Below are 72,089 nucleotides of genomic sequence, written 5' to 3'. Positions count from 1 at the left end.
AGAACTAATATTTCTATGGATCAACAAAAGAATGACAATATAAAACATCTTTCAAGTCCCTTTATAGTCAATGAAGTGTTTTTCATACATTTTTGCAATGTATGAAATGACCCGGCCAATTTACTCACACCAACCTTCCACAAATTGACTTTACCAGATAATCTGCTTAAGTGCTGATTGAATAACCCCTCTGCTTTTCTCCACAGTAATGCCATGGAAACATTTAAGCATATGAAGCCTTAATTTAACCTCATCTAAAAGATGTATAAACCAATATGCATCTAAAATAACTAGGGCTGAGGAAAAGCATAAACAAATTAACTAGGGGAACTCCAGAAAATCTGAGTTTAGGACATACTACTGAACACAAACAATGAATATACATCAAGAGCAGGCAAATCAAGACTAAAAAAGAATCATAAATACATGATTAATACAATGTGAAATGAGTAGGGAAAACGATACGTAATAAGAAAGAACTTACATGTACCACTTCACAAATTCAGAAGATACCAGTGCTTTATTGCCAACTACATATTTTTACAGCATTGTCAGTGTTGCAGTCAGTCATCATAGGGAAACACAACAGCCAATATGCACACAGCAGTCTCAAAAAGCAATGAGATAAATGACAAAGAAAGCTTTTTAGTGAAGTTGGTTCGATGACAAACATTGGCCAAGACACATGCAGGTCCACTACTCTTCTTCAGTTAGTTCCTGGAGAACTTTCTGTTTATCTACATGCAAAGATTTTGATTTCATGCTTCATCCAAAAGACAGCTCTGCCAGCAGGCCACCATTAGCTCAATAATGCACTCAAATGCCAACGTAAGTTATGCACTTGCCTTTGGAACGGCAACTACATTTTCTGACTTAGAGAATAAAATGTCATCACTCTGCTAAAGCTGACACCAGGTGGCAGAAAAAGATAAAGAAAGAGATGATAAAGAACACAGAAAACACCAATGGAAAAATGACAGAAATTAATGCTAAAATGGAACTAACTGTAGAACTTAAGGACAATAGTAATTTCGTGCAGTCACAATAGATAAATGATGAATAGAGATTCAAAATTAGTTAAGGATCCAGCGTAGGACATAAGAAAATGGTTCAAATTAAAATTCCTTCCTGGGTAAAGTAAATGTAGAGAGGGAGGCAAGAGAAACGGAGGAGGGGGAGAGGGACAGAGGGAGAGGGAGAGAGATCTCCTTGATCTTCAAGGGCACTACCACCATCAGCATCCTGGTGGAAATGTCTAGTACTAGAGGGCATGCATTTAAGGCGACGGGTAAGTTCAAAGGAGCTGTGCGGGACAAGTTTTTGTTTACATAGAAAGTGGTGCGTGCCTGGAATGCGCTGCCAGGGGTGGTAGCGGCAGCATACGACATAGGCATTTAAGACGCTTTTAGGTAGGTACATGAATGTTCAGAGAATGGAGAGATATGGAAACTGTGTAGGCAGACTACTTTTAATTTTTCTTCCAAGTCTTAAAAAATCCTGACCCAGAAATACATGGCCCTTCCTTTATTCTCCCTGTGTCAAAATCCTGAAATTTCTAACTTATAGCAGTGTGACAGTACCTTCACTACCAGGACAGCAGAAGTTCAAGAAAATAATTCACTATTCCCATCACCATCTCAAGAACAACTAAGGATTGGTGTTAAATATCACCATAGGCACATTATATGAGTGAATAGAATTAAAATACTTATGCTGATTGGAGAATGTTGGACTAGGAAAATAGTCCAAAAATTAAAGCCTAGTTTATCAAGAGACAAAAGAGGAACACTTCTACAAGAAATGTCATAAATTATCAGAACACTTTTCTATAAATACCAGTATTGTTAATTTAAAATCTGAGATTCATATATTTCTGGAAACCCAAGTGTTAATGGATACAGGACAAACGTGAATGTGTGGAGCCAGGATACTGAGAAGAACTCCGCTGCACTTTAAAATAGTGCTGAGGTCTATCTCTACATCTGAGAAGACAGGGCCTTAACTTATTATCACATGTATAAAACCATTTTTAAAATGTCCCAAACTCTACCTGTATTCAGCCAAGGTTAAGTACTTAGGTCGTAGAATAGAACTTGAAATTGTAGTCTTTTGACAAAGAGGAGTGGAACGCAGTTGAAAATGCCAGAAATTTAGAACTGATGTCCGACACTATTCTTTACAGTAGTTGATGCCTGAATCCATGTCTGACTTCTAGATAGGGTATTGGAAGCAAAATCTCAAGATATTTTGATGGGGAAACATGATTGAAAGGTCCAATCTCATGATCTAAAATTATTTTTGCTAGAAAACAGGATACAATGAAACAAAAATTTCAGGCAAAGTAAGGTAAACGTGGCAAGATTACTTCAAATCCAGCATTAAAGTGGGAATTATTTTCCCCAAACAAATTAGCAAGCTGAAATTCAGACTTGAAATGCTGCAAGACAGGCACCTCTATCTGGTGGACAAGATATAGTAGATCTGGATCCAAATCCCATAACTTTTGATGAAACAACAGCATTTATCTTCAATAATGTTTCTTCTGTACTTTTAGTACTTAAATCTGGATCATTATTAAATGTTGTTCCAACAATCAAGTTTTGTTCCTGATTAGCTCAACGTGGGGATCAGCTGCCTTTTGGCACTCAATTAACAGGTGATCTAGGAAACTTTAATTCACAGCTCACTCCAATTGCATAAGTAATAATTGTTCAATATCACTGTTGCCTTTTCTTGTTTTGATACTTACAGAGTGTTGAAAATGTATGATGACCCTCTGATGAATGGCACATTATCCAACTGATGCCACTTCCCAGCTCCAATACAGGATAAAAGCCAGGACGTACAGGTGCACAGAACTGGGCAGGAGGAATTTTGTGACTCAATGTTCATTGTGTTGTTCTGCATTAAACCAATATAAAAACGTCCAAAAAGCAGCAGTATCACGATGACATGGCCTTCTGCCATATTTTATACCCAAACTGGTGACCCCTACACCTGGGCTACCTGGTGCCCGGTGCCCAGAAGTTTGATGTCCAGAATGAAGATGGAAGATACTTGGAACCTGATCTTAAATAAGGTGCTGGGTCTACCACCTGGTAAGGAAATCCAGAATCTTAAAGGCCAAGTGATGATTCCAGGCAGAGCCACCGGTTGAGACGTTGGACCGAATGAGAATGCAACCCGAGCCACTAAAGGGAGGCCCTGAAGCCGAGGAAATGGGAGGGCCCGAGAGCCCGTGAGCAAAGCCCAGGCCTCCCCGCCCGTGTCTGGGAAGCTCGGCCCCTCCTTGACACCCGTGTTGTTCACTCACGCCGAGGCCTGGCAGCAGGATTTCGACCCGCTAGGCCCCGACGCCGCCGAGACCAGAGATGCCATGTCCCCCCAGAGTCACTCCTCAGGCGCTGCTCCGCTTGATCTCTCGCCGGTCCATGGGTTACCAGATGGCGGTTGCTAAGCAGATCGTTCCTTCCCCCATTGTGACGCTGCCGCCCCGCACATCGCGTCACGCTGCGATCAACGCAAGTGCCCACTCACCGGTGGCCGCATCCCTCGCTGGGGTCGGCGCGGCGGCTGAGGGCAGTGGTGCCAGCCACTGACATTTTATAAGGCGGAGGTTACTCAATCCATCACGACCAGTGGGAGAAGGGGGGTGGGGGGTGGGTGGGGGGTAAGGAATCTCATTCCCCATTCCCAATACTACTCATGGGAGAGGTCTCTGCAAATGCAACGTTGTGCATCCTCACCACCGGCAAGAGATAGTGGACCTACCACTTGGTTTGTAGCATCAGGTATATGGCGATTCATCGCAATCAGCTACTGAGAGGTTGGATATTCAGCCAAATGTAGAAACTACGGGGATATGGAGGAAACATTTTCTTTACAGGCAGGTGTGATAAATGTTAATACAGGCGAGTAGTTTACAATATAGTTGGCAATTTTTTTTAAAGAGTATTTTATAAGGCAATTGCCTTTTTGTGCAAGATCATCCAATACCACAGTTTTATGTCCAAAACTTGCCTAATGTGCTTTTACCTTCTAGCTTCTTCAAAAAAAATAAAATGTTACAAGTACAGTTTCTCTGGCAAAATATTTTCACAACTAATAAGCTGAACAATAACAATGATATCTGAATGCCAGTGCTCCACACCTCCTTCCTCATTACCAATTATAGATCATAAGCTCAACAACAAACATTGTTACTCATGTTCTCATTGACCTAGTCTCTGGAGATCTTTCTTCCATAGCATCCAATCCCACCAAAGCACAGCTCATCTTGTCCTGCTTCCCAAGACCCTCAAGCAGGATTTTGCTGGTGGATCCAATGGTTCAGCCTGTTCATGTTCAATGCAATCACAACATTTTGTTTCACCCTTTCTTCATCTTCTTATATCCTACATCTGTGACTATCAATTGCCAGTGGTCCTTGATTCCACACTTGGTCATCTGCTACCTTGATATCAACAGCAGTCACTCTCACCTTACCTCAAGGAGTAATGAGATCTAGAGCTGAGTGGTGCTGTGAAAACTAAGTGAGCAAGTGCCTCTTGATAGCAATGTAGATTGACAGGGCAGTAAGTAGCCAATATGAATATATCTAGGCAATGCCTACCTGGTCAGGTACATGATATTACTGTAACCATACTGGAGCAGTTTAACTCAAGAAGCAACAAGTCTAGATGTAACCTTTGGTAATAGAATGTTGTTTGACCTTACATCCTTTACTTTATCCAGTACCCTCAGCTGTTTCCTTTTATCAGGTTGAACAAATCAAATTGATTCAAGACTCCTACACTGAGCATCACAGGTGGAAGCCAAAATGGATCATGTACTGCCTGATGATAGTTGTAATATGTCAGCCTCATCTACGGGCCTCAATGCTGGGTCCTGCCATCATTGAAGAGTGGGGATGTTTGTGTTCAGTATGTAGAGGGGACTGTCTGTCTCCCAATATGGGCTCTGCAGTAATCATTCATGAACAATAGCATGATAGATTGATGAGGATGATATCAAGTAGATTTACATCTCATGTTGTTTCACTCACCACCTGCCAAAAAAAAACTGATTGAATGAGATGAGGGGAGTTGTGTGATAAACATAACTGGTGGAACTATCAGCATAAAATTATTGTGCAATATTCTTGCCATGATTGCTGCAGACACATGACACTGCTTGTGATCACAAATTGGCTCTACATTGAGAGTGGATGTTGCCAAGTCTTGATTAAATAAATAACTTATCTGGATCTGCATAATTTTGGTTTATATTACATCCGAATTAAATTCAACAATTTCCTTGACATACCCAAGGTTAAAAAATCCCAGGCTCATCCTTAAAACACTGCTCTACACACTTTCCATTTCAATTATACAAAGATAGGTAGCAGGTCGGAAGAATGAACTCTCTTCCTCAAAGAGCAGTGGTAGCAGCCTTTGAATATTTAAGGCACAAGGTAAATAAATTCTTGAAATGCGATGTGGTGTTGAGGTTTGTCAGATTGTATTGAGTACTGGAGATGGTTTAAGAGCCTTTACTAAAGCAGCATTCTTCCCAAATAGAAATGTCTGCAATTAAAATTCACACTATTACACAAGCATGTTCATACCCTCTTGACATTCTAAATTAGAGGGACCTGGAGTGCAAATGCAGTTTGCTGAAAGCGGCATCGCAGGTAGATAGGGTGGTAAAGAAGGCATTTAGCATGCTGGCCTTCATCAGTCAGGGCACTGAGTATAGGAGTTGGGAAGTTATGATGAAGTTATACAAGATGTTGCTGAGGCTGCTCTTGGAGTATTGTGTACAGTTTTGGTCACCCTGTTATAGGAAAGATGACATTAAACTAGAAAGAGTGCAGATAAGATTTACCAGGATGTTGCCTGGACTAGGGGACCTGAGTCAAGGAGAGGTTGCATAGACTCTGACTTTGTTTGCTGGAATGTAGGAGATTGAGAGCTGACCTGATAGAGGTATACAATATCAAGAGGGGTATAGACAGGGTGAAAGTACATAGTAACCCCCCCCACCCCCCAAAACAAAATCCAATAAACTGTAAATTGCCTTTTTTAGCCAGGATTGCTAAAATTGTAAGCATAGGCAAGATGCTGGAGGAACTCAGTGGGTCAAGCCGCATCTGGGCAGGGAAATAGAGTCAACGTTTTGGGTGGAGATCCTTTATCTGGACTGAAAGATAGAGGGGATATAGCCAATCTAAATATATGAAGGGAAGGGATACGAGCAAGAGCTAGCAAGCAACAGATGGATCCAAGTGAGGAGGGGTGATAGGCAGATGGAGGGTTTCAACCTGAAATGTCGACTGTCCATTTCCCTCCACGGATGCTGCCTGACCCGCTGAGTTCCTCCAGTATCTTGTTTGTTGCTCCAGATTCCAGCATCTGCAGTCTCTTGTGACTCCATTTTACTAGAATTATAATCTAAATACAAGACTGAAAACTTTTCAACGCTAGGTTCAAACTATTAAAGCACTGGCCAATCATTAACAGTTTAAAAAGTCAACAAATGAAGCATTAATGCATAGAGGCACCCAGTATCTCAAGTTTTAATTCTGCTAGGTTTTGGGATGCTCTGTATGAAAAGCAAATTGTTGATTTTAATAAATAAAACATTGACAATGTGACTGGAAATCACACCCACACCTCAAGATGTAGCAAATTCTTTATTTTAAGACTAAATGGCTGACATGTGCAGATAAATTTACAGCAATATGATGTCTCCAGGTCTTAATTCAGTCTGATTTTTTTTTAAATAAATATACACTGGTACCCCACTTAACACAAACCCACAGAGTGCTGTTTTATTATTGTGCTCTGTACCCTGCAGTCCGAACAATCAAGAGTTACACAAACCTGTACCTTTTTAAAAAAAAACATTTGCTCAAGTTGTGCCAGGAACTTGGTGCAAATCCATGCCCTCCCTGCTGCTGGGAAACTGGCATTGCTTGACATTGCTGCATCACAATCCTGGAACAAATCACCTGTGGCCTGGTGTGGAGAGGGTGCTTGAGGCCTAGGGCAAGTAATGTGGCCACTTGGCCCCAAGATGTGGGGCTCAGGACTGCACCCTAACCAGTACAGTGAGTGTGGGCTATTGTTGGCAACTGGCAGCACCTGTTTACTGTACTGACAGGCTGCCAGGATCCTGTATCATCTATTGGATACAGTTGCAGCAACTGTCACCTCTACTTTTTGGCTGCACAGCTCTTCCCAGCCCAGAGATTTCTCCAAGATAACAAGCTTGTGACAAAGGAAGCCATAGGATCTGGATGCTGTCATGGAGCAGCAGCTGCCAACCCCCAACAATGGCCTGTGTTCATAGTAATGACCAGGGTACAGCCCTGAGCCCCACATTGCATCAGTTAGGGCACTGCTCACCCCACCCACCCAAAACCACCCCTCACCAACATCCTCTTCACACTGAGCTCTGGATGATTCTTTGCCATAGAGCTTCAGCAGAGAAGCAGGGGTACGTGCCAGGTTCCGAGCACAGCAGCATTATCAGTAGTGTTTCTCTTTATACATAAAGCTATAATGACCCATTTTAGCTCTCTTGTTCCTGGACTCCTCACAAGCACTAAGCAAGGTACCAGTGTGATGGAAGTAGAAGCTTCTGTGCCTGGTTATAGTAAACCAGCAATTACAGCAAACAAATTAGTTATATTAATTTGTTTTCCCAATGTTGTCAACAAAGTGCCAGGAATTTCACAACCCAACTGGTTACCAGGCAAGTCCAAGGGCCAGCAGCACTAGACTTTGTTTTGGCCCAATATAAAAAGGTTATTTCTAAATGTGCAGAAGCACAACATGTTATCTATACGTAGTTATTGCTTGAGAATACATTGCCATGGTGCAGCACCAGCATTTTCCCTTAAATCAGTTGTCAACCATTTATTGCTGTGTTTTTTTTTTAAAATGAATACACTCAATACCACAGTTCCAAAGAAAAGTTGTCAGATCAAATTGAGTGAATCAATGTTCCTTGTATTTGAAGCAAGTCACTATTTTGGATCACCTTTTTGTTAACTTTACATAAAATAGAAGCAATGTTGGCTCCGTAGTTGCACTAGAATAGATATGTCCAAAGAATTTAGAAGCTCCTCATGCTCCAATTCCTTCTATAGAATCTGTATTAAAACTAAGATCTGAAAGGATTTCTTCCTGACCATCATGTTCAAACTGAGTCCATGAAATGTCATTTACCTGTGAAGAAAAACGCTTTCAATTGTTTTATTCTAAGCTTTCTGCAAAGTATAAAAGCAGTAACCTTTGAGAAATTATGTGCAGAGTTGAACTGTAATTGGTTCTATCCAAGCATCAGTATATTTTCTCAAAAAAGTAACAAAAGCAGGAATAGGCCATTCAGTCCTTCAGGTCTGCTCTGCCATTCAACATGATCTCAATTGAGCAGCTCAAGTACCTGTTTTATCCTCATTTCCTCTTCTATCCTCATATTTCTTCATTCCATGATCTTTTAATAAACAGAAAACTATCAATCTTCATTTTGAATACAGTCTGAGCCTCCATGACCCTTCAGGATAGAGAATACCAAATATTCACTACCCTCTGGGTGAAGAAATTTTTCCTCATTTCAGGCCTAAATGGCCCATCCCTTATTTTGAGACGTGATTCCCTAGTTCTAGACTCCTTATCTGGGGAAGATGTCCTTCGCATTTCCACCCTGTTGAACCATCTAAGACGTATGTTCCAAACTCTAGAGAATAGAGGTCTAGCCTCCTTAGTTTCTCCTCATATGACAGACCAGCCATTCCAGAAAGCAGACTGGCGAATCTTCACTGCATTCCCTCTAAAACAAGGATATCCTTTTTTGGGCAAGGAGAGCAAAACTACACACAAAATTGCAGATGTGGTCTCGTCAAGGGTTTGTATAATAGCAAGATTACGTGAGAGGGTTAACAACCATAAATCTTTTTAAAATAATGATAATTTAATTAAATTATATGCATTTGGAAAAAAAAATCTATTTTATCTGACTGAAGGTGTCACAAATTGATATGCCTAGTGATTGTACCTGCAGTTGTGTTTGAAGCTCCTCCTCTGTGAAGTGGTCCATTCCATCCTGTTCCAAGCTCCACTGCACAGAAACCTTCCCATTTCCTGCAAGGAGAGAATCCAAATGAATGCTCACCACCCGGTTCCTCAGAAATAACAAGCAGATCACATAGGAGGGATTGAACATTTAAATGTCAATGATATTGTTTATTCAGAAGCCCCATTATGAGAAGGACTGCATCACTTTAACATAATTTAGAAACAGGGATTGGACGGAGCTTGAAGGGTGGGTGCAGGAGGAGGAAGTTAACCATCACTTCTGTGGTCTTGCCTGTACCTATGCATGGGACTTGTAAATGATAGACACCACAGGGACTGGAGTGTGGTGGAATTCCAGAATGCCAGTCATTTAGTTTGCTTTCTGTATCACTTGATACAAGTTCTCCAATTAGTTTGTCCCTTTAAAAAAGGCATATTAAATTTACTTTCAATGTAGTTGGTATCTCTATGCTATCTTACTGTTTGACTTATAAAAGGAACAAAAATAAAAGCTGGCTAGCCACAGAAATTAACTAGTGCTTTTATTTTTGGAATGGTCATTGAAGTTATGCTATCCTCACAATTGTCTAGTTTAATTCTTCCAGCCAAGACCTGGGTGAATGGTTTGTTTTCCACCCATATCACTATAGTGTTAAAGTAAATATTGCTTTGGTTGTCAACTCTGGGATAGTGTATGGCTTTACCCAGGACAACAAGGACCACCTTCTGGAATGCATCTGTTAAAGCTTTCTGTTTTGCAGACTTTTGAGTCCTCCCAATTGTTAGTGCATAATTCAGTGGATCTGCAATAAAAAAAGATCTTCATTTACTGTTCAGTGGATCAGAAGTACATATGGTAGCAGTATATTGCTGCAAGCACATCAGAAAGAATGATTACATTTAAACAGCTTCAATAAGCCTCAAAATACATCTATAGCCAATAAATACCTGTTTAAATCTTGCCACATTTAAGATCAACTATCACATAAAAGATCCCATAGACACCAATTTAAAGCAAAACTTTTTTTTAAAATCTGTTTTCATAGTGATGTGGCTGAAGAATATTCATTCAAATTCAACCAGACATTTATTCTTTGAAACCTCACTCATCAGTTTAGGTAGGGAGCCTCTAGTGAGAGTAGCATTCTGAAGGGCTTACAACACAGTACCTCCAGCATGTGGGAGTCAAGGTTACATCACTTGTTACTTACTACAGTTGGGCTTGAACTCATGACAAGTCAGCCACAGTGAACCAAATGACTGTATTAGCCTGGTATTGAACTGTACCCTTGGCAGTTACACCTTAGATTTGGAAGAATCAAAGCAACATATCTGTCTAGTAAATATGGATGTCATGAGTCTGACAGAAGATCTATATTATGATTGATATAGTCCAATCTAACTAACCTACTTGAGAGCTTGGAGAGACAGTCTTTATCCATCTACCCTATCAAAACCTCCCAGCTTCCAATCTCCTCTGAAGACAATAACCTCATTGAACAGATGATAGGCCATTCTAAGTACTCCCCTTTGTTCTGATTTTATTAAAATACAAGTTTCTTTTTATATTGCAAATGAGGACCGATATTTACCATACGTTGCCCATTGTTTGCTTTGTATTAAACAGGGCACACATGGCTTTTATGGTTTGATACTATTCTTTACAGTATGTAAGCAATACAACCATAAATGATAAGCCAGTTGTTAGAAAAACAAACTGTTTGCAATGTAGGTGCTGGATCACCTCAGCCAGTAGTATTCTTGGGCAGGTTTAGACCATGCTTCCAAGGGCAAATTTAAGGCAGATGCTTCTGCAGAGTGTAGATGCATGGCTGTGATGCTGACGTCGTTGTCCTTTCAGGTACATGTTAATGATTCATGGCACAATGAAGAACAAAGTTCTTCAGCTATACTGACCAATATTAGTTCTTTAACCAACGTCATCAGAAGCTAATTTAAACCATTTACTCACATTAAGAGGAACTGATCTGAAATACTGAGATGTTACAGTGAATATTTCCAATTCAAAGCTAGCTGTTTCTTACCCATCACATCTTGGGTTTCAAATTCCGCAGAAACCCCAATCCCTCTGCTACACATATCATAATTTTTGAACTTAACTTCCATAATGCAAAAGTATTTTATGCTCTTCCTCTGTGACTGCACCACTTGTGCATTTTCTTCATATCCATCTGCATCAGAAATCTTCTGGAGCTGTAAATTAAGGGAAGAATTAAGATGGTGACTGAAGGTTATAACAAGGACAGACCCCTCACTATCAAACATGAACCATTATCTGTAAACACTCAAAAAATGCAGCAAATGATTATCATATATTCACGCAGTATCAAACATTGAACCTAGGCATTCCACATTTTAGGATATTGTCAGCAATTTCCTTATCAAGACTATTACTATTTGTGATATCTTTATTGCCAATGGAGAAGCTAGTGCCAAAAGCACTAACTGAGAACACTTTCTTCCATCAACGTTCAAACCTTTGTACTTCATATTAAGCAGATGGTCAGTGAGAAAGAGCTGATGACTGCTCCACGAGAAACAAGAGTCTGAAAATCCCTTTTATAAGAACGTGGCATTCAGACATTTACTTCTGTTACTCATAGCTGCAGCAGAATTAGTTCCTCATTTTATAGTACCAGCTGCTATGATCAGTCACTACCGAACTTAGGGCAAGACTGCCAGAAAAAATTGAATGTGGGTGAAGTGTTTGACGTAGAGAGATGTCCAAGTATGCTAGACCAATGAATAATGATTTACTACTGGGCATCAACCACAAGACTAAAAGGAAAATGAGGGCACAATGAAAGGAAGATCAAATATAAAGGCAAAGGATGAAATAGAAGAGCAAATGTACCACAGGAGGAAGTTCCAGAGGGTAAATCACCATGACCAGTGACTGAAAGATCAGATGTTGATAGAGGATGGAACAGGGAAGTAATCTGATTTCACAGGAGCAGCAGATTCATTATTAAAAAAAAAAGGAAGAGACAAGAGTGGATGAGATATTGATGAAAAAGTAAAAATAACTACAGATGCTGGAAGGCTGAAATAAAAACAGAAAATGCTAGAAACACACTGCAGATTGCAGAGCATTTGTGGAGAAAGAATTTTAATACTTCAGCTCTGGGAAAGAGAGAAATCAAGTTAGTTTGAAGTTGCAGATCATGGGGCAAAGGGGATTTCATAAAAAGAGTGGGGTCAGGATGCCATTGTGATGAGCTGTTGATAAAGCCATTTAGCTGATAGATTAATGAGGGCGATGAGCAAAAAAGGAAAAGAACAGCAAAGAGACATGTAAAAGCTGAAGTGTAAATCTGTAGGGAATATCCAGCAGATCAGACCGTGTCTGTGGAGAGACAAGCTGTCAAAGTGCAGAGAATCTAAGGTGTCATTGATGCAAGTGAGAAGGGGCTGGACCAGGGAGAAATAATGGAGTCAAGGTAGAAAGAAATGTGTTCAGTGGTGCAAGAACACTCTGAAACAGCGGGTCTGCCTAAACAGTCCTGTTTGTAGATCTTGTGCAGGAGGTAGAAGTGAATGTGCTGGGTTAGGAAACTAAGGCTGAAGACTGTGGAGAGAAGAACTCCCTAGGAAGAGGTTTGTGACTGGGAGGTGATAGCCTGTTCAGTGTTAAGGTCATAGTCCAGAGGGAGGTATGAGGAAGTGTCTGAGAACTGACATTTGGCTTATGTGAAAGATCAGTTCACCAAACCAAAACAGCTTCAGTCTTGTTAGCAGGGTGATGCAGTGTTGATGTTGTGGGTTTTAGAAAGTCAATGGGACCAGGCAGGTATAAGATAACAGGCGTAGAACGTAATCTAGGTGAAGACAAGCTACAATATTCTAAAAGGCTTGCAGTTTATAAAGAATGGAGATTAAAAAAAAATAACAGCAAGAGAAATCCAGCCATGAACAAATACCGGCTTTCAGTAGCTGAAGTAGAGACAGGTAATTTAAACAAAGTAAAGCAACTCCAGTAAGCAGTGGGTAAAAGATGGCATAGAAGAGAACTGAAGCTCAAAGCTGAGTAGAATGCAAAACAAAAACTATTTCTGAAGCAGCATGCGGGATAGTTTTGATCTTTTATCACTTTAAATTCAGAAATGAGTTGTCAGTTTGGTCCCACTGTTGACTGAGTAGGGGTTAGGTTTTCAGCATACATTAGGAAGGCAACTAGCCTTCGAATAATATAAAAAAAACAAATTCCACCCTCCATCGTATGTGACAAGATCAATGAGTGTAGGCAACAGTGAAGCAAAGAATAAATGGAGCAATGGGGGGGGGGGGGGGGGGGGGGGGGGTGGTGGCAGGGCCAGGTGCCAATAAGGACAAGTGCTTTGTAAAGAACTACAAATATGTTTTCCACATAACATGAATTGGCCAATTAGTTTCAATACCCTAACTATCGACTTATTAATTATTTAACAGACAGGACTTTCCCATTTGATGGCTGAAGTTAATGGGCAAAGGGAAACCCTCCAGTGGTGCCAGTCATACCTCACACAAGGGAAGACTGTTGGGGTCATTGGAAGACAATTATGCCAAAACCAGAACAGTAGTTCCTCTGGGCAGTGTCGTAGGCCCAACCATCCTCAGTTGCCTTTCACTGTCTCTCATAAGGGCATAAATGGGGCTGTTCTCACAACATTCAATTCTATTCACAACTCCTCAGAAAGTGAAGCGGCCCATGCCTGCATGTGGCAAGACCTAGACAACATTCGGACATGGGCTAGTAAATGGCAAGTAATAGTCACACCATTAAAATGCCAGGCATTGACCATCTCCAATAAGAGTGTAACCACTTGCCTTCTAAATTCAATAGTATTACCATCACCGAGTTCCTCAACGTCAGCTTCCGGGAGTAACCATTGACCAGAAACTAATCTAGATCATCCATGTTAATAAAGCAGCTATGAGAGCAGATCATAGGCATGCATCCTATGGCAAATGACTCACCTCCTGATACCGCAAGGATTTTCCAGCATCTACAGGTCAAGAGTGTGATGGAATACCCTCCACCTATCTGGAGGAGTTCAGTGCAACAACTCAAGCAGACCTCTTGACTATTATCCCACCAATGCCTGATGCAGTGGCTTTCAGTGCGTGTGTGCGCTATTTCCAAAATGCACAGTAGTTACTCGCCAAGGCTTCTCTGACACCAGCTACCAAACTAGTGACCTCTACCACTGAGAATGACAAGGCCAGCAGGCAGGTTCCCTTCCAGGTTGCACACCGTCCCAGCTTGGAAATATATCACTGGTCCATCATCAACAGACTCAAAAACTTGGAACACGCTACCCAACAGCACAGCCAGAATATCTTAATCTGAGAGACTGCAGTGGTTCAAGAAGGTGTTCAACACCACCTTCTGAAAGGCAGTTAGAAATGGAGAATAAATGCTGCCCTTGGCAGTAATGCCCTGATTCTGAAAATGAATATTAAAAAAGATTCCAGAGTGTAATAATCTGGAGTACTTTTATTACCTACATGTTAAGTTGCAAATTGAGTTACAATTTATAATTTGCATTTAAATTATGCTACCTTGTTCAGAATCCCCATTGTGCTTACCCCAATTATGTGACTGGACCATCTGTTGAAACCAAGATAGTAGTTAGCCAATTCCTGGCATTTGAAGCTATTCAGAGATAGTTGGTGCTCTTGAAAGGCTTTCATGGATCGCTGCTTTGTGCACATTCGAACCTGTGCAAAATTAATGCATTACCATTACATTCAGCAGTCTTGGAAGTGAAATTTTATTGTGACGAAATATATTGCATAGTATGTTTGAGACTGTACTCATGACTGAACTGCAATAACTTCTTCCAGGTCAGTACAAGGTAAAAATATACAATGTTAACATCTTTACATTTCCATTATGCACGTTCATAAAGGCAATGTAAAGGACTTTAAAATTAGGATTAGATTACATTACATTCACTGGATCTTTCACTGTCAGAACTACCTTTAAATCTTAACTCTCCATTTTCAAGCAAAGGGTAATTGCATACATGTAATAGAAGATCTCTTCCTGTAATTTAAAATAGCACAATTACCAGAAAAGTTAAACCAGTAACATTATTCAATTAACTATTAAACAGTAGCTATATTCAATTATCTAAAATTTTCCTGGACTACATAGACAAGGAAGGAGCAGTTTGGAATACACATATAAACAGCGATGCAACAAAAATAGATGAGATGGGAAACACGGCTGTGTGGACAGAAGTCTATACAACTGCACAAGAACCAGTTAAAATAATCATGGAGCAAATACTTAAAGAAGTAACTGGATCATGGTGTGAAATATATTCAACATTCATTCTTAAAATCATGTATTCTGTCCTTAGTAATTCTGACAATTGAAGTATAATGACACACCGAAATACCTTTGTAAATTTCCACCCTCAATGCCACTTCTGTGCCAGATGGCACAGTAGCAATTCAGTGGGGAATGTAGGAAAGATGTAATTAAATGTTCATGCAGGAAACAATAATGGAAAAAGATGAACTGGTGCAAAAGGTAGATACAAATGTATTGTAAGTATATACCTACGACAGGTATCAAAAACAAATTTAGTATATTTCATATTCTCACTATATAAAGAAGTGTTTTCTCAAAATTGATGCTATTTTGCTTATTCAAAGCAAACAAAAAAGATGGATTTGCAGAACTATTTCGAAACCACTGAGCAGCCAAAAAGGCCAAGGCACTAAATGACCTACTGCTGTTCCCATTGCTCCATTAACTCAAGCAAGACTAACATAATACAGAAACAAATCAATCATGATACACAAGAAAATTTACAATTTTATTACACACATTATTACTGGACCACTGAATTGTCATTTATGGTGATGACATTGCAGACACAAATCAGTGGAGCACATTTTGATTTAATTCCAGGTGAATTTTTCAGAAATTGAATTGAAAATTCAGTAATGTAGACATGCAACAAAGTTGAGAAGTTCTCTCTGTGATATAATTATTAAAATGATGTACATAAGCTTTATGGAAGCCCGTTGAAACCACACCAAAAAAATCAAAACAATGCCCATTTAGAGAGTGGCATAAGCAGTAAAGTTGTTGAGTCTTGAATCCTTTGGCTCTTAAAGTTCTGCTACAACAAGAGATTTAGATTGGCATTGAACCAGGGTGGGAATGATTATCTGAGTCATGCATATTTCAGTACTGCCCAAAATGTTAAACATAACTGAAATGATGTTGCACTTTTCCCAGATGGAAAATGTACTACTTGTAATTAAGGCCAGATCTAGGCAGGAGAGTGTTGTGAAAGAAGAGGGCCCACAGATGGAGGGAGCAGATTGCAGCCTAGAGTCACATGGCTGAAGGAGACAGGTTTGGGGGGGAGAAGAGGAGAGAGAGAGTAATTATGGATGGGGCAGGGCAGGGCAAAGCAAAGGGAGAAGTGGAAGTCCAGGAGGGTGGTAGCTTCCACAATTAGTGCTGGGTGTCAAGAGCCCGAATGGAGTTTACCTATTGTTACGGACTTGGTGGATGTCCCTTCAAGATAGAGGTGTGTGTGTGTGTGTGTGTGTGTGTGTGTGTGTGTGTGTGTGTGTGTGGCGTGCTTACGTCAACAGAAGATAAAGGACGTAATGATGTTGTTGAAGAAGTCAGTCAAAGAGAGGCAGAAAAGGGAGAGACACGCCAGCCTGCTAGTTTCTCTATCGATGGATGAGAAACAATAACTGTGTCTGTCACTGCAATTCACGTATGGAAATTGGAAGTTATCCGGTGGGGTTCACTTTGTTGCTGATCTGTAGAAGGAAACAGGTATTTGTGTGGACGACCACGATTCGGACGCTTTTCAGGGTGAGGAAGTCACTACCGAGTAAACACTGAGGTGTTGTTTGGGTTCCATCATGGAACATTTGGATTTCGTAATTACTTTCTATGTTCTCTCTACATCTACATTTTATCTTCAGACAACGGTGGTTGTTGAAGAAGCCTTTGCTCATGTTTCACCTTACGGCTTGCTGAACTGAACTTTAGGAACCATTCCTGGACTTGGAGTTTGGGACTTTGCCACACACACACACACACACGAAGAGTTTAGTTTTGGGGTTAATGTTCAAAGTTTAACATTTTTACTTCTAACATACTAACATTTTTACTTTTATTTTTCTTATTATCATAAGTAGTGATTAATAAAATAGTTTTTAACACTGAATCATGACTCAGTGTGTTTCTTTCGTTGCTGATTCGTAACACTATTAAGGATGGGAAAGCGGAAGCAGGAAATGTCCTTACAGATCAGGCTTGGAAAGGGACACTCACCAAGGATCATGGCCAGGGACTGGAAGAGGAATGCTCAAAGAACAGGACTGGAATTGAGTGGGAGAAATCTCCCACATGGGTTTGGGTGCAGCAAATCAAGTAAATGGCCAAAGGTAGTCAAGTGTGGATCTTAGGAGGGGTGGCACTGGGAGTGGCATTGGGGGTGGAGTGGGAGTAGGGATAGAAAAAGTATCAAAGCTAAGTGAGCAACTTACCTTATACGGATCATAATCCAATACAGTAAAACATGGTTCTCCCTGCTGTGGTTGATACAAGTTCAGTCCTGGGACAATGTAGTCCAAGTTCCACAAAAATGTTTCAAATTAAATAGAAATTAAGAGGCAATGCTAAAGGTCAAAAATCAGGCCTACAAATGTTATTCATTTCAGAAAACGTGTCTGAATTTCTGGCATGATGGATAACTACCTGAGATTGGTTGTTGATTTAACCAAAGATGAAAAAGCAACAAGATGCTGGAGGAACTCAGCAGGCCAGGCAGCATCCGTGGAGAAAAGCAGATTGTCAACATTTTGGGTCAAGTCCCTTCTTCAGGACTGAAGAAAGGAAAAGGGGAAGCCCAATATATAGGGGGGAAAAAACAGAGCAGTGAAGGTGGACAAAAGAGGGAGGCGGGGTGGGCACAAGGTGGTGATAGGGAGATGCAGGTAAGAGATAGTGACAGGCAGGTGCGGGGGAGGAGGGGAGAGCAGATTCTGGATGCCAGCATCTGCAGTCCTTTATTTCTCTGTTGATTTAATTATTTGTTTCAATCGCATAACATAGACAAGTACAGGACCATGCCTTTGAATTTACGGGCCCTGCTTTTTTAAAATATTTGTGAGGCTACAATCCGTATAAAATCTCAATTATATCAAAATGACCGCTCACCTTCAAAGGAATCTCTTGAAATAAACACTGCTCGTTTGCGGCTTTCTGTGCTCTACTGGCATCCAGCGCTGAATAATATTTGACAACAGCATAATAACCTGGTTCAGCTACAGCAGCATTCCTGCACACTCGCAGAAAGTAGATGAGTCCGTGTTCAGAGAAAACTTTGAAAATACAGTCCTACCAACAAAGAAAACATCAGCTGTAATAGTCTCCTACAGTTCCCTCCCTCCCCCCCAAACCCTCCTCCTCCCTTCCAACCCCCCCTCCTCCTCCTCCTCCTCCTCCTCCTCTCCCCAACCCCCGTCCTCCCCCCAACCCTCGTCCTTCCTCCCAACCCCTGTCCTTCCTCCCAACCCCTGTCCTTCCCCCCAACCTTTCCCCAAACCCTCGTCCTTCCCCCCCAACCCTCGTCCTTCCCCCCCAACCCTCGTCCTTCCCCCCCAACCTTTCCCCGCAGCCCTCGTCCTTTCCCCCCAACCCCACCTAACTCACATAAATTTCTGCCTCAGACTCTTTGGGGAGAATGTTACAGACAAACAAGGTCTTGTTGTTTCCGGAGGGAACTTTAAAATCCACGACTTCTGCCTGCACCAGATCTACAGCGTTCTCAGCCATTGCCGCCCGTCCCCTCTCGCCGCCAACCCTTCGCTTGAAAGGTGACCGCCAATCACGGCTGCTTCCTGGAGAATATTGACTCCGGATTGGACAGACCGAAGCCCCGCCCCCTGTCCGTTTTCGATTGGCTGAGCAAGAGGAACGGCTACATCGATTGGTTACACAAGAGACCGCAGACGCTGGAATCTGAAGCAAGGATCAGTGGGTCGGGCGACATCGGTAGAGGGGAAGGGAGTGTTTTGGGTCAAGATCCCTCATCAGGACTTTCAGATAAGAGCATGGTTTTTGCAGTAGTCTTCACGAATGGAACTTTGGAATAAATATTTTGTAGTGGGTAAGGTACTATGTCATAACTGAAATCATTTTATTTCAGGTTTCCCGCATCTATTTTACTTTTTGGCGTATATTCTCCCCCATTTTACCTCTTTTGCCAATTGCCTTGAACCTGTGTACTTCTGTTTTCCTACTGCCAATGTAAACATTTTCTGGTCATTTATTACGTCAAAGTATTTCACTATTTTGAACACAATTAAATTATCTCCCTGTAATCGAAATATAAAATGTAAATGCTGTGAGTTTTGGAAATAGAGTTTTGTTCAATTAACCTTCCCTGTTCTGGTCTTTGATATAACTGTAGCCTGTAGTGTCAGATACCATTCAAGAAAAATATCCTCTGCATAGTTTCTAAAGCTTTGACAATTCATCTGAAGTGTGGTGCTCAAACTTTTCCACAATACTCCATTGACTGCAGATATTGATGTGTAATTTAAAGAGAAAGGTCCTAGATTAAAGAGCAGGATTTAAGGCTGTAATCCCTGGATTACTTCCAGTCATAGAGTTATACAGCATAGAAACAGGCCTTTGGTTCAACTCGTCCATGTTGACTAAGATGTCTATTCAAGCTGGTCCCATTTGTTTGCATTTGGCCCATATCCCTTTTAACCTTTTCAGTCAATATACCTGCCTAAGTGTCTTTTAAACATTGTAATTTTGGCCACCTCTGACAGCTCGTTCCATATACCCACCACGCTCTGTGAAAAAGTTTCCCTTCAGGTCCCCTTTAAATCTTTCCCCCTCACCTTAAACCTATGCCCTCTAGTTTTAGACTCCCTTACTCTGGGGAAAAAGACTGTTACCATTGACCTTTTCTATTCTGCTCATGATTTTAAAAACCTCTATAAAGTCACCCTCAGCCTCCTACGCTGCAGGGAAAAAAGCCCCAGCCTATCCAGCCTCTCCTTGTAACTCAAGCCCTCCAGTCCTGGTAACATCCTCGTGAATCTTTGCTGTACCCTTTCCAGCTTAATGACATCCTTTCTATTGCTGGGCAACCAGAACTGAGCACAATACTCCAAGTGTGGTCTCATCAATGACTTGTACAGTTGCAACATGACACCCCAACTCTTGTACTTGGTGCCTTGACCGATGAAGGCAAGTGTGCCGAATGCTTTCTTCAGCACCCTTTCTACTTCTGTCACCCCTTTCAGGGAACTATGTACACTTACCCCTAGATCCCTCTGTTCTACAATGCTCTCCAGTGCTCTACCATTTACTGGCAAATCCTGCCCTGGTTTAACTTACGAAAATGCAACACCTTGCACTTGTCCGAGTTAAATTCCATCTGCCATTCCTTAGCCCACTTGCCCAGTTCATCTATAATCTTAAATTGTAATCTTATATAACCTTCTTCACTGTCCATTACACCTACAATTCTGGTGTCATCCACAAGCTTACTAATCATGTTAATGACACTGTTATCCAAATCATTAATATAGATGACAAATAACAGTGGACCCAGCACCGATCCCTGTGGCACACCACTGGTCACGGGCCTCTAATCTAAATAACAACCCTTCACTACCACCCTCTGTCTCCTTCCACTAAGCCAGTTTTGTATCCAGTTGGCTAGCTCACCCTGGATCCCATGTGATCTCACATTCCAGACCAGCCTGCCATGCAGTGACATATACTAACTAGTACAGGAGGATAGGTCAGAAGAATGTGTGGGGAAAGGGATGATGTAGGAGGGAGGGCTTTAGAGTTTTTGATCATTGGGACCATTTCTGGAGAAAGTTGGACTTGTACAAATAGGACTTGTTGCACTTGAACCGAAATGGGACCAACATTCTTGTGGAGAGGTTAGCTTGTGCTGTTTTGGAGGGAATGGGGCACAGAGTAGATGTACTGCTGGAGGATTGGAGGGGGGTGCAGGGTTACAGTTTAATGTAGAAGAAAAATTAAATCATTCCAATAGGCAGAGCAGGCATGGTCATGTAAAGGCGTATGGGAGGATTCAAAGGCCAAATTGCATGTACTTTAGTACAAAGAATCTTACTGGGAAGACAGCTGAACTTAGAGCATTGATTAGCAAATAGGAGCATGATATTGTTGCAATCACAGAGATATGGTTGAAGGAGGGGCAGGATTGGCAACTCAATGTTCAAGATATAGAAGCTTCAAGCATGGTAGGGAGGAAGTAAAAGAGGAATTTGTAGATGGTGCTGAAAACAAAATTAGATGCATTTGCATAATGTGGAGGTCTTTATGTTAATATGGATATTAAATGAACAAATTTAAGCTAACAATGAGATAAACACTTCCAAGTGCTCCAGAATTGCCCTACACATGAGTAAATATAGTTTACAATCTGTCAAGTAACAATTACATTTAGTTCATGGGAATTAATTCAAGTATTGTGATTGAAGTTTGCAGATAGTGCCACACGCAAAGTTAGATTCCTTTGCATAACATAAAGTACTTTAGATGAATGTGATTATTGGCTTAACAGAGTTAAGTCCGACATTGAGGTAAATATTTCCAAGTACTCCAACATTGCTCTTCACATGAAGAGAAGTAATTTATATTCTGTTATTATAGGGGATGTCTGCCATATTTATCTGGTCTAGCCTATTTGAAACACTTAACTGCCTTATAAAATAGCCTAAACAAGCCACTTAATTGTACCAGAACAGGTATGTTAAAATGGAACAGATCACCTGACATTGTCCTAGGCAAACAATATTGACATGGAAATTCATTTTTACAAATGCCTGGGGTCTGGCATTTAATTTGGACAGCTAGTCAACATACTAGGCAAGCAACAAACTCACGTGTACACCCAGAATCATATGTTACAGGCAAGGTATCATCAGTTGCATCACTGTCCTTTGCCTATGTCCTATCCCCAGCAGCAGGACAGACCCACCAGAAATTTTCAGGCACAAGAGAGTAGATTCATGGCATCAGGTCAAACATGGGGCATGGGTCGATTTCTACCTATTGACCTCCCTCAGTTTTTGAATCGTCCACGTTGAATAACACTGGGCTGAAAGTAATGTGAACATAGAATGGATTCTGAGTAGGGGACTCAAATGTCTAGCAGGAGGAGTCACTTGGTAACACCTCCACTGAAGGAAATATTCAAGTATGAAAGTACTCCTGCCAGACAGGAGCTTTAGAGTGAAGCAACAGAAAGGATAATTCGATTTGACCTCATCCTCAATCCATCTGCTGCATGTATTTCTAATCCTGATGGCATAAGTAGGAGTGACCACCATACAGGCCTTTGGAAGATAAATTCTTATCTTCACACCAAGGGCACACTCCATCATATTGTTTGGCACTATTATCATTGCTAATTCTGGTGGTTCAGAGGCACTGTGGACAACTTGCAACAGCAGAACCGCTTATGATCACAGTCTATAATCTTATGACCTGGTATCAATTCTGGTTCATGGAAGAACACAGGACCTGCTGTGAGCAGCAGCAAGCTTAGCTAAAAATGAGGTTCTAATCTGGTAAAGCTGCAACATAAGACTACATGCTTGCTATACGATATAAAATAGACAGTTTATCAATCCCACAACCAATTGATCAAATCAAAACTCTGCAGTCCTCCCATATCTAGTCCTGAATGGGCACAGCCAGATAAATAGCTAACAGACGGAGGAGGCTCCAAGAACATTTTAATGATGGCAGGGTACAGAATACGATTGCTGAAGACAAGGCTGAAGCATTTACAATTATATTCAGCCAGAAGTAGACAGAGCTTCCCCCGACATACCTGTTATTACAGAACCCTTCTTCAGCCAATTCCGTTCATTCCACATGATATCAAGTAATGGCTGAGAATACTAGATGCAGCAAAGGTTACAGGACCAGACAGCATTCTGACTATGGCACTGAAGACTTGCAGTCCAGAACTAGCCAAGCTGTTCTGGCATAGTCCAGTACTGATATCTACCTGACAATGTGGAAAATTGCCCAAGTATGTCCAGTCCATAAAAAGCAGGAAAAAAAATCTAATGAGCATCCAATCAACCTATTCCCAATCATCAACAAGTGACAGCAAGTGTCATTCTAATAAATACAATCTGCCTAGATCACATATTTTCGATATTTACAGATCATAAATTTTTTAGAAGTTACTTTACCGTCTCTTCCGGCACCATATAGAATTGAAATTATGGAAAAAATTTTAGGTCTTAATCCTTATCAGAAGGGCCTGATAGCAATAATTTATGATCGCATTATGAAAATACATTCAGAGGAACTTGATAAAATTAAGAATGAATGGGAAAGAGAAGTCTAGATACTTTTACCTACAGAGACATGGAAGAAAATTCTTCAATTAGTTAATACATCTTCAGTGTGTGCCAGACACTCTTTGATACAGTTTAAGGTGGTTCACAGGACCCATATGTCCAAGGACAAGTTAGCCTGTTTTTATCATCATATAAATCCTACATGTGACAGATGTAATTCGAAGGTGGCTTCCCTGACACACATGTTTTGGTCCTGTCCCCTTTTGGAAAAATATTGGAAAGACATTTTCAACATTATTTCATCTGTATTGAGCATTGATTTACAACCTCATCCTATTACTGCAATTTTTGGGTTACCAGTAATGGAATCTCGCCATTTATCTGCTTCTGCTCGTCCTATGATCGCCTTTGTCAGATTAATGGCCAAGCGATCCATTTTGTTCAAATGGAAGGATCCAATACCTCCCACCACTTTTCAGTGGTTTTCTCAAACTATAGCATGTTTAAACTTAGAAAAAATTAGGAGTGGTACTGTCAATCCTTTGCTTAAATTTGAGGAAGTTTGGAGTCCATTTATTCAATACTTCCATATGATATAAGCTGACCTTTTTCATATCCCTTTCAATAACCCTTGAATACAGAGGAGTGGAGTTGACGACATAATTTTTTTTTCTTTTTAATTGAAGAAATATCAGTCCAGTTTTTCTTTGAAGTTTCTGGGTTTTTTTGGTTTATTATCAATATTGTTTTTTGATTTGGGGGTTCTTTTATATAATTAAATTTTATTTCTTTTAAATCTTTCCTTTTATATCTCTTCACTTAATAAGAGAACAGGAGGTCTAGATTACTTTTTTTTACTCTTTGTGATTATATATATTAACTGTTATGATTGTGATCCTGATCCCTTTGCACCACATGTATAATTACTAATGTTATATATATTATTTTGTACTAATTTGAAAATTAATAAAAAGATTGAAAAAGTGTCATTGACTGATTGACTGTGCAGTCAAGCAGCTCTTGCTCACCACTAACCTACTACTACTACTACTATTACTACTACTATTACTACTACTACTACTAATATACTCACTAATAACCTACTAACTGACACCCAGTTTGGGTTTCATCACTCAGCTCAGCTCCATACCTCATCATAGCCTTAAACATAGGGATCAAATAGCCATATTCCAGGTGTGAAGAGGAGTACTGCCTATGACACCATGCATAAACAAGGGACCCTGGTAAAATTTGCATCAATGGACATTAAGAGAAAAAAACACTTCAATCGCTGGAATCATGTCTTGCACTAAAGAAGCTGGATCTGATTCTTGGAGATCAATCATCCCAATACCAGAGAATCACTTCAGGAGCTTCTCAGGGCAGTTCTCTTGACCCAACCTGCATCAATGATCTATCATAAGGTCAGAAGTTGGGAAGTTCTATTCAGTAACAATTCCTCTGAAAATTAAGTATCTCACACCTACATACAACAAGACCTAGACAAAATTAAGACATGGGCAGATAAGTATTAACAGTTGCACTGCAAGAGTGCCAGGCAAAAATCATCTCCAAGAAGAAAGATTCTGAACACTTATCCCTGAAGGTCAATGGCTTTTCCATCATTTTCCTACATCATTAACATACTGACGATCACTACATACCAGAAATTCAACTGGACCAGCTTCGTGAGTACTGTGGCTTTAAGAGCAGGTTAGAGGTTAGGTATCCTGTTTTTGAGTGACCACCTGCTGATCTCCAAATCTTTTCATTTATTTGCAAGGCAAAAGTACATTCCCCTTGCCTAAATGAGTGCAGCTTCAACAACACAAGCTAACACTATCCAGGCAAGCTGCATCCGCCACCCTAAGCATTCATTCCCTCCACCACCAGCAGATCATGGCTGCAATTTGAGCCATCCACTAAATGCACTGTAATTACTCGGTTATTTAAACAGCACCTCCCAAAACCATGACCTCCACCACTAAGAAGGATAAGAGCTTCAGGCACAGGGGAACACCACCACCTGCAGATTCCCCTCCAAATTCAACACCACGCTGATTTGGAAATGTGCTTCATTGGAAGAGTGTGAGAGGACAAAGACAGAAGTCAGAATGGGAGTGGGATGGAGAATTAAAGTGACAGGAAACTGGAAGCTCAAGGTCATCTTTCTGGACTGGATGGAGGTGTTCTGCAAAATAATCACTCAATCTGTATTTGGCTACTTTAATGTAGAGGAGACAACATTGTGAGTACTTCTAAATTCAGAGAAGTTCCGTGAATTGCTGTTTCACCTGGAATTGGTGTTTGGATATCTAGATAGTGAATATATTAAAATAAAACAAGTAAAATTAAAGCCAACATATCAATGCACTGAGACCCATTAATTTGAAATTGAAGATTATGGATAATTCGAGCTCCTATTGCACCTGCCAGATTTACAACGGAGGTTTGATAAGCTCCCAAGGTTCTTAGAATGTCAGTCTAAAATTTCAGAGCTTGTCTATTTGGTTAGCAAATTGTTAAATTTAACTTTTGTTAAAAGGAATAACTTCAAAAGAAGCAATAATATGAGGACGTAGTATGCAATGGTTTTGAATTTTGTCTCTACAAAAACAGTACAATTTAGAGGCGATGATCTTAACTCTTTTAATAGTCATCTGAAATATATGCTGTTAGGAATAAGTATTTTTAAGACCTCTAATACTCTTCTTTGATTAGGAGCTGGAGAAAATTGTTTGGGTAATGCAAGAATCCATTTCACATATAGCCATGCTGCAATTTATCTGTAACTTGATAATAATTGCCCAAAATGGAAAGATATCCATTCTTCAGTGTGATCATATTCATGACAGGTTTATTTTTGAAAATAAAATAATCAGATACTTGTTAGCAATTCAACTAGTTTATTGAAATCGCAAGATAATAAATATTTGCTATGACTTAGTGATTTTTGGATATAAATCATAATTGCAGAAAAATATACAGATGCAGAAAATATATTGTATTTCTACAGTTATACAGTTAAGGTTCAGAGGGATGCTACATAACAGAGATATAGAATTTTTTAAATAATCATTTTTAAGACAAAGTCTGTGTAACATTTTGAGTGTCTTTATTTGAGTTTTCCTCACTGATTTTGTTTATAACCTTACACTACACAGTACAGTTACTCTCTGCAAAGCGTTTGCAATTCATAACTTTCAGGTAGGTTTCAACTTTGTGCATATCCTTCTTAAAACAAGCCAGGAGGCCATAGTTTTTCATCAAAGCTTCCTCACTTAGGTCTCCATTGAACCTGTCATAGGAAAATTTCAGCCAGGCAAAACCTTGTGAAGAACCTCCATCTTCTAGAGCCTGGGAAGTTATAGAATGATTACAGATTACCAGTAATTCCACATAGAGAACACTTTTCAGAGAAATTGAATGCTTAGTACATAATAGATTCTGAATAGCTCTGTTTTGGCTGTGTTCTTGTGACATGTGGTACAACATTACATTAATTCATATTGTGCATTAAAATTCACGTAAAATTATATGATTCATTCATGGAAAATGATATGCTTTTTACTGTGCAATGCATGTCAGCCAAATAATCATTAAAAAAAAACAAAACCACCACGTGAAATCATCTTGTACATAGTGAATATATAGAGTGTTGGTCAAGAATATTATGAAACCTGAGGGGTTAGATGAATGGTTGTTTTGAAATCATGACCTTCATTGCCTAAACATTTTGAAAATAATATCATCCAATCTGCTTGATAAAAGATCTAATGTATTAATGAATAATAAAAAGGCTCCATGCTGTGGATAAATTCACTTCTTTGTATTGGAGGTTGAGTATCCCTGGAAACTAATCCTATGGCTGAGCCCAGTTTGTATGTAGGTATACTGAAACAACATAAAAAAGGGAAAAAAATCTATCCAAATCTATTGATTCATTCTTTGCACTGCTTTAATTGTAACTTCCTTCTATCCATTTAACCTTTTAAAGAAGCGTTCATTGTTTTCTCATCTTCTGTTTTTACTTATCTATTTTAACATCTGAATTATTCATTGGTTAACCAAAGTTTTTTTTTACCCTTAATGTTTATGTTTGAGAGCTCTGCTTACCTTTTCTCCATAAATTAGTGACCTTTATTGTTAAAACTTCTGCAAACTGAACATAATAGCTGGGATGCTCGCCTTTGAGATCAGGGGTATTACTGTTGAACATAATATGTTCTACTGATTGCTTTAATTAGGAAACTGAATTATCTCAACGCCATACTGACTCTTTGCTGATATTGATCTCTTGTATATCATTTTTATTGAAGAAAATAAACAATTCTATATATACAATTCCTCATTTCAATTTTAAGAAAGTTCCCTCACAGTCATGAGTAGATTGGAGTCGCAAGCAATGGTAATGTCTGTAAGAGGAACCTCAGGATTCCACTAACGACTACTCAAGTTGAACTATCTACCAGTTTATTATTGCATTTTACTTTCTATTGCTGGATAAAACTTTACTCTAATGAGCTATTTCTGGGGGGGGGGGGGGTGGAACTGGAGTTTTAAATTTTTTGCAAGCTTCATATTGGTCCTGCATTAATAGTCTCTTAAAATCCACCTAGAATGTAGAGATTTGATTACCTGCTCACTGATGCATTTACAAGATGCAAGCACCTAACTGAATATGAATTCAGAAATAATGGGTAACCCCACAGTAATCTGTGGGAATGGGTTTGGTGATGAAGGACATCAGTACAAACACATTACTGAAGTGTAACACATTGTTTCTGAATTCATATGGATTTAGGTGCTTGCATCCTGTAAATTGTCCTGAAGCATTTTTCCCACTATTGATATATGCTCTCTCTCTCACCTAAGAAACTGTAAGTTACAAATCTTGCCCTTTGGAAGTTATAGAGCCGCTGTAAAAATTTTGGTCGAATAAGCAAAAGATAAATAAATGAGATCTGTAACAGCATTCGTTAATGGCCCGGATTTTGCAATCAGCGGTGAATCAGAAGAGAAGCTTCCCCCAACATCTAACGATGTTTACCATGGAACCTTCCTCTTTTCCTGATGTCTGCTGCTGTTGGCTACAATCAAAGGGATCCTGCATCCAACACCCATGATACCATCAAAGCCTTCGTACAGTAAATCTTATAAAAGAATTTTCAACGACGAAATCAATGGCAATTTGCAATCAACTAATTTAATTTATACAGGGCGCTAAAATATACATATGTGATTAAAGTAGAAAGTAAAATATAAGTAGATTTATTTTAAAGATTAATTCTTCTATCATCAGGTCCTTTATATTTTGAAATATTTATGAAAGCAAATTACACACCAATACCCAGTTTTAGTATCTTGTTAACAATAATTATGGCTTAGTAAACAATTACAAACACGCACAGCTCGGGGAACTAAGGATACAGTTTCCATGGGATTTCACAATGGACTAGCAGGCAGAACGGATACATTTACCTCTGCTGGTATGATTTCATCTTAATTGTGGAGGGGAAGGCGGTAAAAGTCAACCGCGAAATTACCTACCGCTACAACGGGATTTTCGCGTTGAATTTTATGCGTGATTAAAATCTCGACTCTCGGCTACACAGAGTAATGTTGACAACGGGATAACGACACCATGATTACCAACGCAAAACTTGGGCCATGAATAATGTTTCGTGATTACAGTAGTGCCCGATGCGTAACTTTAGCACACGAATTATTATGGGAGTAGTGGTAATATTGCGCGCGCTTACTTTCATCAGAGCATAGATGCCTTCTTCCAGGTCCCTTAATTTGTCATAGACTCTGTCCGAGGTCCTGAAAGCCCTACCGTTCTGAATTGGATTGAGCCAGGACTGAATGAGAAGCAGCGAGTACAGCAGCAGCTCCTTGTCCTACCAAAGGGAGAACAGCACGTAAATATTCATTTTAGTAACAAGGCAGGCGCTGTTCTCTCCTTTTTAAATACTATAACATCCCCATACAAGAAACCATCAAACAAGCTAAATATTCATCCCTGAATGCTCAATTACCACCGTCACCTTTGTGCGATTAAATCTGAGCGGCTACACTAACTTGTTGAGTTCGACATGTTCCCCAGTCAGAAACATAGCTGATGGAGTTGCTTTAATGAAAAAAAAACGAACAAAAAGATTGCAGATGTTGAAAAGCTGAAATAGAAACAAGAGTTCAGCTGGTCAGACAGCAACTTTGGAAAGAGTTCCTCAGGCAGATTCTTTGTTGCTCCACGTTCCAGCATCTGCAGCCTCTTTTGTCTCTAAGAGAAATCTGTATTTCGATTTATGCAGACCAGCCAAGTATCCCCAACTTTCTGATTTCAGAATTATTTTTCAACCAGCAATGGTCTTGGAAAGTTGCGAGAGAAAGTTAGACACACAAATTGAGACAATCTGAGCAGAAGAAACAGAGATTTAATTGGGGATAATTATTCAGGTGACATATTTTGCATTGGGAACGTGTACTGTATACCTTTGTGTTGGCCACAGGGGCCATTAGCTAAGGTTGGAACGAGTTACGTGAAATATAAAGCTGAAGGTAAGTTCTCATTGATTTTTATTTAATTACCGATCTTTGTTGGGCATCTTCCTTGCCAGTAGGTGCTGGGATAGTCTCAGACTGACAGAAAACAGAAGGCGAACTCTTGTGGGAATGGCGCTGCTCTTCTGGGATATATTTTCGTTCCTGTTGGAATTTAAATGCACAAATGAGATGCATGTTTCTACAACAAGCCTATCGATCAAGCTTATTTCATTTCCTAGTAAGTTGTGCGTAGGATTCGCTACGTACGAAATCTTTGCAGGTCTCTGCAGCAACGAGATGCAGATGCTGTGCCCTGTGCACAGCCTTGGCGAACAGATCAGACAGAGGCAGCAATGGGTACGCTTCCAGATCCCTGGGGCATTGCATGGAAACCAACATCAGGGCCAAAACAATGGAACACAGTGACAAACCTAGCGAGGGAGGAGAAACAGTTATAAGTACACTAGTAATGATACCACAACACTGAGGAACCAATTATAAAGTTAGTAAAACCAAAGGGTAAGAAGCAAGGCACATAATGCTTTATATTATAAACGTTATCCAACAGCTTCAGGTCTTCAAAGATATAAAAAGGAAGCATTGACTCTTGAAAATTGACTCTCAAAAGAAAGAGATACTGATCTCATTTCATCATGAACTTCAAAGGCCCCTGGGGTTGTCCAACTGTTGTACTTTAACACAGAGGATGTTACCATAGATAACAATGTTGTAAATCAGAAATATTGAACAGTTTGGGAATAATGTCGAGAAGTATTCTAGACAAAAAAAATGCCAACGCATTTATTGCCAAATGTCGCAAGGGATGCTACATACAATGAAGATGGTAAAAATTACATAAATCGACAGAATCATTTGAAAGTTAAACGGATAATGTGGAATGGTTGAAAAGAGAAAACTCTTCAAAAGTACAAAAATGAGTTTGGTAAGTTAATGGAAAATAAGTTAACGAAGTTCAGCAACAACTTTCACATTCAGTTGGTTAACCATGCCGACGAAACACAAATCAGGACTTGTTACCTGAAGCCATCCCGTTAATGTCACTGTAGATAAAACACAACATGCACCAAAATACAGCAAAACTAAGCAGTTCACAGGCTTCTAACTTTGCCTACAACTCAAACGATTGCACATATATAGTCAGAAATCCATGCATATATTTAATACTTCTTGTTGACGGTGTGATATTAATGACATTTAAAAGGGGTAAAAAAACAAAGTGTTCTGAACTTAATGCACAAGGTGTTTTTATTATTATGGAAAAAGGGATTATTCATTTCCCAAACGTGTTCCTGGAAGCTCGACCCCCAAATTGTTTATATATTCCAGTGAGTGTTCTCTCCCACCCTCTAAATGACACAGGCTTTAGGTTTAGTAACGTGAACCGATGTCAGAAAAACAACAAGAAGTAAAATGTTTTTATTAAGTGTTTCATTGCACGACCAGTGTTTCAACTATGCTTTACTTTGACCTGGGGGAAAAAAAAAACAAGCACATTGATAGGTAAATGTCAGCAGTATATATTTCACAGGATTAGGAATGAATAACTAATAGAAGCGTCTCCATGAGCTGAGCAGTGTTTGTGTTTATTATACTTTCAATAATGCGTTGTCACTTTGACATTAAACAGTAACCTCCCTCCCCACTTTTCTCATAGTCAGAAGCCGGTGTACCAGATATGTCCTTTTTGCCTGAACGCACGCGTTTAGTGGAATTTTGGACAAAAGCAAGGCTCTGCCACAGCTAATTGATGAATTAGACTCTGTTGAAAATCTATTAATGTGTTTTTCTTTATGAGTGTATTTAGACAGGATCCTGAAAAATAAAGTGAATTTCTGGGCCAACATTACTCTTTGCAATTTATTTCGATCCAGGCATCTAGAGTTATTTTTTGACTTTTTTATATAAACCAAATTCTGCACTAAAATGGGAAAAAAGAAGAATGTAGTAAAGAACATCAGCGTTGGTCAGACACCACCAAACTTGACTTCCACTTGAATTCCATTGTCATGATCCCCAACGCCAGTCAGGAATACAGGTTTTAAAGTTTAAAAATCATGATGTGTTTTGAAAAAAGGAGTCTGACACATGTACAACAAACAGCGGTTCTACTTATAGAACTGGCCACATTCACCTATAAAGAGAGAAGATAATTTTCCATTCGGGGTAAAATTTAAATTCTACGTTAAGACCCAAGCCATATTTCAAACAACGTTTGTTTTCAAATATGATTAACCTGTTAGGCACTTCCAAAGATTATTTTATCATTTTAAAATTGTACATTTTAATTATTATACACTTCTGTTTCACTTTTATCAGCTTCACACAATACTAAATTGAATAAATGTGAGTGATGATGTAATGTTGTTATTAAGTGTTGTAAATAATGTAAGTAATGTAAATAGTTGGTGAAGTTGACCAAAAGTTCATGAAACTTATAATTCAGCAACAGAATGATTGTTTCATTCAGCCACAGGAGCTTGTGGAATGATTGTTAGACTTGAGATCAAGGGCAATAGACACAGGATTAATAATATCACTTTACTGCTTTATTTTCTAAATTGATCATGTTTAATTTCCACATAACGCAATTAATGTTAACTCACAAAACCATACATCTGCAAAAGTTAGCCTGTTGTATAAAATAAACCGAGGCAGATATTAAAACAAATGAAATGAATACCCTTTGTGGACAGCAGGAAGTTCTCTCCAGTGTTTTAAAATTAGTTGCATACAATGGTTGAGTTGGGAAGAGTACTAAAAAATGCATATTTACTGCCAAAATTGTTCTTAAATTGAGTATGTAAATCCTGAGATCACGTTGGAATCAAACTTTACTCTCTCTGTCCACACCAGACTCAAGAAGTTAACTCTTCCCAATCTGATTTTCTTTTTAATCAGAAACATCAACTTTCCACAGATCTCTTTCCACAGATGCTGCCTGACCTGCAGAGTATTTCCAGCATTTTCTGTTTTGATTGCATTTTGAAGGTGTCCTTTTTCTGTTACCAGGCTTCCTCTCCCATATCCAGCTAAATTTTTAAAACTTCACGTGAAGTACTTTAAATATTCAGGAAAGTATATCTTTTTAAAAAAATGTTCACGTGGTTAAGGATGTGGGCATTGGTGTCGCCAGCATTTATTACTGGTTCCAGATTGCCCTGGAGAAAATAGCTTACAATATATATGTCAATTAAGGCACAAAACCCCTTGGAAAGAGTGGCCCAGTTTTGGCTAAGAAGAGAAGTTAAAGGTCAAAGGATAAGGCTTACAAGGTTGCTAAAAATTGCAATTCAAGACTGGGAAAATCTCAGAATTCAACTTAAGAAGACCAATGCATTAATAAGGAAAGAGAAGGTAAAATAGGAAACTAATCTAGTGTGAAACATAAAATTAGACTGGATAGCTTCTTTAGAAATGTAAAAACAGAGACAAAAGATTTACTGATTGCAACAGGAGAAGTTATATTGGGAACTTCAGAGAAATAAAGCAAATATTTTGTGTTTGTCTTCAAAGAAAAAATAAGCTCATGGGAAGAGGACAACTACAGAAAGCATTGTCATTGTCGTTCTCCAAAACTTCATGGATTCTAGATTGCTTCCCATAGATACCAAGGCAGCAAATACAAACCTACTATTTAAGAAACAAGGAAGACAAAAACTGGTGAACGACACACCACTTAGACCAATATCAGTGGCAGGAAAATGCTCGAATTTATTATTGAGGAAGAGGTAACAGATCACTTAGAAAATAATAGGATTGAACAGAGTCATTGTGGATCAATGAAAGGGAAATCGTGTGTGACAAACCTGTTAGAGTTTTTGAGGCTAGCAGAATAGAGTAAGGAGAATCAGTGAACTTGATATATGTGGACGTTAAGAATACATTCCTGAAGTTGCATCACAAGAGGTTACAACCAAAGTTATCTGGGTGATAGTTACTGGAGACACAAGAGACTGCCGATGCTGGAAACTGGAGCAAAAAAAATTGAGCTGCTGGAGGAACTCAGTGGGTCAGGCAGCATCTGTGCAGGGAAATAGACAGTCAATGTTTTAGGTCAAGAAAATAAATTTCCCTCCGTCCCTTTCTCTCTCCTAATCTACCCAGATCTTCTTACACACACCCCCTTTCCATATCCCCTCCCCAAGCCCCCATCACCCAGTTTCTTTCTCCTGCCCCACCTACTCCATTTCCCCATCGCCCACTCACTCTTTCCACAGGGTCCCCTCACTCCACTTTCCCATCTGCCCACCCTGCTCTCTTATTTGGTTCCATGCTCCACCTTTCTTTCCTATCAGATTCCATCATCTGCAGCCCTTTGTTGCATCCACCTCTGTTGCTGTGTCCACCCTTCCCTCCCCCACCTGACTCTATCTGCCAATCAATCCCTCCTCATCTGGATCCACCTATCACCTGCCAGCTCTTGCCCCACCCCTCCCCCTCACCTCTTTATACTGGCTATCTCCTTTTTACTCTTTCAGTCCTGATACAGGGTCTTGACCCAAAATGTTTACTATCCATTTGCCTCCACAGATGCTGCCACAGCTACTGAGTTCCTCCAGCAGTTTGTATTTTGCTATCAGTGTTAAATCACTGAGTGCTTTCAAAACAGAAATTGAGGTATTTTTTTATATTGTGAATCAAAGGATGTGGGGTTAGTGCAGGAATGTGGTGCTGAGGTAAAAGATCAGCTATGATATCATTGAATGGTGAAGCAGGCAGCAGAATCTGATTGGCCTATACCTCTGCCTGTTTCTTATCTCCTTGTGTTAGTACGGCGATGAACCACTCTTGATATCAAAATAGCACACAATCACTTCCTAAATGTATTTTTCGTGATGTGAACTCTGCTGGTGAGGATGACACTTATCGTCCAGCCCTAATTCCCCTTGAGAAGTTGATGGGGAACCACCTTCTTGAAGTGGTGTAGTCTTTCTATGTGGCACACTGCTGTTGGAGAGGTAGGTCTAGGAATTACACCCAGATACTTTGATGGGAAAACAATGTATTTCCAAGTCAGTATGGAGTGTGAGTGCTGCTGGGATAGAAATCAACAGGTTCTGGTGTAAATATGTGCCTGCACACTTTGTTCTTCTCGTAGGTGATTGGAGGAATGAAGGATGACCCAACGGATGGAGCCAGGTGCTGGCCATTTTACTATTTCACTTTGGAAGAAGTTTTCCTCCTGTCTTTGGGAGTTCTGTGAGACCCTCTTTCACAGCTCCCCCTCTGTGGTTTCTACTGCTGTCCTGCGTTTTGATTCCCCCACCTGGCTCTTTCTGTACATAATCCTTCACCTTTCCTCAGTTCACCGATCACCTACTGGCCCCTGGCTCACCCCTGCCCCTCTCCTCTTTATACCAGCTACCTCTCCTCTCCAGACTCAGTCCTGATGCAGGGTTTCGACCTGAAACATTAACAATTCCTTTTCCCCCACAGATGCTGCTCGACCCACGTAATTCCTCAGGCAGTTTGTTTTTTGCTCCAGATTTCAGCATCTGCAGCCTCTTGTGTCTCCATGATAGCACAGGTGATAACACCTTCCATTACTTTGCTGATAATTGAGAGTATACTGACTGGGTGTTAGTTTGTTGGATTGCATTTGTTCTGCAGTTTACAGCAAGGATTATGATTAATTTTTAAGTGTACAATTGTATGTGAGAGAGGGGACTTGTCTGTTTAAAGTTGTCACATATTTTTTATCATTTGTTGCTATTATGCTGGTATAAATATCTATTTATCCCCTGTACCTGCAATTAAAAACAGATGTTGCTGCTTAGTAAAAGAAAAACAACTTTTTAATGATATACAGTGAACAAATATGAATAAAATGATTGTTATTATCACATTATTAATAAGGTAATATGTGTGAGATTGGCATCAGTCATTTCCTATAACAATGCTTCTGAATAGATGTAGTTAGTAGCTTAAATGTCAAAAATTAAAGTGACCTTTAAATTCTGCGAACAGTGAGTAATATTTGTTCAATTAATTCATTAGTGTGGGAGAATGATGGGTGTTTATGAGGGTTGAACAAGTGATTAGTAGCAAAAAAATCAAAAAGAGTGTAAGAAAAAAAATGAAGATATGAAAATATATGAAGACATGAGAGATTTAAATATGAAAGGGTGATAAAAAAGGATATAGCAAAGAATTGATTAACTCCAGGAAGGAAAGACGAAAAGGGTGAAAGAAGAAATAACCCTCTGATTATATGATAACATCCCACATCCTCTAAACATCCCAATCACTTCAAATCCAGTGAATTATATTCTCCTGATTTTGCTGTTAAATATTTGTATACATCAAGGTGCCATTAAAGATAAGGTAGCCAAACATCAAAACAAGAAATGTGCTTCGAAAAAGAGAAGACAAGATTAATAAAGATTAAAGTGAAACATACGGAGAAGTAAAGAAGAAGAGGAAAACGAAGGTAAAATAGTGAAATGGTAAGAGAAGGACATGTATGGCCTGACACTAGAGATGCTTTTTTTAATATTTCATGGAATAGAATTGTAGAATTGTTACCATACAAAAGGAGTCTGAAACCAGCTCTGTCTCCAGTGCAATCCCATCTCTCCCACTCTTGCCTTCTACCATAACCCTACAAATCATTTCCTTCCAGAAAATCCTGGTTATCTCTGATTGAACTATCCGAGCAGGCAGTGAATTCCATATTTAACCATATATTTTTTGTCCCATCACACCACCCCAATCCTGGGGCTTTCACTCATCAATCTGAATCTGCCCCTTTGCTCTTAAATCATATACTAATGTGAACACCTTCTTGTTATTTATCCTAACTAAAGCTGTCATGATCTTGTTACTTTTACCAAATCTCCTCTGGTTATTGCAGGTAGAACAAGCCTGGCTTCTGCCTTATAACTTCTGCCTTTTTAACCTTATAACTGGATACATTCTAGCATGCTCTTTAGGACCTTAGCATCCTTCTTCCCAAAGTAAGGTGACGAGAGTTAGGCACAATACTCCATCTTCATAAAGATTACCTTTGTAATTAATCGTGAAGGGTCCAAACAGTGGTGAAGAGTATCAGGAAGCTTGAAAGGATTAAAGAAGTGAAACAAGTAAATCAATTGTAACTAGCACCAAGCTGGGCAAAATAAAACTAGCTCAGGGTACTTGCAATACACAAAAAGTGCTGGAGGAACTCAGCAGGTCAGGCAGGTACTTGCCACCCATTTCCTGCCTTCTACATGCTTTTCATTGCTTTATTTGCTGCTTTTGCCTGCTTAATTTTTGATAATGCAGGAAAAGGCAAGGGAATTGGTTTAATTGAATAGAAGGTTCAATGAGCCAGGGCAGGTATGACAGATGCCATATCAGAGCAGCACTGGATTTAGTGCTGCTGCTTCCCAGCTCCAGGGACCCACTTTCAATCCTAATCCTCAGGTACTGACTTTGTGGGGTTTGCACATCTTCCCTGTGACCATTTAGGTTTACACCCAATGTTTTTCCTCCTACCTCCTGTTAAGTTCATTGCCTGCTCTAAATTACCCTTTAGGCAGTAAGTAGGAAAAGAGTCAAAAAGAAGAGTTAGTGGGTATGTGACAGAGAATAGGTTGGAAGGAAGTAAGAAACAGGGGAAAGGATTGATGGGATTGCTCTACTGGGAACTGGCATGAGTTGAACAGCCTCCTTCTGTTTCATAGTGAGTATGATTCTATGACTTGCTTTTGTCTTAGTCTGGACTGACCCTTGACTGCAACTTGCCCAGCTGCCCTTTGCAGCAGACCCAAACTTTCCATACAGTCATGACTACAACCTAGGACATGAACATAGGACAAGTAGGTACTTAATCAGCAGATTAAGTCAATACTCCAGATTTAACACTGGAGCATTGCCTGCTCTACCTAACTTAGCATTCATGTCAGTGATGCCAAACGTGGTTTTGTAGAAGTCTGTGAATTATCAAAGGAAATATAAGCTCATTGATTATACAAAACTCAAATAAAATGCTTTAGAGTTGGAGAAGAGAGCATAGTAGTCAGACCCCAAAGATTAACAAAGAGTTTAAAATATATTTTTCTGATTAAGTAACTTTTAAATTTTTTCTCAAGCTATACAACCACATGTTCAGTTCAAAGGTATGATTGTAACCATGTTCTAAATTCACACTATAAAATATGGCTTGTCTCACAGGACTCTAGAGCATGTGGATCAGAATTTAATATGTAGTCCTGGTAGGTTTTAATCACTGTGCCTAGTTTGAATCCTATTGACCATCTGCTCATCCAGATCTGACAAAATAACATCTGTCTAGGTGTGGAGGGGATGGGGGATGGGTTGCTAGATGGAATGAAGATTGACTGATCCAGAAGTCACCCTCTGGGATAGGAATAAGGCTGGGTTGGAGTGAGTTCTGGGGTGATGGGAAGCATGGAGTGTCATGGGGAAGCTAAAATGGGGAAGCTGCTTCTTTGGGACACATTGATGAAAGTATATTTACTTAAATTAGCAGGCATCTCATTTGTTGGGGCAGATACACAGAGCAGCAAAAGATTGGTTTTACCATGTACTTCATGGGACTATGATGAAGTTAAACTTGCAGACCATGTAAAATGAAGAGTTCCATTTTATCCACTCTCCAACTCTTCTCCAGCTGGAAATTCTCTGTTTACTGATATTTCACTGGAATCTCTCTCTTTCCACTAAATGAAGTTGTTACTCCTTCAATTTTGACTATGGCGTGTCTGATTTATATTTCCCATGCAACACCTGCACCATTCATTACTCAGCAGTTAATCTGTTCCCAAACCTTTGCTGACTTTATCCTGGATTCGCTGACTGATAGGGTGGCTTGATCAATTTTCTAATGGCTTCTCTATTTCTGGCTGAGCCTCTATTCAGCATGAACCCATGGGTAGTGAATTACCTCTCAGATGAAGCTTTATAGAATTTCTAGCAAAAAAAGCAAACCATTCAACCTAACTAGTCGAGACCTGTATCAATGCTCCTCACGAGTCCCCATCTTTTTGCCCCTAACAGCATATCCCCAAGAACCTCTTTAGCTTTCCATGAAAAGAACCTATGCTATTCACCTAGCAACTTCACAGAGCCCAAGCTTCTTATTCTACTTGCTGTCTTGATGAAGCCTTATGGTATAAATCACCTAACGTTATTGTCTTAGCATGATTGCAGAGAGCTGGCATTTGTATTCAGTAGTTCCACTGGTATTTCATCAACTGAAGTGAAATAACACTGAAGTATTTCAATCTATTTAAGATCCACATGTGGTGACATTCTGTGTAAATTTGTGGTTGATTTGGTTGAAAGAGCAGAGCCGATTTTAACTTCAAGCAAAGCCTGACTAAGTTGCAGGTGGAGTTAGCTGGCTGCTGTGAGCCTTGGACACATTCACGTGTTGATGAGCTGCAAGGACTTGGCTGCACCTTGGCATGGTGGAAAGGAGAACTTGACGACATGCTGATATATCACAAGATATGTAAACAATGGGGGTGGGGTGAGTATGTTAGGAGGAGAGGCAGCAGTTCATTTCTTCATTGTGGCTCCTGGAGGATAAGTCCAGTTCCTTCTGGCCCATCCATTAAAGATATGGGCAATTCCTGGGCTGGTTCCTATTGAATGGGTTGCTTATCACTTGCTGCAGGTGGATAGTGTGTTTCCTAAGCAGTTCTATCTCTAAATTGCAATGGGCTTCTTAGTCTGCCATAGGAACTGGATTTTCCATCAGGAGCAGCCTCCTGCTTACAACAATTGAAAATTGTGCTATTCATCACAAGGCCTCAGCCAAGACAGTGTGAACAAGGATTTAGCAATGGCATCTCCTTTTGGTCAAATACTCATCCATTTTGCACACTCATTTCTTCAACCTTGCAAAATGCACCAATTGAGTACTTCTTGACGAGAGATTTGGCACAATTCACTAAGATTTATTTCCTGATCTGATCCTATTTACTCATTTCCATCAAGAAAAATTTTCTTTTTCAATATCTTTAGGCAGGTTCATGTTTTATATGTTTTTTGTTGAACAAATACTTTTAACTTCGTTCATTTGTAAAGTTAATTCATTATACCATGGGGTTCTTTGGAAATTCCCACACCATATATTAATTACATTTCCCAAACTATGCTCTGCATGCCCTGTATCTAGTATTGCCTCTTTACTTATTGGGCTAAAATCATGTGGATGCGCAGGAGATTCTGTGGTGAAGCAGCTTCATTTTTATTCCTATTTCCTGAGCTATGCTTGTTGATGTTGTACAGAGACAAAATCAGAACACAAAGTTTTCCATATATTACTTGGTTCATTCCACATCTATGAATATTACAACCAACAGGGCCATAAATTTTCCCTTCTGAGAATGAGAGGTAGTGAAATTGCACTACATGCAAAAATTATTGATTACATTCAAGACTCACTGCGACTTATTATTGACACATGCCTTAGGAATATAAGGTTGTTACCATTAGCATGAGTGATGTATACTTTTGTAAGTCAATTATAGCTAGAATATCGTTGTTCATTTTTGTTATACTATGTGTTTTTTTAATTGGTTACATTCTTTAGTTAGTTACAAACTGGATTCTCTTGAGTGTTGAAATTAGTTAGCAAGTAATTTTGAAAATTACTCTTTCACATTTCTTCAGCAAATCCTACCTACCTTGTTTTATCTCATCTTCTTATGACACTGAAAGAGACCATTTGACCTATTTGGTCCATGCTGGCCCTCAAAGGAGCAATCCCATTATTCCCTTTTCCTCTCTCCATTGTTCCCTGCACTCCTGCAACTTATTCACTCTCATGCATGCCCATCAACCCTTGCGTTTGATTTTTAGTCTGAGTTTACAATGGCATTATGTGTAAGGAAATGGACAGATGGTCTGTGCATATTTGGGTGAATATGTATAACTACAGCTGTGAGAACAGAATAAACGTAACTTTATCTACTTGATGAGTGTATTCAGGACATTGATCAATAAAATTTTGGCATTTAGGGGAATGGGGGTTTGGATGAGAATGTGGAATTGTGGTCAGCAACTTGTTGAATGGCACATCAGGCTAGACTGACTACGTGGCCTTTCCCTGGTACCATTTCTTATGGTCTCATGTTTCTAATTGTAACTGTAACACAGCAGAGAATATATATGTGTGTGTGTGTATATATATCAAAAAATTCAAACAATAATTATACAGATCCAGAAACAGGATATTTGAGCTGGGATATACGACATAAAATGGAAGATAGAACATACGAAAATCTGATGGAATATTTGAATTTTGCTCATTTTGTCTAATCCACGAGGCATTCCCTACATTCCCTACTTTTCCCTATATCCTTTCTACCCAGGGCTTCTATAAGGGTATTGAGCTAAGTTATAAGACTATTAAACGGTCCCCTAGTACAATAAGATGGACTCTTGATGTCACAATCTACTTCATTATGGCCTTGAACCTTATTGTCTGCCTGCACTGCACCTTCTCTATAACTGTAACACTTGATTCTGCGTTGTTATTGTTTTCCCTTGTACTACCTCAATGCAGTGTTGTAATGAAATGATCTATATGAATAGCATGCAAAACAAGTTTGGTACATGTGACAATAATAAACAAATTCCAATTCCAATTCTACAAACTGAATAATCAAAGGAAAAAAAAGTGGTTTTATTTAGTAGAATACTCAAGAGATCTCATATGCTACACACTTATATTGAAAGTGCAATGCGAGATAAATGATATTTTGTAACAAAATAGAATAAGACCACATTGAAACTGGCCCTTCTCTAAAAGACTATTTTTATTTTGGAAAGGCCTTTATCCTTTTCTGTCTCAAAAAAGTCTCAAATATTGATATGTAACACATCATAGGAGTAATTGATATCGTACCACCATGATAGACTATACATTTCTTTATTGATATTTATTGTTTATTTAGTGCCAAACTGAACTCAAAAAAAAGCCCCACGACTATGTTCATTACGATTCTAACCATTGCATACAACTTTGTGAAAAAATATTTCAAACATAACAAAATATACAAATAGCACAAACAAAATTCAAATAGCAGCAAACAATTGTGTAAGCTGGATGGAAGAAACTATAATGGTAAATTATTGGTTTGCATAAAATTTGATATTATTCCTTGATATTAAAAAAACATAAAATATTGTAAAACACAGATTAGCCTTGTTGATATGAGAACTACCTGATATAAAGGGCTTCATCAGATGGTCCCGAATTATTTCCTATACAAGGCAATAGAGATCAAACCTAGTTAATACAATTAAATTCCTTAACTATTAGCAATAAATTTTCGCTTACAGTGTTGTAATGTCAAACAAGTATATTTCAAGCATATTCCCTTCCAGAACATGTTAGGACTACTGTGTATTGTGCTAAAGGACTAAGTGGAGAAGATAGCGTGTGGCTAAACCAGCTGGTAAATTGCACTAAAAATGTTGCAGTCAGTTCTAACCTGTGGTGATGTCCTGCAAAGAAGATATACCTTGGACATAGATTGCATCTTTCATTTCTTTAGGATCATTCCAACACAGTCATTGTTAGATCATTGCAACTCTCGAGAATACTGTACCAAACAGCAGAAATAGAAGAAAGAATTACAAGCAACAAAGAATACTTCAGGAAAGCACAACAGAGAAGCACTTCTGAGAAGTTTCTCAGTCAAAAGCAGGGTGGAATGGAATGTACATGTTTAGGATATTGTAGGAGCGTTAACACAGATTTGTAGAGATAGTTTTTTATCAGGGGAACTGTTTGCCAGAAAAGACAATAGTTGAAAATTTAACTCTATTGTTCTCTCCACAGATTCTCCCTGACTTGCCGAATAACTCTAGTATTTTATTGCTTTTTTCTCCAGATTTAAGTACATTCATCATTTTATTTGTGAAGTATATGCATTGTAAGATATGATGCAATATTTTAAAAATGTACTTGCAAAAAGGGAACTTGAAACTTTATCTGGGTCTTTAGACAGGTCAGTAATTTCTCCAGCAATACCTTTAATCCAATACAAATGATCAGACTTAGATATCCAAAGATCTTTTTTCTGTATGTAAAAAATATGGAAAACAATGGTTTTATAATAACTTAAATCTCAAAACACAGGAACAAGGGTAGCTTTGCTATCTGATCTGTGACAACACTATATATCTGCTTTTTCCCCTACGTCTGAATAACTTTGGCTGCCAAAAACTATCAATTTAAAATTAACAATTGCTATTTGCAAAAAGTTCCAAATTTCTACTACCCTCAGTGTCTAGAAGTGTTTCCCAATTTCACTCATGGCAGTTCGTTCCCTAACATTTGAACTTGGTCCAAGACCCCCAGTGGGGATTGTTTCCCTCTATCTATCCTTTCAGTTCCTATTAATATCTAGAAAATTTGAGTGAAGATCACACTTCAACTTCTTAAAATTCAGGAAACTCCAGCCCTAATATGTTCTGCTTGAAATTTAACACTCAAGTCCATATATCATTTGGGTAAACCTTTCTTGCATTCTATCCAAAGTCAATATATCCTTCCAAAGTTGTGCTGCCCAGAAATGTTGACAGTACTCCAAATCTCTGCCCAGAGCTTTGCATTAGTGCACCCTAATTTTCTCCCCCTATTTAGTCCAGCATCTGGCTAACATTCCATTACCCGAGATACATTGGACTTCCACTGCCTCTATCTTTTCTAAGGTGTTCACTTCTATCCTTTTTAGGACTAACGTTGATGACTTCACATTTATCTACATTGAAATTCATTGGCAACTATTTTGTCAATTTGCTCAATTTATAAATATCTTTCCTGATTACAGGTCCTCCCCAACTTACAAATGCCCGATGTATGTACAGCCCATGCATACAAGTGAGCATTTGGGAGAATAGCATTATGGATTTGCCAGATGCTGCCATGTGGGAACTTGATTTGTGGCCATGTTTCCAACTTGTGAACTGTTTGGGTTACGAAACCTGCCGTAACCTGAGGAGGACCTGTATGCTGTTTGCAGATCTCCCTGTCATTGATAAATATGGATATATGGCCTTCTGTTTAAAGAAGAGAGCCATCAATAAAAATGGTGAATAAATGTGATCCCAATAGAAACTTGCAAAATCTCACTCTTCACGTCTTACTAATTTGAGCGTCCTGATAATTATCCCTATTTGCTAATTCCTACTACTCAGACAATTTGCAAGCCAGAACATTAGATTCGGCTTAAATTTGTTACCTTTTTATTGGTTAAATTAACATAATTTTACAGTAATTTATCATTTTATGGCAGCTAATTTGTGAGATTGTGGTGGTGAAATTGTGGAACTCCTTGCCACGCACAGCAGTGGAGGCCAGATCAGTGGGGGTGTTCAAGGAGGAGATAGACAGATATCTAAATAGTCAGGGTATCAAGGGATATGGGGATAAGGCTGGAAAATGGGATTAGAATAGTTTTTTTTTCCCACCCCATTTCTTTTTCCCTTTTCCTTGGAGCAGACTTGATGGGCCGAATGGCCTGCTTCTGCTCCCTTGTCTTGTGATCTTGTGAGATTGTTGTGTGCACTGTAGCCTGTTCACTAACGAGGTCCATCTGTCTGCTAAATCTATCTCAAACAAAAAGAGAAAATGCTGGAAGAACTCAGCCAGTCAAGGACCATCTGTGGAAAGAGAAATGAGTTAATGTTAAGTGGTTTCTCTTTCCTTAGATGCTGCTTGAATGGCTGAGATTTTCAAGCATTTTCTGTTTCAGATTCCAGCATCTGCAATTTTATTCCTTTTCCATTACTGCTAAATATATCTGTTATTTTTACCAAACAAGTAACCCCACTGGTTATTTTAGAAATTTAATTCCTGTTTTAATGATGTGCTTCTAAGATTTTCTATATCATGGAAATAAGAAGCATTGCATTTGTGAACCAGATGGTTTTATTTTAATGACAAATTCATTGGTTTGAGAGACCTGATTGAACACTTACATTATCAGAATACAGATTCATCTGCCTCATTATTTGGCCTTCTACCCATGAAACGGAGACTCTTCAAGAATCAATTCGATTCAGATTTTTATGCAAACTAGAATTATGACAAAACCACCACAAAAAAACCTGTCTTGGAAGTCAATTAAAATGTGCATCATAATGGTAGGGCAATAATATTGTTCACAGGATTAAGATAGAAAATCTGTCAAAAAGTGAAGAAGACTTGGGCAATTTAGGATTAAAATCAGGTGCCATGCAATTAGCTGCAGTTGCAGATCTTTTCCTGATGTTCTTTTGTAAGGTGTAGGGTGCATGAGTATACGATTGTTTTATTCATGCACAGGATATGGATGTCACTGGCAGTGCCAGCATTTATTGTCCATTTCTAGTTGCCCCTAACTGGAGGTAGCAGTTAAAAGCCAAACACATTGATGGCTCCCGCATTGGTGGCTCTGGCAGACATGGTGAGGAGGATGGGAGATTTCCTTCCTTGAAGATCTTCAGTGAACAAAATTTTTTAATGACAGTCTTGCAGTTTCATGGTTACTGGTACTGCCTTTTCACATTTTAGATTTATTTAATGACTTAACTTGAAATTCTCCCACTGTTGTGGTGGGATTTGAACTCAGGTCCCTGGATCAATGGTCCAGAGCTCTAGCTGGTGGTTCAGTGACTTAATTCCTACACTACAAACCTTCAATAACCAAGAGAAAGCTACAATATTTGAAGCAGGATGGCATACTTTCAGAAACTGCAGAGCATGTGAAAAATAAGAGTGAACATAGTTTTAGTAATTTGATTGTTTCAGTACTATTCGTGCCCTTCAACTCTTCCTCTAGTACACTGATGACTGTTTTGGTGCTACATCCTGCATTATACAGAATTTGGAAATTTCATTGCCTTTACTGCCAATTTCCACCCTGATCTCACTTTCTATCGTCCATATCAGCTTCTTCCCTTCTTATCCCATCTTAAGGGATAAGTTAGTAACCAATATCCATTATATGCAGCAACAATCTGCTGGAGGAACTCAAGGGGTTGAACAGCACCTGTGAGGGGAAAGGAATTGTCGATGTTTTGGATTGAAACGCTGCATCAGGACCATATCCATCATATGTCCACCAATTCCCAAAGCTATCTTGACTATATCTCCTCCCACCATGCTTCCTGTAAGGATTTTATTCCATTCTTCCAGATTCTCCATCTCCATCATACCTAGTCTGATGATAAGGCTTCCCAAATCAATGCTTAAAAGATGTCTTCCTTTTCTCTTAACCATGACTTCCTCTCTACCGTAGTTAACAGTGCTTTCAAGTGCCAGCAACCTGCTCTCACCCACTCTCCTGCCATCAAAAGCTAACAGTTTGCCATGTCCTCATCTTCCAGCCTCCACATTCAACAGAACATCCTCTAAAATTTCCACCACCTTCAATGAGATTCCACCAGGAAACAGATTTTCTCCTCCTCTCCCCTTCCAGCAGTCTGAAGGGACCATTCCTTCCACAACTCCCTGGTCTATTCATCCACTTACACCAAACAATCCCCTTCTCACATTTTGATCTCTTGCAATCACGCGGCTGGACCACCTGTCCTTTTATCTCTTTCCTTTCCACCATCCATGAACCCAAGCATTCCTTCCAAGTGAAGCATTCAGCGTTCACAGTTTGGTGTCTTCTACATTTCAGACATCAAAAAGAGGTTAGGTGACCACTTTGCAAAACACTTCAGTTCAGCCTGCAAAGATGACTCTGATCTTGCTGTTGCCTGTCACTTTAATTCTCCCTCCCACTCCCACTCCCGCTCTAAACTTTCTGTGTTCTGCATTGTACATTGCTCCAATGATGCTCAATATAAGCTCAAGGAACACCACCTCCTCTTTCACCTGGGTACAATGTCGCCCTCGGTATAGACTTTAACAGTTTCAGTTACTAAACTTTTTTCCCTCCCTCCACAGGTGTGACTGTAGCTCTCTGTTTCAATTTGTTTCTTGTGTTTCTTCTATGTCTAACTACTGGTTTTTGAAGTAATAGTTACTTTGTTAATTTTGGTCTGCACCCTTTCACAGACATTCCCTTTGCTCTGTCCACCCCCCCACCCCCCCGTAACTTATAACATATGTTTACAGTTCTGATGAAGGATCCTTGACCTGGTGCTCAGTTCTGTTTCCCTCACCAGAGAAGCTGCCCGACCTGAAGAGTGATTCCAGCATATTCTGTTTTGACTCGGGATTTCATGCACTGTTGTATTTTATAAGCAGCATATTACTCCTGACACTGATTTAGAAGTCTTGGTTATAAAATACCATTCTCCACTATTAAATTTAATTATATATGCAGATGAGTGTGGAATGAGGATAGATTTTAATGATCTGCAACCTTTTGGTTTTAAGAAGTTATGCCTCCAATATTCCATGTTCTAATTAATTATCTCTGATGGATTTTGCTAATATCATTATATGTTTTAAAATCTGTTAATTGGATAATTTTCCTGTCAGTTCCCACCTCTGTGTTTGATGGTGTGATGCTGGACTGTTCTGAAGTGTTGTGGTGGTAATTTTAACTTTAGCCAAACAAAATTAAAGCTCCAACTGCACATGTTGGGTATTGTATACCAGTCAGCTGGCATGTATTGTGAGTTACGAATGGACATAACTGTCTTTCTACAGAATACATAATTCTAAACGTTGTTAAAGGATTTATACTATTCATTGTTAGATAATTGCTTTTGTTTTCGTTCAACTAACCATGATGTTTTTCATTGTTTTTGAAGCTAATTAAAAGAAAGTATTTGCTGAAAAAAAATATTAGATTTTGTTTTACGTCTCCTGGGAGGCAGAATTCCTAGATGGAGATTGTGCAAGTCTGTGCCATTGACAGATTGGTCATATGGTCTTTCCTTGACCAGCTCTTGTTTGTTCTAATTTGATTACTGGTTGCTAATTGACATCTCATGATAATGAATATGAATGAACATTTTTGCTGAACTTGATTAGTCATGTTTATTATGTGCAGTACAGAGACATAGATTATTCTTATTGACATAGCTAACTCTAAACCAGAACATACTAATTTCTCTCAAATTAGTAAAGAGATTGTTTGATACAAAACATTGAATCTTACAAAGTTCCATGTACAGTTCATTTTGTCATGTATCTACTGAAAAGAATGAAAGATGTCAACATTGATAAATTAAATATTTTTTCATTTTATCATCAAATGTTAGCATGAGCTGTTGATGTGCTCTCTACTCTGCCTTATCAGTGTGTCTGAACTTTATTTTGGATAAGTATCCAAAGTGGCAACATGTATTTCAACTTTCTGCGTGGCTTAATAAATCCGTGTTGACTGATGAATAGTTCTGGGCAACATCCCAAGAAGAAATGCATTGAGACCTTTCTCATCTTATTTTCAAAATAAGCTCTACCATCAGCAGAAATCTAGACTTTAATCCCACCATTCTAGAATGAATTTGATCTCAGCTGCAAAGGTTCTGTTATCCAATCCTGCTAACATATGTGTGTTGATATTTAAACAGAGGATGGCAACAGAAGTTGTGAATCTGCTTTCTGGTGAAATTTCTGCTTAAACAGCATTAAGTAGAAAAAGAATGCCCATCAGTTATTCATTGAGCAAATAAGACGCTCAGAAATGTTCCTCCCAGATATTACAAATGGATAAATTGAAAGGCCACTTCCTATTAGAGACTGCTTTCATTCTCAGCTAAACTCAAATTCCTAGTAAGAATAAGATTTTACTTGAAAGAAATATTCCAGATTCTAATAAACTTCTACTTACTATGTACACCAAAAATTCAATTTGCCTCTTTTCATTTTTACACAAAGGTACATCATGGCCTGAAGAAATTCAAATGTTTTCCACTTACTGGGAGTAGCCATTGAAGCTTTTGCTACCAGTTCATGATGAAACAGTGCCTCCTACTGGCTGAAATTACAAGGCAATCAATGAAGGAAGGCACATTTTTGCACTATATTCTCTTTCACCAGTTTACAGGATAGCCATTAACACAGAGAAAATCTCTCTGTTTCTCTTTTGTTGTTTGTGAAGATTGTTTCTATGAAATCTCCAAATTAACAAGTCTTGCATTGGCACTTATTTTGCCTTTGTACATATTGGCCAGCAGTAACAAGCAGTGTGACGTCATCATGTGGTGATAAAAGTCCACCAATTACCTCATAGGAAGTGAAAAGGTATTTACTTCAGTTTGCTTTATTGGTGGGTGAAATTAAAAAGATAAACTTGGACTTGGAAATCATTGTATGTCTTAAAATGAAGCGGTTAATCTTTCCTGTTGTGGAACTCTTTTTCTTCAAATGTAGAACAGGCAAAGTATGAACAGCATCACTGAAAAAAGAAACTACAGAGGAATTTACCAAATGGATTCATTTGACTTGTCTGAGGAAGAAGGGTCGAAACACCAAAGGACAATCATTAAAAGTGAGGAATTTAAGAATAAAAAGTGAAGTAAGGTTCAATCTTTTTGCACATCCAAGGCTAATAGAATTATGCAGTGTCAGGAAAGATCATTTGGAAGCACCGCAAAATATTTAAGGCAACAATTATATATTCTTTTGGACTTTTAAGAGTTGGCAAAACAAAAGGTGGAAAGGCACATTGATATCTGAAAAAGGGACAAAAATATGCATACAAGTTTTACTTTGGTGATCTGGTCTATGATGTTGATCATAGATCTGACGATCTATTCTAAGCATTTTTGTGGGCCTGTATGATTTGTGCATGTTCAGGCAAAATGAAGCAGTAATTCAGAAAACAATTGTTAATTCCTGATGTGATGGTAGAGCTGTAGTTTCTCTAAAAAAATCAAAAGCAACTAAATGATCAAGAATCAAGGATATCAAGATCTATCAAACTCTATAAATTTATAATCTTCCTAGGAAGTCTACAGCAGATGACGAAAAAACAGCATTTACTGCAAGTTTAAACAAATACATTTGCAAGTGAATACATTATCCTTAATAACAGCATACACTCCTTCAGCTATTTACACAATACATACAAGGTGGAAGATTCCTTTTGAAATAACTTGAAGTAAATCCCCATATATTAAAATATGTAAGTATGGTGTCACCTTTGGTTAAATCATTTGAGTTAGTTAGTAAAAACTGATACCTGTCTACCATGGCACCAGTTGAGGTGAAATCAATAGAAAGCTCAACAAATTAACAGAGAAGCAATATATCCATGCAGTTCACCTGGATTCACTTTAAAGAATTCATATAAACTGCAGTTTGTTTTGAGTGTGGTTTATGAATGTCATGTCATTCCTGGGGTTGAGCTGACATTGCCAAACCACTCAAATGTCACCTACAGTTAATGCTATCACCTTGGCCATTTAAAGCAATCTTCAGCTCATGTGCACTTTTGTCCACAGTATGTTAGGACAAAGAAATTAATTTTCCCCTATTCAGATCCCTGAAGTAAGATGATTATCATACCTTATTAGTAACCACCTCATCAACTTTTTGCTCATCAATTCAACTTAATATAATGGAGCATTTTGTATTTAGCAACACAGCAAAAAGTATTCCTGTGCTAGTTTTTTCACTTGTGGAGCATCCTTCATTCTTTATGCATGAAGTACAAACATGATCAGCTTATTTATATCTACTTTTTGTGACTATTATCCAAACACAACATGGATTTAGTTTACATCTCTGTTTCACAAAATACGTCAATTCTTATAATCCTTCATTAAATTGTGCAGATTAAATTTTGATAAATTGGCAATTAGCACCTTCAGAATGTTATATCTAATCTAACAGCTATTTTACTTGTGCAGTCAATTCCTTCTTACGTGAGACCACCCATTGTCGAAGAATGAAATCAAGCAAAACCTGTGCAAGCTTCATGAAACAAAGGACAGGCAGGAGATGATCTACAGATCCTTTCCCCATGTTGGGGCTGGCATTCCAATTTGCGATTATGTTGTGCATTTACATCCTAACTCAGGATCAACCGGGAACCACATTCACTTCTGCAGACCATCGCTTAACCACATTCTGCATGCTGCTGTTCTTTCTTGAGTCAATAATATCATTTTCAACATGTCATTATTTCTATTATAATATTGTTCAGGTGAACACTGTTGTGGATTCATGATGTGATTGTGGAATTTACTCGTTAGGCTGCTCAGCAGCAGACCATTTATCTTCAGATGGTCTCATGTTGCCAATGTCCTCATACATGGCTGTTTGCATAACTTCCAAACCCTACATTTGAAACAAAACACAATTTAAAAAAAATCATACTTTTGATAAAACTCCAAACATGCAACTTATTCATGCAATTTAAATTGATCCAGTAACATGCTTCATACATTAGTATCAATTTCATTCCAATCTAAGTTCACACCGACAAAATCAAGATACTTCTACTGATTACTAAGAATTGCAATTATTTTAAACAAATGTCAACAGTCTCAATCCCATGTCCAATAGACGCCAGTGTATAATTAAACTCTAAATACTTTCAAGAGAAGAAAACTGTTCCACCAAATGCTTCAGTAATTTAAATCATTCAGGAATCTTTTCCAGTTCCCTACATCGAAGAAATCATATGAATGTGTTTAATCCTGTAAATTTTTTTAAAAAACAGTTTTGGATAGTCAGGATCAACTGTTGACTATCTTTCCTCTGTTGTGAGAAATTAAAGCTCTTGTACTAAATTGGCCCCTATACTATTTATGTGCTGATGTTAACCTTTCAAAAAATAGCAGAAAGAAATTCGATGCAAACACATTCAACACAACTGAGAACTGTGCCAAATGTATTTTGTACCCTAATGTCACATGCTGAGACAACCAGGCTTGACAGTGTTTTAACCACTATTTTTGATACTGAATCCCAGTTGGATGTTCTTTCTTAGGAGAGCAGCTCACAAAGAGCTGTACTTTAGACATTGTCAGCTACCAGCTACTGACTTTTTAATTGACAGGAACTCAGTACTAAAGGCTTACCAGTTCCTGGTCAGAGCCTTCTGTGTGTGCTATTCTCCACTGAGAAAACAGCTCTTATATTTGCAAAACCTATGGCTCTGCCAATGCTCTTTATTCTCTTTTGTGATGTAATTCGCAATTACACATAATTTACAATTATGACATAACATCTACTTGATTGAGAAATCCTGAAACAGTCAATGTGTTGGAAACTCAGGTGCATTACAAATTATAATAAGATATTTACTGATATCTGTGCTGTCTTGGAAGGACAAAAATATCAATTATAACAACATATTTACTGAAGTTCATTCTGTTTTATAAGGACATAAATATTATACTTGTGTAATATATAATCGATTATTCTACTGGTATAATAAAATTAAATGTAATGAAACCTATCTGTTTAAAGTTGAATTTATCTACAGTGCGTAAAGTGTGAGGTTAATTAAATGTTAATTATTGTTTTACAGTTCTGTTGAATGCCAGTAGTTCAAACAGCATCAGCTTTTTCATCTGGATTGGTGGCTGGTTTTCAAGTTCAAAAGAAACCATGAAATGGCTGGAGTTTTATCTCCCCTTTAGAAACTATTTTACACACTCTTTGTTTATCCGTAAATGCCTTCCAATCATGCTTAATTATCATACTGCTTCAGTCAAGTGAATTGAAGATATTTCCATCAGTGTTGTTAGGTGGGGAGTTCCAGATATTGACCTACTGATGTTGAGAAAACAATGGTAGATTTCCAAATCAGTATGCAGTACGACTTGGAGGGGAACGTGCAAGCAGTGGTGTTACCATCTGCCACCTGCCCTTAACCTTCTAGCTGTTCGAAATTATAAGTTTGGAAGGGCTATTGAAGAGTCCTTAGCAACTGCTGAATTGCACTTTGCAGATGGTACACAGAATAGCCATAGTGTCCTTGTGGCAGAGGGAGCAAACGTTCAGAAAAATGGATGGGGCTCCTGACACATGGACTGCTTTGCCTTGGATGATATCACATTTCTGGAATTTTGTTACACTCCAGACTTGTGCCTCATAGCTGAAGTAAATGTGACAGATGTTCTAGCAAAAGAGCTGCTTGTAGTAGTTATGTGAAGGTCCAGCCGATTTTCTGGTCAGTAATGATCTCAGAGCTGTGATAGTGGGGTCTTGGTCAATCATAATATTGTTGAAAGTCAAGGGTGGGGAGGCACTGCTTAAACTGACTTTTATTGGAAATAGTCTTTGCCTGGCACTTGCGTTATGTGAAAATTACTCGACACCTTTTGGCCTAAACTTATACGTTGCCCAAGCACTTGTTGTCCCTGTGCCCATCTACACCAATCCATTTTACCAGCATTTACTCCATAGTCTTCTGTGGCTTCACAATTCAAATGCTTATCTAGATACTTCTTAACTAGGGTTACAGTCCCCGTCTCCAGCACCACTCAGGCAGTGTGTTCCAGGATCCAACTATCCTCTGGCTGCCAGTCTACAATTTCTACGGGATGATCTGGCGAAAGTTGTCTCCAGAGGACCCATGCTTAGTACAACTGTCACAAATATTTATGATGCTTCAAATGGTACACTTAACATTCACATCGAGAGAATATACATTTTTAAGAGATAAAATATCCTCTTTGCTTCATACCTCATACATGTGGTAAGTCTCGGCTTCATCATTTTTCTTTTTCCTTTGATTGTTCTGCAAAGAATAAAAATGATTTTCATAACTTATTTATCATTTGATGACTTGTCACGTCAGACCTTTAAATAAAGCACCATGGGTTGAACTTAAGCAGCAAATAAATGCTTTCTGCATTGGGTGTATGGAGCTGTGACAATCATTGGGCTGTATCTTGCTGTGGAATGCTGGCGATTCTGTATAAATGCCTGCGAGTTTGGAATTTTGCCACAAATGCATCTGAATGCAGAAGCCCCAAACCTGCTGTCAAGTTCCAGTTGGCAAATTTGCTGCTGAACTCTTCTAGGAGCAGGGCAGCACAATAGGTACAGCTGCTTTCTCACAGCTCCAGCAACCTGAGCTTGATCCTAGCCCCAGGTGCTGTTTCTCCCTATGACATTTTGCATGCTCTGGTTTGCTCCCACATTGGATAGACATACTAATTAGTTGGTTAATTGGTTAGTGTGCTACCTATGTTGCAGGTGGGTGGTAACAGAGTCAGAGGGCAGCTGATGGGCAGGTGAGAGGGAATTGGGGAATGGGATTGATGGGGTGCTCTGACAGCTGGCATAGACTCAGTGGCCTAAATGGCCTCATTCTATGTCACAAGGAAATATGAAAAACAATTATAGAAGACTCCAGTGATCGGGATATGAAACTGATAAGATTCCCCAACACTTATGTTGGACTTGGCACGTGATCTGTAAACCCATTTACTTCAAAGGAGATTTCCTGTGTAAAAGGAAAGATGAGGAGTTACCTTATTTTAATTTTGCCTGTAATCCTTTTAATATTTGCTTAAACTTTTTATGTTTTTGACTACTTTATTTCTATATTTTATAACTTTTAATAATTTTTAATACATTTTGTCTTATTTATTTCCAATAGTTTTTGAATGCTTTCAGTTGTCAGGGACATTCAGGAGAAGTGAAGAAGATCCTCAGCTGTTGATGGTGGCATAACTTTGTCACATGTCAAAGTCTTTTCCTGCAATTCTGTGGTGAGGGCTTGTTCTTCCTCCCACTTGACTTGGATACATTGCTCAGGGCGCTCCCAATGTACAGGGCTTCACTAATCAAGATCAGAATGCTTTGGTCAGCAAGTTTGTCCTTGTGGATCTGAGCCAACTGAATATAGAACACTGGATGTGAGTGGCAAATGGGCCCCACTCAGCAAAATTATGGGCCACTACTTACAAATATTTTGTTTTCAACTTTAGGTGAAATCTCATCTCCAAATAAATCTCTTCCCAGAAAGATAAGCTGTTGAGGTTGGCGATCGATTAGAAATTAGAAAGCATCGGAGAGATGTATTTTTATTGGGGAATAGTATTAATAGTAATGGAATTAAGGTGGACAGATGAAGCCAAGATGCAGACCACAGCCAGAATCTAATGAAATGATAGATTAGGTCTGAGGGGTGGACTGTCTTAATTATACTCCTAAGTTTTTCTATCAAAATATTTCATAACTCATGTTCCATTCCATGTTCTGCCCAGGCAGTGTCCAATGATGAGCTAGTGTGGGCAAAAACCTACCTCAATGAACCAAGCAGTGCACAGAATTGGAAGGAGAAATGTTAAGTAGCTGGAAAACTGAATTGTTGTCTACTTACTTTGCCAAAAAACAGCATTCCTGGCAGAGTGAGACAAAGGACCAACAATATTCCCTGGATTAAAATCAACATGTCTTTCATTGTGTCCGCAGATTTCAGCCTTTTCACATCAGTGGATTCTAAGGGAAAAATCAAAAAACACTTTACAACAGGACAATATTGCAATCTAAGTAGAACATTGAGTTAGGGTCACTGACTACTTTCATCACAGACTTCCATCTCCAGCTGCATTGTTCACCTATACCTCCATGATACATTAGTCAGTAATGGTGGCTACAAAACATATCATGTCCGTGTATTCTAGAAATTGCTTAATCCATCGTATAATTTTACCAGATTATACGTGCAACAGATTTACATTGTATTGTGGGGTATCGTGTCCCCACTGGTTCTTGTGAATGTGACAAGAGAAGGAACCATACAGATTTCTCCTGGATTATTTACCAAAATGTTCAAGTGACTAATCTTCAATACTAGGGCAATCCAGGCAGGTTGCAACTTTTGTAGGGACCGCATCTTACTCATGCATGTTCACATTCAAGCTCTACTGACATCTAGAACACAACAAGGTAAAGGGTACTATATATATATCAAAGGGCATGGGAAATATCTATCAGAATTTGTTCAGGTCAAATTTATGAGATTTTTCTCAATTTTCTGCTGTAACCACAGCCAGTGAACTGTGCATAATGTGATAATCCCATTTTCTTGTTGTTTTGCTGAATTTGTGGCAGGAAATCAAGAGGGTTCTAGTGAAAATTGGATTCCACTTATACATCGAGGAACCAAGTTGGGTACCAAGGCTTGTGTGTGATAGAAAGGCCTCGTATGTTTATACTTTGCCAACTCTTGCCATTGGAAAGCTTGTAATGTGGGGGCAATGATAAAGGAGAGAAGACACAGGGAGAGAGCAGTTCATCAATGAAGGAGGGGTTAAGGGAAAAAATTGAAGGTGTTTGATTGGAGGTAGTAGGTGGTTAATTGGTGTGGTTTGGTTTTAGTGGTGATGCAGGGGAGAGAGAATTGGTGGAGTTACTGATAAGTCTAAGAGAGAGAGAGGGAGACTCAGGATATGTTACTCAAGGAATCAGTTGCAGAGATGGTTTGAACAGAGAAGAGAATATTGGGGATTGATACGTGTATCAGACAAAGTAAGGAAAAGATCACGTGTGGATTTGTTGGAGGATCAGGAGAGGTCATGTGTTGAGGAAAGAATTAGAAAGGCAAGGTAACATTAGCAGCAAGACATAGTGGTGCTAATTGATCACTGACAAGAAAGACTTAAAAGAACCAACTGGGAGAAGATGGATATTTCTAATTCTCTTGTCTGCCAAATAAGGAAGAGTCCCCATTCAATAATGCCAAAGCAGGCCTCGAACTACCTGTTACGGTCTATTTCAATATGCAAGACCCATGCAGTTTGTGAGCCTTGCATCCACAGAATAGTTTTCCTCAAGTATGAATGTCAGAATGAGCATTGCATGTTGATTTGTCATTGTGTTTTTGCAGTGGCCTCCATACATATATATTTCAAAAACAGAGGGGACCTAGAGTGAAATTTCAAAGTGCGCCAGTTTAAACTGTGAGTGAGTGGGCAAGAACGTATGTGAAAAAATGTGAATTCATCCACTTGGGTACACAAAATAGAAAAGCAGAGTATTTTGTAAATAGTGAGAGATTGAGTGGTGTTGATGTTCAAAGGGACCAAGACATTGAAAGCCAATGTGCAGGTCCAACAAGCCATGAGGAAAAAGCAAATGATATATTAGCCTCTATTATAGTAGGTTTGGAGTACATGAATAAGGAAATCTTACTGCGACTGTGTAGAGCCTTGTTGAGAATGTGCCTAGACTGCAATTTTGGTCTCCAGACCTAGGAAGACTGGTTCCAGTTATGGCAAGTTTGCTGAATGAGAAGACTAGGTCTGTATTCTCTGGAGTTTAGAAGAATGGGAAGAGATTTCATTGCAATTCATAAAATTCTTGACAGGCTGGATTCTCCTTGCTGATAAGTCTGGAACAAAGGAGGGCCGTTTAGGACTGATTTGAGGAGAAATTTCTTCACATAGAGGGTGGTAAATCTATGGAATTTTGGAGGATTGGGTAGGCTCCCACCTGAGTTCATTCAAAATAGAGATGGATAAGTTTCTGGATATTAAGAGAATCAAAGGATATGGCGAATAGTGAAGGAAAATGATGCTGAGGTAGAAGATCATCCATGATCTTGCTAAACAGTAGAGCAGGCTCTGATTCCTGTGTCCTGACCTTGGTACGTCCCATTTGTCCATTACCCATGATCACATAACTTCATTGGCTTTTAGTCCAGCAAGGTCTTGACACTTTCACCTTTACCTTCAGGTCACTCCATGGCCTGAAATGTCCCTATCTCTGTTCCCTCTCCTGGTACTGCAGCTCTCTGAGATTTCTGCACTCATCCGATTCCAGTGTTGTACATGGCCAATTTCAATCACTCCACAATTGGTGGCCATGCTCTTGACTGTCATTCAATTCAATTCAATATTTGAGATTGGCTTTGCATCCATCTACCTCCCCCCACCACTATCGTTGCAAGATCCTTCCACAATTGGCAAACTGTGGCATCATGCCTATAGCAGAAATGCCACATTCAAATCTCATCCTAACTGCTTCTGCCCTCCTGAAATAGACCTTGGGCTTGGCTGCCCTGACAATGTCATGCCCAATTTGAAAATGGTCCCCAAACCTTCCTACAGTGCTTAGATTTGATAGAGCAAAAATATTAAATCAGAACTTCAACATCAAACAAATGAAACATATAAACATTAGCATTGTAACAGCTTAGATTTGGTAAAGAGTTCAATGTTAAATCAGTTGATTTCAATCATATTATTAAACATTGAAAGATTAAGGTGTCAGTGTAAGCTTCAAATGCATGGCTTCTATGTGAATCAGCTGCCCACACAGAAGCTACTTGATCTTAAAGGTAGAGGAAATGAACATTAAGCAGTGTTTTTCACAGTGGCAGCTGAAGAGCTGAGCATCAACCCTCAAGTCTTCACTTTTTTTCTGGTTCAGACAAAAGGTTATCCACCTGTAAAGCTAACTTTGATTCTCTCTCTGTCTGACCTGCTGTTTCCTATATTGTTTGTTTACATTTATAGATTGCCGATTTTTTGCTTTCAGGGGCAGAAGTCTAACCTATCTATTAACAATTTCCTTCTCAGTGGAGTTGGAATATAAACAATAGAGCATGTTCTGACTGCATTGCTTTGACAGAAGGTTGGTGTTGTAATAGTGGCCTAGATTTTGTTTCAAATATAGATTCAGTTACCTCATGGGTCAAACTACAGCAAAACTCCAATAATCCTTCATCTGACTATTTAGACATCCTAATGTTTTGGCATCTGGCTAACCAGGTGATTTTTCCGATGCTCCCTTTAAACACACCAGGACCCATTTCCCATGCTCCTTTTGAACTCATGAGTTCCCTGTTTCCCACTGTCCCTTTTCACCGGGCCCTATTCCCACTCTCCTTTTAAATTCACCAGGTCTCCATTTCCTGTGCTCCCTTTAAACTCACCTCCCTTCAAGTTCAATGGGGCCCGGTTTGCACACTCCCTGTAAACACACAAGGGTCTCATTCCCCACATTCCCCTTAAACTCACTGAAGCCCTGTTTCTCATGCTCCCTTTAAACTCACTGGACCCCAGTTCCCACATTCCCTTTAAATTCACTGGGGTTCCATTTCCTATGCTTTCTTTAAACTCACAGGGCCCCATTTTCTGTGCTCCCTTTAAATTTACTGTGGTCCTCTTTCCCATTTTCTCTTTCCACTAACTGGGGCCCCATTTCCTGCACTCCCTTTGAATTGATAGAGGCCCCATTTCTCACAGATGCTGCCTGACCCATTGAGTTCCTTCAGCGTTTTGTGTGTTGCTCCAGATTCCAGTGTAGTGATTCATCGCACTGGCATCGAACCGGCTCCCGACATCGTGACGTCGTCGTAGGCCCCGATCCAAGATGGTGCGGGGCCCTCCTTCTTCCCCAGCGTTGGGCTGGGAAAGCCCGCAAGCGGGAAGGTCAGGTGACCCGCGCGTGACGTCAGCGCGGGAACTGTAGTGCAGGAAGTTTCAGTTATTAAAGACGTACCGCGCCCCGGGTCTGCATTCCACCTCTGATTTTGAAACCAGCGACTCTGTGTCTTTATTTCGTGGTGTGTAGCTAGCTGCTACACCAGCATCTGCAGTCTCTTGTGTCCTTATTTCTCATGCTCCCTTTAAACTCACTGCAGCTCCATTTCTCACACTCCTTTTAAATTTACAAGCCTCACTGGATAATGTATTGTATTAACAACTAATACAAAAGAATTAAAAATGTGTTGGGGCATCAAGGGTAATAAAATCCAAGGGTTCAGAAAATCCGCCCTTTGAACACCATCAAGGACCCATTGTACTGGATTATTGGAATTTAAAACTCCATTAATCTGGCACACTTGAGACCTTAGTAGTACTGGACTGGCAGATTTTCTGGACTTTACTCCCATTGATACCCCAACATATCTTTATTTTGCTTTTTTTTCAATAAGAAGAACACAGGCCCCCTTGTGTTTACAAGGAGAATTGGAATAGGGACCCGGTGAGTTTAAAGGAGTTCAGGAAGGCGGACTAGGTTAGATTAATTAACGAGCATAGGAAACTGAACCAAGTAAGGCAGATACTGAACCATCAGGATTTCTGACCAATTGGATAGTGGTTGCTTCAATGGCCTGCCCTGCTAATTTGTGTCTTAACCCTGTTAAAGTTGGTGGAACAGTCCAGTTGGACTTCTCTTTATCCCAAATTGCACATTTATTAATGTTATTTCAAATTTGCATTTTGATCTTTATTTGTGGCCCTTGCATTTTATTTGGCTACCTGCATTGCTCTTCCTCTGTAGCTGTAACACTATATTCTGCATTCTGTTTTTTTTTTTGCCTTTTTGCATTACCTCAATGTACTTATATATGGAATGATCTGTCTGGATGGCACTCAAATAAAAGCTTTTCACTGTATCTTGTTGCATGTGACAATTATAAACCAATTACTAATTACCATTTGAACAGCACCACAGTGAATGCCTTGTCTGAATTGTTTTATTTTACCCTACCCTAACCACATAGTGTTTCTGATGACATAACTTACACTTGTTTTTCCTTCAGCATTGGAAGCCTCACTGCCTTGACCATCCCACCAGGTTGAGTGATCAGTAACAGCCAGCATCACCCTGCTGGCATCTTAACAGCTCACTGATGATCAGGTACGTTTAAGAAGAGTTCAAAGGATTTAAATAAGTTAGTTTCTTAACAAAATGATTAATACAACTACTTAAAACACATTAAGTGTCAACTTAAAACCTTACACCAGTTCTCATTCAGGGGTCACCGTTAGAAATGATGAGCAGCTTCAAGTTCCTGGGCTTCAACATCTCAGAGGATCTATCCTGGGCTCAACACATCGATGCAATCACAAAGAAGGCACGCCAGTGGCTCTACTTCAGTAGGAGTTTGAGGAGATTTGGTATGTCACCAAAGACTCTTTCAAATTTCTATAGATGTACGGTGGAGAGCATTCTGACTGGTTGCATCACAGCCTGGTATGCAGTTTCCAATGCACAGGATTGCAAGAGGCTGCAGAGGGTTATAGAATCAGCCAGCTCCACCTCAGCCAGTACAACCCTCCCCACCATCAAGGACATCTTCAAGAGGCAGTGCCTCACGAAGGCAGTGTCAATCATTAAGGACCCTCACCATCCAGGACATGCCCTCTTCTCGTTACTACCGTCAGGGAGGAGGTACAGAAGCCTGAAAACCCACACTCAACGATTCAGGAACAGCTTCTTCCCCTCCACCATCAGATTTCTGAATGATCCATGAAAACTACCTCATTATTTTTTTTTGCACTATTTATTTTTGTAATTTATTGATTTTTATGTCTTGCACTGTACTGCTGCAGCAAAACAATGAGTTTCACATCATATGTCTGGTGGTAATAGATCTGATTCTGATTCTGATATGGTTAAGTTAAAATAAGGAAAACAAAACACAAACTGCTTGCTAGCATTTGGCTTTCTGTTAGGATTGATAGCTCCAGTCATATAAGGCAGAGGAGCAGGACTGAGAGATGAGCTGGCCCAATAACAAAATGTCACTACCAGTTCTCTATGGAGCATCCAGCAAAAAATAACAAAGTTTTGGGCTATTATCTACACTGAGAAACAGGTCACTCAGGAAGTTTGCTGAGAAAATCTGTTCCCTGTTAAAAGAAATTTAATTCTGAGAAGCTTTTATTGATGAAAGTCAAGTGTCTTGGACCTGAAATGTTCATTTCCCTTTCCGCAGACACTGCCTGACCTGCTGAGTGCTTCTGGCATTTTCTGTTTATATTTCAGCTTTCATTGATTAAGTTACTTGTCATTAGTTGTCAAAGAAAAAAATTCATACAGTTTATCGACGTGTATTTTGACATTTTAACAAAAAATATCCCCATAGTTTATTGTCTTACTTACTCATTTGCACATTCACTTCTGCCCCACACTGAAGTTTCTCAACGTTTTCCTTCTGGAGACCACAGTAGTAAATTCCTGAATGCAATTTATTTGCATTGGAAATTCTAAGCCAGGCTTCGCGGTTCCTAGTGATTGCACTTTTCAATTCAGTGGGAGGTTGTCCATGTTTATACCACTTGATGTTTCTATTATTGTCCGCAGGCAAGTTTTCAATGAAACAGTGCAGGGTGACATTGTTTCCTTTCGTAACAGCTCGATAAGGCGCAGAGTAGCTAACCTTCAACTCATTACATAGCACACCTGTAAGTAAAACAGACAATATACATGTATTCCTTTCCTGCCTTGATTTTAAGTAGAAGGACAATTGCAATGACATCACCAGAGTTTAACATTTGCTAAGCTTGTTGTTGACTGATTGTTGCCCAGATCATTAAGTCTGGAAGTTAGGTTGCATTGGAGTATTTCAGCACTGCAGAATGGAAAATATGTTTTGGATGGTGCAGCAACTATTCCCAGGTAATTTCATTTGACTTTGGAAATTTAACCTGGCACTCAGCCATAGAGAGATACATCACGGAAACAGGCCCTTCGACCTGCCAAGTCCGTGCTGACCATCAGGCATCCAGTTACACTAGTCCGACATTAATTTCATTCTCCCTAAGGTCTATCAACCCATCCACCTCCCTCCAAAATACTGTCACTCACCTACCTGCTAGGAACAACTTGCAATGACAAATTAACCTATCAATCCGCATGTATTTGAGATGTGGGAGGAAAACAGAGCTCCCAGAGGAAATCCACACAGTCACAGGGAGAACATGCAAACTCCACACAGACAGTAGCTAGGGTCAGGATTGAACCCGGGTCTCTGGCACTGTGAGGCAGCAGCTCTATTAGCAGCACCACTGTGCCACCCTAATTCTTTCTGGTTATACTTGTGTTTGGTGCAGCTTCAGCCTCAGGCTGGCATGAGGTGATGTTGTTTCCTTTTGATGTCTGAACAATTAGTCTTCATTACTCTAGGACTGGCCACTGTTGGTTGCTTCCACAGCAGACCATTACACAAGGATATCACTATGGTAAATCCTATTTGAAACTTATTTCCTTTGGTTCTGCTATCCCAAAAACAATACCAACCCCTCTCTAATTGAGAATTCCATCTCATCTCTGACCCACTGGCTGACTCAGTTTCCACTACTCCAGCACTCTGATCCCCAAATGCCCCCTAGACGTGGGTCCTCAAATTTGTGATCCCTAAGACGTTGTCCCAAGGCCAGAGATTCTCTCTAGGCTATAATCCTATTCATCGACTCTATCCACAGACTCCCATTCCCAAGCTTCTGATTGCTGACTGACTCCCTGTGCCCAGACCCAGATTTGGTCTTGGAGGGCACTGGTTCCTTTGCAAGACACCTGTGTAGTAGACCCAGGGTGCCATTGACAATTATGGTGGTGAAGCATGACCAAAATGGTCATTGGCATGCCAAACAACAGCCACAGCTTCTAGGTCTTTTGTGTTCCTAGGTGACTGGTCATGGGAAGATCACAATAATTCATAACATGTTCATCACCGTATATTTTCCAACCAGATCAATATATTTGGATCATTGCTGATTTTTCTCCTTTCCAATACATGACGTTGTAGTGGGTCATAGCAGTCAAATTACTGAGTTTCTTTTAATTGACTAACTAATCTCAGTCCAGGAGTCAAACTGAGCACCTTCTGATTCATATGACTCGATGCTGTACTCAGTGATATCTGTTTAATTCAACGCACCCTGACTTCCAGTGGAGTTTTTTAAGCACTCCTATTTTAAATCAATGTTAGCAATTTAAATTAGAACCATTGAAAGCTAGCTCTAGTCCATTATACAATGAGCAGAGAATATTGAAAGAAGTGTGAAAACCAGCTGCATAAATAACAGATGAATTAGCGTAAGTTTTAATGGAACATTCAAAGCCAAGTTAAAGGTTCATAGTCAAAACTTAGCAAACTTTAACCTTACAGGATTGTTGTCTTCTACATAATCAGGATTAGAAACTGAAAAGCAGAATATTATAGATTGTAGAATTCTGAATGAAAAACTGAAAATGCTGGAAACACTAAACAGGTTAGAAACATCTGTGGAGAGAGAATCAGAGTTAGGTTTCAGGTCGATGAAATTTTGTCAGCACTAGGAAAGGTTAGAAAACAAGCATTTTTTTTATGTTGCAGAGAATGGGGATGGATGGAGAGAACAGGGGGAATGTCTGTGATAGTGTGGAAACCGAGAGACCTCAATGACACAAATGATATTAACATTGTCTGGGAGAGAATGGTGAATGCTTGTTAAACCCAGATGCTCTGTTAGGAGAAGGTGTAATACAAGGAGATTAATAAAGACAGAGAGGAGAGAAAACTATAAGATAAACAGAAAGCAGTTGCTGAAAATCTGAAATAAAAAAGAATGTTGGAAACTCCTAGCTGATCAGGTGGCATCTGTGGAGAGAGAAAAATGGAATTAACATTACAGATTGGTGGCCTTTCACCAGAACTGGCCAGTTCTCACACAGACTGGAAAGGCTTGTTATCTGAAGGCATTGAATTCAATGTTGAGTTCTGAGGCCTGTAATGTGCCTAGTCAGAAGATAAAATACTGTTCCTTGAGATTATATTGGGCTTAGCAGAAAGAGAGTGAGTGGCTAAAGACAGAGAGGTAACAGTGTGAGTGGGGCGGAGAACTAAAATGACAGTGAACAGAAAGCTTAGGGTCACCCTTGCAGATTGAATGGAGGTGTCCTGCAAAGCAGTCAACCAATCTGCCTTTGCTTTCTTCAGTAAAAAGGAGACATAATGAGCACTGAATGCAATACACTAAACTGGAAGAAGTGCAACTGACTCATCGTTTCACCTGGAAGGAACGTTTGAGTCCCTGGATGATGGAAAGCAAAAAGATAAAAAGACAAGTGTTGCATCTTCTGTGGTTGCACGGGAAGGTGCCATGAGAAGGGAAAGTGATTGTTGGTGGAGACTGGAGACCGAACAAGGGAGATGCAAAGGAAATAGTTGGTTTGTAATGCTGGGAATGGGAGTGTAAAGGAAGATGTGACTGGTAATGGTATGGTTTTAGGGATTGGTAAAAATTCTGGAAAATGATGTGGTGAATATGGAGGCATAGAGAAAGGAGAACTGTATTCTTGCTCTCAAGAATATGGTTCCCCTTTGTCTATGACTCCACAGGGGAGGGGGAGCGGGTAAGAGCAGACATGTGGGAAATGGAAGAGATGCATTTGGAAGCCCTGTTTTCTATGGTGGTGGGGAAGAAGGCATGGTTAAAGAAAAAGAAGGCAGTAGTGTGGGAAATGTCATTATTAGAATGGAAATAATGGACCAGAGGACATGGGAGAATGGAACAGAATGCTTACAAGAAACAAGGTGGGAGGAGATATGGTTAAAATAGTTGGGGGAGTTATGTGAACTTAGAATGGATATTGGTCACTAACTTACCCCTGAGATGGAGGTGGAGAAATCAAGAAATGGAAGAAACTTGTAGCAATTGGTGATGAAATTTTCAAATTCTGTAAAAGAGCTCAAAGCAGCACCAATATAGTCATCAATGTATTGGGAAAAAGGGTGAGAGAGTGGAGTTTGAAAAAAAATTACAATTTGCCATGACCCTCAAAGAGATCATCATAGTTTGCATCCATGTGAGGTTCCTGTAACTAAACCTTTGCTTTAGAGAAAGCGGATGGATTTAATGGAGAAGTTGTTAAATGTAAAAACATTTAGCCAGGTGAAGGACGACGGTGGTGGACGGGAACTCTCTTATTCTCCATCCCATCACAGACATTATGCTTATTTTCACCCCTCTCCCTTCGCAAAAAAAAAACACAATTCTGACTTTTCCTGGTTCTGATGACAAATTTTTGACCTGAAGCATTAACTCGGTTTCTCTCTCCATAGATGCTGTCTGACCTGCTTGGTATTTACAGCATTTTGTGTCTTTAGGAAATTCTTCGGTGGCCTTAAAAGGCTGTAAGGTGTTGTGAGGCTGCTATTACAAAATGCAGCAACACTTGAGGCCTGTTGCATGTTTTCCTTTATCCATTGTGGAGGATTGGGAAGAAAGTACAGTGTTGGGGGTCCTAGTTTGGTCCTGGGGGTGCCAAGAAATGCAATGCAGGCTGAGCAATGTTTCCAAGATGATTACAACCTAATGCATCCCATCCAGTTTTATCCAATTGTTCCACATACCTTTGAGGAACAAGTGGAGAAGACGAAGGCTTGGTTGAGTTAGTATCAAATGAGGACCCTGGCAAATGGGTGCTTAATGGGAATCTATGCATCTAGCAATGTTGTGTTGAATGCATGATTGTGTTTAGCATTTGCTTTATCAACCGCATGGCCATGCTGGGCTGTAGTTCTTAACTAAGAGTGTATCTGTCAACTTGGAGAGTGATGATTGTTGTAGGTGGCTGTGAATTTTCCTCTCTGATAGAGTGATGGACAATGTGATACAATTAAGCTAAATGTGAGCACATTAAGGTATCAATGGTCAGCAGAGATCTCCTTCAATTACTGCCAAAGTCTAATCACAGGTGAGACAGTATTTGTTGCCTCCATCCAGGCTGTTATTCAAAGGGATGGGGAATCAGGGAGAGTTTCATTATTGTTTGCACTGGTACTAAAAGCTGCACCTTCAGAGTAGTATAATAAATACTAGAATATGTAGATAAGATACGATATCTTTATTAGTCACATGTACATCGAATCACACAGTGATTTACATCTTTTATGTAGAATGTTCTGGGGGCGGCCTGCAAGTGTCACCACGCTTCCAGCGCCAACATAGCATGCCCACAACTTCCTCACCCGTACGTCTTTGGAACGTGGAAAGAAACCGGAGCACCCGGAAGAAACCCACACAGACACAGGGAGAATGTACAAATTCCTTACAGACAGCAACAGAAATTGAACCCGGGTCGCCGGTGCTGTAATAGCGTTACGCTAACCGCTACACTACCGTGCATATCTGTACATTTCTCGTCATGTTGGTTATGGGTCAAAGAATGGAAATTGCAACTGATCAGAAGTGTGGAGAGCAGGACACAAAGTCAGTGGCTGAGAAAAGAATTTGTCAGAGAGCTGGATGCTTGGTGACCAAGGAGTCAAAGGCAATGGACAGGCTACAGGTGAGGGTACATTGTAGGAAACTGCTGTTTTGAAGCTAAGTTATGTCTATTTTTTGTTCCTTATTTAAGCACCTGTAGATAGGAAACTCACGCACAATATAAAACAGAGAAATTTTTTAACCCGGTTTTCAGATTGATTTTTCTGACAATTGGACAGATGAAGGATTACTTTCTAATGTGGTCTGGCAACACACCTTGATTCCAACTCTGAATGAAGTATGCCACCACACTGGCAACCCCTTTTAGCTCATTCTGATCTGCAGTGAATTTTATTCATTTGAAATTTGATGCCAGCTTGCTGAGCATCTTTTTGGCGTGGATCCATGCCCCCTGGGAAATGACTGGTTTGGCACAGCTCACTTCAGGTTGGCCTTGAAACCACAGACTTTTGTCCCTTGGGCAGAAGAAACAATGAAGCTAGGTCCCAACGGCAGAAAAAAATTGCACATATTAAAGACAGGAACTCTTTAAAACTGGTGCTGCACAGAGATATCTGCTGCTTCTTCCTGTCCAAATGGACAGGAATCACTGTTTACTGAGCTGTGCTAAAATTGAAGCTCCATCTTGTATCTAATCTGACATGTTTCACAAAGCTGCAAAGAAATATTTATCATTTACATCAGTATGAACTTTGCAAATCAGTATGTGCTTCTTTATCTACCACTGAAGTATCATCCTGCTTGCTATAATTGTAACGTGTTTGTGTTGAAGTGTTTTTCTTAACATTGATAGACAAATATGCTGAACCTGATGAACATTTACAGGAAGAAAATTAAGCAGTGTCAAAAATCTTTGAAAAGCAAAACAAAGTTGCAGATCTATCACCATTATTGGAATTTTAGTCAGAGTCCTGCACTTAAATGTATGTATTTAATGACATTTCAATACTTGAGAGATTTAGTGAGAAAGGAACAAATAGGAGTAGGTTATTTTGCCCAGTTTCATTCAACAGATTAGTGCTTTCCTACCTTTTTCCAAGGATGATGCCAATTAAACACTGGAAATATTTTGCATCTCCAAATAATGAAGTCAGCATGACTTAAGTTTGTGTTAAAGTACTGGTCAAACATCTTTGCAACCCCATTTTTGATCACTTGTGACCGTAAATTGGGTTGCAACCCCAAGATTGGGAAACACTGAATTAGACCAAACATGGTTGGTAGCTAAATCCCATTTTCTTTCCTTTGCGTCATATCCCTTGATGCACTTACCTAATGAATGCTTTGATTCAGCAGGCTCCAATCATTCCAGCATTCCCAGCTTTTGCAGAAGAAAATTTAATTATTTTTGTAGATCTCTGTGCGAAAAAGTGCTTTCTGATTTATTTCTTCAATGTCTGAGCTCTGATTTAAAGCCAGGAAACATTCATTGGTATTGGTATTGGTTTATTATTGTCACTTGTACCGAGGTAAGGGCCATGGAATCTAAAGCAGTGAAACGATTTAAAACCCAGTTTTCTGATTAGTTTTACTAGGGGAGAAATAAACAACTGGTAGGTTTTGATTCCTCATTTAGAGAGTTTTTTTCTTACCTACCCAGTTGAACCTACTTAACATTTTAAGCACTTCATTCTTCCATACTCTTGGGAATACACTTTTATGAAGAATGTCCTTGTGTGTCTCTGAGGTATCGATGCCATTTGAACTGCAGTGGCCTTGCAAAAAATATTTCTTGGATGAACTCAGAATGTGATTGTACATTCTAACAGCCTTTGTTGTTAGAATGCAGAGTGAGTGGCAAATATAAAAGTGATCTATGGCAATTCTGAAGAAAAACTTTGAGAAAGCTTGTAACTGTTTTATCAGGATTGTCATTTTATATTAATGAATGTTTCAGTCCTTTGCTCTTTTCCCTTCATGTCTATTTTGTGAAGCAGAAATATTGTTTTATCCTGGTAAGTAAATCAGCCTTCTTTTATATCCCTGATATATTTTGTGAATTAAAGTTCAGCAGTCAAACATACAGGCTGTCCCCGGGTAATGAATGGATCCTGTTTTTACAGACGTCCATTAGTTGATTTTGTCCATAAGTTGGAAAATGCACAAAGATCATACAATATGGTAACCATACCTCCACAGTATTGTAATGAATGGCATCAAAAGACTGATAAGAAAGAACAACTACTGAGAGTGGAGAGAGAGAGGAAACTAGTTCTGCCATTCTTAAAAATGGACATATGTATGTACGTTGGACTATTGAATTTAATAATATTAGGGGAGCTCATTCGTATGCAGGGGTGTCCATCAGTTGGGCGATTGTAACCCGGGGACAGCCTGTATTACTATTTTGAACATTTGGTGCTAGTCTTAAGGTTAATTTGCTAATACGGTGAAGAAAAATAAATATTATCAGAGGACAAAATTCATCTGGATGGTTCTCCCTCTGCAATATTGATTATGTTAACTCCCGACTGAGATCGCAGCTGGTGTGTGTTGGGTTGATGCTTGGCAGTGAGATGGAAGATTGTGAAGAGCATTTTTCATGTTCCAAAATTATTATTTTCTTATTCATTAAATGTTGGTGAGCATTGATTAAGCCTAAGATCTAATTAGTACCAGCAAACCAAGAAAGGACATTTTAGGAGAAAGACTGAAAGTAGTAAAAAGTGGAGACTTTGCAGTGAGATATCCCACTGTAGCAGGAGCTTTTCATGCAGTAGTTTCTGATGGGAAATGCTATTTCAAGTGGTGGTGTTGATTTGGGCAGATTCGCTCAACTGTTGGGTGGATAATGAGAGTTGTTATGTCCTGTCTTCAACAGCTGGTGGAGCAGGTGTCTCCAAGAAGGCACTTGGAACAAATGTCACCATATTTGGACTCCCACAAAGAAAGAAGAAAGTACTCTTGAGATAGGAGTCAATGGAATCATCCAACATGATTCAAGGCCTTGGTTTATTGCTGGATTTCCTGATAGCAGATCAAATGGGAACAACTCCTGTAATTTAAGCTGGAGCAGTTCCTCACTCTTTGATAAGGCTTGTTCCAAGTCTGTACCTAAGCACATATTTGTGCTAGAAAATCATAATGGTGGTGTCAATTATTTGTTGCATGCTTACTAACATCATTACAATGTGGCCAGTGGCCTCCATGTGTAAGTGTGTCACAGTGACTTACATTACCTTCTGCAGAACTGAGGTCGACCTCAGCATAATATTCTTTGATTGAAAATGTAACCAGAGTATCACTGACACACAGCCTTGTGTGATTCCCACCAGTTGCTGAAAATAATGGTCTGGACTGTGCTTGACCCCTTGCTAGGCTTTTTTGGGGTCGTGCTATCTGTGGCTAGCACACATTACAATTCACTAAAGCAGGCTGTATGCACATATAATTGCTACAATTTTTACTGATAAATTTTGAGATAAATAAAACATTTATTGTGCAGGGCATAAAATATTGTTGTACAAAATAGAATTTTACTACAATTAGTGTTGATGGGGATTTTGATTTCTACATGATAACAGTACTTACAATTCAGAAAGTATTTCATTGGCTGTCAAGCACTTTGCAACATCCAAAGGAATGTAAAAAATCCTATATAAATGCAACTGTTTATGTATCTATTTTTCTACATGCTCTTCGGTGTCTGTATACAACTTTGGGGTGTTTGCTTGCAAATAAATACAGTTGAACGGGGCATTGAAAAAGCCATGAAAGTCACTTACCATCCCAGTGACGAACAACCTTCACGTTGTGTCTCAGCAAAAGAGGCAGGATAAATTGGTAATGATAGAAAACAAAGAACCCCGGAAAAGCTTGAAATCTGAAATTTTATTAAGCAACTAAAATGCTGGAAACATTGATTACACCAGCCAGAGTAAAGAGAAAAATATATACTTTTTACAAATGCTAGCTGACCTGATGCTTATTCCCTGCATTTCCTGTTTTTGTTTTTGGACCTTACTTTTGTAGCTGAGGCACTCAGCTCTAACTTGCCTAATTCTCTCTTGAACCAAATACTCAACACAGTGCAATATCACCATTCATGAGCATAAGGGCCAATAACAAGTGATAACACAGTGTCTTTTGGTGAGCTGCAGATTCGTACTGAAGTTCATATGCAGAAAGCCTTTGATGTCAATTTATAAACAGATGTAGATTAGACTGGACGAAAGACTAGCAATAATTAATGTTGCCTCACATCTCTAAGATAATTTCAAAGTGCTTCACATGCAACATATTACACTGAAATGATGACAAGTTAAAAAATACAAAAGGAGACACTTACCAGTTGCAATGGTGAGGATAAAGATCAAGATGTTTAATACTGGACATGATTTCCCAGCAGAGAAAGCCATTGAGTAATCAAAACAATAAATGCTCCTGGCTGTGGATGTTCAAGTCTTGTTGGCAGCTATCTTAGCTAGGTTATTTTAATCAAGAAACATCAATTCTGCTTTTAAAAGCCACATCTCCGATTGGTGAGGTGCAGTGAATACTGTTGAATGTTAATGTGCAGTTTCCTCTGCAATTAATTTTAGCTAAAACAGGAAGGACTCTGTCCCCAGTGACATTAGCAACACATCAGGAGCAGCAGTAGTTACAGATTTTTCTGATTGATTACCATTTTTGTGCTAGCTAATAATGCAGCTTTGAAAGTAATGTCATATTTTTGAAACCAAGTTTCAAATTTTATAAAGCTTAGCTTTTCTTTAAAAAAAGTAAAATATTTAATTTCATTGTCCAATTGCTACAAAAGCAGTTTTTATTTACCAATGTTTTTGTTTCTAAATTTATAAGGATGATTTTTCTAGATTGATAGAAATCATTTGCCTTTAACAATTCTACAATCAGAAGCACTTACACAAGGGGTGAGAAATTAGACCTTGTCTCACCTATTTTTTCTCGGCTATTATGCAGGCCTCCTACATTTGAAAGCAGTATCCAAGTTGCACATACACACTTAGAGAAATTTGCTGAACGCTTATTGGTGAAGGAGTTTATTTGTGTTTGCTCTGCAATAATTGACACCCTACAGAGCAAGCAAATTATGATGTTAATCAGTGTGCAATGCTGAAATGAGACTGGGGGTTTAATTTGGAATGGGCCTCACCAACATATTCCATGTATTGATCTCACCTAACCAAATGGGACATTAAATGGCATCATTTAAACAGACAATGAAATGTTTATGTTCATTTTTGGCTACTAATATAATTGTTCACATTTTACAGATATTTAAAATTCTGGTGG

General features: G+C 39.2%; 3 protein-coding genes across 3 annotated transcripts; all 3 read right to left on the bottom strand.

Moving 5' to 3' along the window:
- Positions 1-6,655: 6,655 nt before the first annotated feature.
- rdm1 (RAD52 motif containing 1) lies at positions 6,656-18,896 on the bottom strand. The gene is made up of 7 exons (XM_052038713.1): positions 18,766-18,896; positions 18,271-18,450; positions 14,652-14,783; positions 11,108-11,276; positions 9,767-9,865; positions 9,043-9,128; positions 6,656-8,213 (listed from the first exon to the last, which is right to left on the bottom strand). The coding sequence occupies exons 1-7, from the start codon at positions 18,886-18,888 to the stop codon at positions 8,112-8,114; spliced, it is 891 nt and encodes a 296-aa protein (XP_051894673.1). The 5' UTR covers positions 18,889-18,896; the 3' UTR covers positions 6,656-8,111.
- Positions 18,897-26,550: 7,654 nt separating this feature from the next.
- gh1 (growth hormone 1) lies at positions 26,551-31,086 on the bottom strand. Its single transcript, XM_052038670.1, has 5 exons — positions 31,020-31,086; positions 30,249-30,412; positions 30,027-30,143; positions 29,195-29,335; positions 26,551-26,789 (listed from the first exon to the last, which is right to left on the bottom strand). The coding sequence occupies exons 1-5, from the start codon at positions 31,060-31,062 to the stop codon at positions 26,589-26,591; spliced, it is 666 nt and encodes a 221-aa protein (XP_051894630.1). The 5' UTR covers positions 31,063-31,086; the 3' UTR covers positions 26,551-26,588.
- Positions 31,087-47,953: 16,867 nt separating this feature from the next.
- Positions 47,954-71,314, bottom strand: cd79b (CD79b molecule, immunoglobulin-associated beta). The gene is made up of 5 exons (XM_052038705.1): positions 71,125-71,314; positions 61,726-62,025; positions 55,205-55,323; positions 53,558-53,611; positions 47,954-51,198 (listed from the first exon to the last, which is right to left on the bottom strand). Exons 1-5 carry the CDS (start codon positions 71,192-71,194, stop codon positions 51,103-51,105), a joined length of 639 nt encoding a protein of 212 aa, XP_051894665.1. The 5' UTR covers positions 71,195-71,314; the 3' UTR covers positions 47,954-51,102.
- Positions 71,315-72,089: the final 775 nt, after the last annotated feature.

The sequence above is a fragment of the Pristis pectinata genome, chromosome 25 (genome assembly GCF_009764475.1).
Source record: "Pristis pectinata isolate sPriPec2 chromosome 25, sPriPec2.1.pri, whole genome shotgun sequence".
Lineage (NCBI taxonomy): Eukaryota > Metazoa > Chordata > Chondrichthyes > Rhinopristiformes > Pristidae > Pristis > Pristis pectinata.
This window is presented reverse-complemented; position numbering and strand designations above follow the sequence as displayed.

What these genes read in the sequence shown, in the direction of transcription:
- cd79b (XM_052038705.1), bottom strand. Translation starts at nt 71,194, where the DNA reads ATGGCTTTCTCTGCTGGGAAATCATGTCCAGTATTAAACATCTTGATC. An exon ending in TATCCTCACCATTGCAACTG is followed by an intron (nt 62,026 to 71,124) that starts GTAAGTGTCTCC and finishes TTTTACTTACAG; the next exon opens with GTGTGCTATGTAATGAGTTG. An exon ending in AGACTTACCACATGTATGAG is followed by an intron (nt 51,199 to 53,557) that starts GTATGAAGCAAA and finishes TTTCAAATGTAG; the next exon opens with GGTTTGGAAGTTATGCAAAC.
- rdm1 (XM_052038713.1), bottom strand. Translation starts at nt 18,888, where the DNA reads ATGGCTGAGAACGCTGTAGATCTGGTGCAGGCAGAAGTCGTGGATTTT. An exon ending in GGTGGTCCTTGTTGTCCTGG is followed by an intron (nt 9,129 to 9,766) that starts GTAAAGCCATAC and finishes CTCTCCTTGCAG; the next exon opens with GAAATGGGAAGGTTTCTGTG. An exon ending in AGCTTCAAACACAACTGCAG is followed by an intron (nt 8,214 to 9,042) that starts GTACAATCACTA and finishes TTTTCTTCACAG; the next exon opens with GTAAATGACATTTCATGGAC.
- gh1 (XM_052038670.1), bottom strand. Translation starts at nt 31,062, where the DNA reads ATGTTGTGTTTTATCTACAGTGACATTAACGGGATGGCTTCAG. An exon ending in CAGAGACCTGCAAAGATTTC is followed by an intron (nt 30,144 to 30,248) that starts GTACGTAGCGAA and finishes AAATTCCAACAG; the next exon opens with GAACGAAAATATATCCCAGA. An exon ending in AAGATGCCCAACAAAGATCG is followed by an intron (nt 29,336 to 30,026) that starts GTAATTAAATAA and finishes TCCCTTTGGTAG; the next exon opens with GACAAGGAGCTGCTGCTGTA.